This window comes from Dermacentor silvarum, chromosome 8 (assembly GCF_013339745.2).
Source record: "Dermacentor silvarum isolate Dsil-2018 chromosome 8, BIME_Dsil_1.4, whole genome shotgun sequence".
In the NCBI taxonomy this organism is placed as follows: domain Eukaryota; kingdom Metazoa; phylum Arthropoda; class Arachnida; order Ixodida; family Ixodidae; genus Dermacentor; species Dermacentor silvarum.
In genome coordinates this window covers 122,862,968-122,935,056 of record NC_051161.1, presented here as the reverse complement: position 1 = coordinate 122,935,056, position 72,089 = coordinate 122,862,968, and the positions used below count along the sequence as shown (strand labels likewise).

General features: G+C 48.0%; 1 long non-coding RNA gene across 2 annotated transcripts; it reads left to right on the top strand.

Moving 5' to 3' along the window:
• The first annotated feature begins 32,849 nt into the window (after window positions 1-32,849).
• Window positions 32,850-59,675, top strand: LOC125947344 (uncharacterized). 2 transcript variants are annotated; one of them, XR_007468204.1, is made up of 4 exons: window positions 32,850-33,005; window positions 34,940-35,280; window positions 48,167-48,299; window positions 57,941-59,675. It is a non-coding gene; the product is annotated as an uncharacterized LOC125947344 (long non-coding RNA). The 2 variants fall into 2 exon arrangements; XR_007468205.1 differs by lacking the exon at window positions 34,940-35,280 and having other exon boundaries at window positions 32,865-33,350; window positions 57,941-59,478.
• The last annotated feature ends 12,414 nt before the right edge of the window (window positions 59,676-72,089 follow it).

Sequence of the window (72,089 nt, the reverse complement as noted above, 5' to 3'; positions counted from 1 at the left end):
AGGCTCTGTGTGCCTGCCGACTGTGACCAGGCGTCAGAAGGCGGCAATCTACGAGGTTCGTGTGTTGAATTGCGCAAGTGCATGACCAAGTTAGCTGGTGTGTTTATGGTTTGATGGATTCGTTGACCGAATTAAACAAAAGCCAACCGCAGGTTCCATTTCCACAATCACATATCATGTCCTACTTAAGAATCGGTATGTTGCCACATAAGCCCGTACACATAAGCCCGTACAATCATTCGGGGTAGCCACGGCGGCTGCATTTAGATAGGGGCTCTTTCGATATTCGCGAAAACACCCGTGTACTTAGATTTAGGTGCGCGTTAAAGAACCCCAGGTGGTCCAAATTTCCGGAGTCCCCCACTACGGCGTGCCTCATGATCAGATCGTGGTTTTGGCACGTAAAACTCCATAATTTAATTTTTGTAATCATTCGGGGTTATGGTGTCAGGAAATGTGTGCTCTTTCATACAGGATTGATTGATTGGTTGACTGGGGAGTCCAAAGCGACATAGATCAATGAGATGCTCAATGGTCCTGGATTTATATTTAGACTTGAGGCTGAGACCGTTGTCGGGCGAATGTCGCACGACCGTCTACACTCCTTCTGTGGCAGTTAGTGACCACGAAATAGCATTGCCTAACCTAGACAAAATCAGGAAAGCACCACTGATTGTGAATGAACATGCGTGTTTCACATTCACTTCCTATTTGTTGCATGTTAATTTTTATTGACATGTATTCGTATTTATTTTGCTTCCTGAGTTCCTTGTTTGCGCATCATTATGGGTGTGTGACCGTATTTTTTTTCTTTTTTTCTCTGTTACAAATACGCCACACCATTTCACATTCGTGATTGGGACCACCTAGGATTCCCTCAAAACAAAGTGCAGGAGCGCTTTTGCGCTACGTACCCATCGCTGTGTGAATGCTGCAGCCAGGTATCGAACGCCAGACCTTGCGCTCTGCAGCACATCATCATAGTAACGGATTCACCTACGGCGGGTGTATTAAAGTTTTATTCCCTGTGATTAGAAATGTCGGAAAAAGTTGAGGAAATACCCAATATTTAGGCAGGTATTCTCGTTACTGGAGTACAGCGTTTGCGCTCACTCTGAAAGCGATGCTTGCGTTGCAGAGGGATCATCCCCACGTGTGTTGAATTGCGCAAGTGCATGACCAAGTTAGCTGGTGTGTTTATTGTTTCCGATGAGTGGCTTGCGAAATTGTGCAGTCGGTCATATTTAATTTCGTTACAGGTATACCCCTGAACGCTTTTAAAATGGATGAACGTGGTACTTTATTGACATTCATAATGTGTACTTCTTAAGTGCCACCAAACACGATCGTCAACGTAAGCCACATGTCCCATGGTTCCACCATATCTCATCTTTCCGTTGGGCTAAAGAAGTACGCTTTCCGCTTTTATTATGTATTTATATTTGTTATTATTTGAGCAAGAAGGGGCGGGATGTTGTTGGCGTCCTCACGGTGATGAGTGTTCGAGCTAACAGGAGGCGGCGCAACCCTTGGACTGGGTTTGACTTTGGCTTGCTCCAGTTTGCTCCGCCTTGCTGTCATAGGAGGCCAGGGCTGCACTCACCGTTTGCCATGTGGACCCATTGACTCTGGAGAATATAACTTTTGCGAACAGCTTAAGAATTTTCTTTCTGGTGGCTTATGTGTTGTTAACTTGACTACGCAATGCTTCTGCGCAAGTTTAACGGTAGTACCAAATAGAGTGATGTCCCAAATTTGTGCTTCATAAAATGGCATATGCTGACAGGCATTCTGCGTTATTGTTGACTCACTTTGAAATACTTTGTAATTTTTCTTTTTGTTTAGGAATAAGGATAAAAACAAAGGAAAGATATGGAACTTATTTGTAGGAGTGCTAAATGATGGGACAGCATAAAAAAATCGCAGTTTTGCCTGACAGGTGAATCATCGATTGCGATAGCAAATTAGTAGCAAGGATAGTACTTTAATGGGCCGCATAAGGTTGTAAACATTCGTTTACTAACTAAATATGCAAGCATGCTGTCACGCGCGCACAGGTAAACATGAACACATCTCGATCTATGACCGCGGAAACTTGCTCTTAATACGCCGCAGTGAGAAAGCGCGCCAGCAGCAGCGGGCAAATTGACCTTCGCACTGTCTCTCGTCTCGCTTCAACGTGAACTAAACGTCGAAAGCACAGCGCATACGAAGCTACCGGCACTCGGCACATGCACTTTGTCCCCATCGCAGATCGCTTTGAAGATGAGGCCCGCGCGGACGCGCACTTAGCTCGCATCGCAGAAAGCATTCAAGATGCGGCGCTCGCGCGGCCGCGCTTTGAGTAGCAGCCGACGAAGCAGAATGCACCCCACCTCCCTCTCCCCCTCCGTCGCCTCGCCCCCCTGCCTCGCGCGCGAAAGAAGACCGCGCGCTTCCGACCACCCTTCCTCCCTCGCGTGCGCTACATTGAGCCGCGATTGCCGACTCACCCTCGTACGCTTTCACTCGCACGCACAGCGTACGGTGCGCGGCGACTATTTTATCGCCCTTGGACTTCATACGGAACCTCACGGCGACAGCGACGCCGACGGCAGAAATGCGTTTGGATTGTCCACATAATTTCTAATGCAATAAAACAACACAAGGGGGCAGACTAACAATGATGTTTTTTCAGTTGAGAGAACATAAATACTAAAAAACGATGAGGAAATAGTTAAAATCCGTCCACTGCGACGTCAAATGATCAACGCATCGAACAGCCCGAGCACACAGCAATGCCTCTCAGTTGAGTTCTTTATCAATTAAACTTAGTGATGGCACGCTTACGCACCCCTTATCTAATACCCCCCCCCCCCCCCAGTGGGGCCTTTAACGTAATAAAGTGAAAGTGAAAGAGGGGTTTCTCCTATTGATTGCGTACGCTTGTACAATTTCGTGCATTCTTTGGTCTCTGTGTCACCTCAAGATTCGGCACTTATCAAATGCCGGCGTACAGCCGCACGACGCTACATGAATGATTAGGTTGCTACTACGTACTGTGTCGAGAGACCTAGCAGGTTCTCAGAGGCGTGCGTTGAAGCACCGTCCCGTCCGTCCAACGCATTTTCGGCCGTAGGAGAGCGGGTTTGCATGCCCAACACCAACCGCAGAGGCGACAAACTGCTGTCGCAAATTTTGCGTCTTGGCTCGGTCCGGTTGACCTTAATGCACAACGCGTCTAGCTTGTTCGCTGCGGAAACAACAACGCGAACTCCAGTTCTTCCAGCATTTTTTTAAAGGCTAGGTAGGACTCACCCCGTGTACATACGGGATGAATAGGGTGGGCCTCGGCCGGCTTGCAGTGTTCGGAACTGAGGCATCATGCGCGCGAAGTTCCATTACAAGTTTTTCAGAGACGCCCACCAAAAGCTGGCGCAGCGAATCCACTGAAAATAAACGCTGAAGTTGTGTCTGAAAGCTCCCTGTCGCTTGGTGGTGGCATGATCTGTTGAGGGCGCTCTTCAGTGCTCCAGTAGCAACACTATACGCTTCACAGCGTTAGAGAGTGCTGATGAAAACTACAAAAGCCCTTTTTTTGGAACGCGAGGAGTAGATTCAGCACATATGATGCTCACCGAAGGACAGATTGAGGTCCAGAAACCGAAGGTCATCGTCATCTGCTAGTTTCTTTGTTAACTCTAGCTTGCCTAGCACTGTGCTAAAGACACGAAAAATTTGGTCGACCTCAAACTTCGTGCAGTTAACTCGGTCAATTCCGTCAGTTAACTGGAGTTTAACTATTTGCGCATCAGTGTTTAGGATATATGTCTCTTCATATAAACAGTGTTCGTTAGTCTGCGCCCGTGTGTTGTTTTTCCTTGTGCCGTCACTTAACGCTTCTCCAAATAAGTTTCAAAATTTACCAGCAAGTTCAACTTCCAATCCTTCTATAAATATGTCTCTCTCAATCTTAGTTTGTTGTAAAAATAATAGAGTATTCGGGATGGTTCGTAATATTATTGATGTATTGTATCATGCTGTATTGTACCCTAGCTCACCTAGACATATACGATATACTCGCAATTGTTTTATTATTGAAATTAAAAATACTATTACCTCACTTATGGTCGCAGTGTCCCTAAGAATATAAAAATACGATTTGTGTCTTATTAAGTTCGCGCCCTGATCCAGAAGAACACCAGCACTTTCTCGTGCATGGTAAAATGCAATTTTTGTTTGTATATTTACTTTTTTCAAACAACCAGGTATGCAACGACCCAAAGTATCGAATCGTTGATGACGAAAAGTTCCACTGCAAGTTCACTTCGGACAATAGTATCTCAAGACTGAAAATTCTTGTCTTCGACACTACAGAAACGCTTCGCTACAAGGTGCGTGATTTAAGTAATTGAGAAAACCTCCCCGGCATAACGTTCTTTGTATTTCATTATGCAAACGCGCCTCACGGAACGCGATATCAGTATTTATCACTTGAAAAGGTAGCAAATTACCTTCGCGCAAATTAGACTAGCGTTTTTCGAGAATGACATCAATTACAGTTATGACTACGCCTTCAATTAGGGCTCAACTGGGGCTGGTTGGTTCGACATCATTCGGTTTACGGCGCTCAAAACGTCACAGCTTATATATGTTTTGATGCCACCTATGATAGACTGTCTATGATGTGTCAAAATGAGAACTTTATTCCAACGCCCCCGACACCCGATTGAGACGTTACGATGGAGATTTGGTCATGCTGGTTTTGCATCTTTAGGTATAAGGCGCGCAAACGACGACGCACAGCAGACTGACACGAGTGCTCGCTATGTGTCGGCATATCTGTGTGCCGTTTTCGTGTCTTTTACTTTAAGCTCCAAAGAGAGAAAGAAAATGTGGTTAGATGTTGCCTTGTGCGTTTTCCAGTGAGTCGTCATAATCAGAGGGTATTTAAATTTCTACTTATTCGGCACTCAGTCATGTGGCGTATACGCATAAATAGAATGGAATTACGTACTCGAAGCACATGCACAGTTTCATAATTGGTAGTGTGCATTACGAGAAAATATTATATATATATATATATATATATATATATATATATATATATATATATATATATATTGTGAGCGCTAACTGTGCAGTTCATCCTCATCTTCATGTGTATATACCCATCCTCATAATCATCATCATTTTGTCGGGTTGGTGTTCGTGGGCTGTCTCGCGCTGTGTGACAATAGAAGAGCTCTGCGTTCGTCCCAGGCGTCGTCTCACAAGTGGTGGAGCGTGCGTTGATATTGTCACGTAGTAGTGACGCTGAAGTAAACAGTCGTAAAACTGTGTATGACGAAACTGGTTGCTTATTGGGCGAACTTGTGCCCACAAAAGCAAGCTACACTCAAAGCACAACGATATAGCGACGAACATAGTCGGCGATCGTCGAAAATCTGATCTGCGGCGAAACGCGTCGGCTTTTATACGTGAGTCATCGAAGGTTCCAGATTAATCTCTGGTGCCCGCGTGTCTTCCAGAAAGTTCTAGACAATTCGCGTCGCTCATACAATCAGATTACATGAGCGTCGGTGACCACAGACGACGGATAGAAGCATCGATAACGTTCGAGAAGCTTCCGATGCAGTCGTGAACTGCGCCGAGCGATAACGTTTAACATTTGTTAGCCGGTGGAAAGCGGCCACCGGTGAAAATAAACAAGTATACGTGTCAATAACCTCCCCTTAAAAAGCATCGTCCCGATGCTACAAATCAACGCGAAAGCGAACACAAAACGACGCGTAATAAAGAGAAAATAACAAACTAACAAAGTACCTAAGCTCGACAGCGGGCGTAGAAAGGCTTAAGACGCACCACGTCGATGACTTCAGTGCGTGCGCGGCGTCACTGGGATTGCGAAATGCCCTCTGGCACGACCTCATAGTCCAGTGCGCCAATACGTCGGCTGATCTAATAGGGTCCGAAATAGCGACGTAAAAGTTTCTCGCTAAGTCCTCGTCGGCGTATCGGAGTCCAGACCCAAACACGATCGCAGGGTTGGTACTCGACGTGGCGTCGTCGAAGATTGTAGTGTCGACTGTCGGTCCTCTGTTGGATCTTGATGCGCAAGCGGGCGAGTTGTCGACCTTCTTCGGCACGCTGCAAATATGTGGCATCGTCGAGATTTTCTTCGTTGATGCCGTCTGGTAGCAAGGCGTCAAGCGTCGTGGCCGGGTTCCTTCAGTAGACCAAGTTGAACGGCGACATGTGCGTCGTTTCTTGCACGGCCGTGTTGTATGCGAAGGTCACGTACGGAAGGATGGCATCCCACGTCTTGTGTTCGACGTCGACGTACATTGCCAGCATGTCGGCGATGGTCTTATTTAGGCGCTCGGTGAGGCCATTCGTCTGCGGGTGGGACGCGGTGGTCCGGCGATGGCTGGTCTGGCTGTATCGCAGGATGGCTTAAGTTAGTTCTGCCGTAAAGGCCGTACCTCTGTCGGTGATGATGACTTCTGGGGCACCGTGACGCAGGAGGATGTTCTCAACAAAGAATGGGGCTACCTCAGCTGCACTGCCTTTGGGCAAGGCTTTCGTTTCGGCGTAGCGGGTGAGGTTGTCCGTAGATACGACGATCCATTTATTCCCGGACGTCGACGTCGGAGAAGGCCCCAGTAAGTCCATCCCGATATGCTGGAACGGTCGGCGAGGTGGTTCGATCGGCTGTAGAAGTCCGGCTGGCCTTGTCGGCGGTGTTTTGCGTCGCTGACAGTCTCGGCAGGTCCTTACGTAATGGGCGACGTCGGCAGAGAGGCGAGGCCAGTAGTATTTTTCTTGTATCCTCGCGAGCGTGCGGGAAAAACCGAGGTGTCCAGCCATTGGGTCGTCATAGAGAGCTTGCAGAACCTCTGGACGCAATGCTGAGGGTACCACGAGGAGGTACTTGGCTCGGAGAGGCGAGAAGTTCTTCTTAAGGAGAATGTCGCTTTGCAAGAAAAACGACGGCAATCCTCGCCTGAACACCTTCGGCACAATGACGGTCTTGCTTTCCGGGTAGTCTTCAAGGCTCCTTAGTTCCGGGTCGGCTCGCTGTTCTGCGAATTCGTCGGTGCTGATGGGTCGCAAGAAAGTGTCATCATCCTGGCCGTCCTGTGGCGGCGGTTCGACGGGAGCGCGGGACAAGCAGTCGGCGTCAGAGTGCTTTCGGCCGGACTTGTAAACGATGGTGATGTCGAATGCTTGAAGTCTCAGACTCCTTCGTGCGAGGCGACCTGAAGGATCGCCTCGCAAAGTGCCTCGAGCGGCCAGTCGCGCGGCAATTCTGCGTGTATTCGCGGGCCTCTTTCACGATCGGAAAAACACTTTTATGTAGCACGTATTGAGCAACAGAAAGCTGTATCGGGAGTTTTTCATGGTGCTCTAAAACTTTCTCATTGACACTTTGATAATTAAGACAGTACTTCTCGAGTTATATAATTAATTACAATTAGCATTAAATCTCAGTAACGAAAAAAATAATGGTGGCTACTACACTGTACTGGAAACAATACGCAGTAGGTTTGCTTCGCGTAACGCCGTTCCTCTTTTTTTTAAAAATCGTGCTGCGTGATAGTTGGAACACCCTGTATATACAGTGTGTCCCAGCCATAATGCACCAAGATTTTAAAAATTCGTAGTCACTTTAGCATACGACAAAAAAGGTGAAGGCAAAAGCCTGCGTGCTCAAGAGACAATAATTAAATTACTTGATATTTTCAGTCGAATGCGTTGTTACATATTACTAGTTCTTTCCGACCCAAGGTGGCGGGTTTGAGTGCCTTAATTGACGCTACCCTAATTAACTGTTCCTTAAATAACTACGCCCTAATCAACACCAAAGGTCGTATGTTCAAACCCATGAAACGTCGTCGGGTCGAGTGTCTTAACTCTGTATTAATTAACTGTGCCTTAATTAACTTCGTCTTAACGCCAAAGGTGGTGGATTCGACTCCCACATAAGCGCGAGGGTTCGACTCACACCGAAGGTTATGGGCTCGAGTGGCTGAATTAACTCTATTTTAATCAATACGATGACGAAGGTGACCCACGTACCATAAAAATTGTTGCATGAGCGTTGCTTGCTTGCTCAAGAAGACGATGACGACGGTGACTCGCACATCATCAGAATTGTTGCGTGAGAGTTTGCAACGTTTATAACGTCTTTTTTTTTTACTCCCAAGTTAGAGTTGTAAACCTGACGAGCATTTTGTTTTTCAAATGTGCAATTTTCTGCAATTTTTCTGAAAACATTGACGCAACAAATAAAACGTTTGCTTCCTGCTGTCCCTGGACTAACTTTTTTTTTTCATTTTTAATGCGACAACTGAACGTCGTCCTCTGTAGTGCCTTGACAAAAGCAGATGTTGAGAAGCAGAAGTCCTCAGCAAAAGTGCCCAGATTTCTCTCTGGAGATTTTTGGGTCGGGCAAACGCAGAAAAGAAACTCTCGTCTGCTTAACTATGTCAGCGGCATCCGCCGTCACTTGTGTTAAGTGGAAGAGCCAAATGTCAAGAGTATCGAGAGTCGGGCAAAGAAAACGACTGTAGGGGGCGCGAGTTCGTCGAGCGTTTCTTCATAAATGCTCTGAAAGTATGCGTCTACTTAAAAAACGATTGATAGGTTACACAAGACTGTGTAGCGAATGATTACCTGGCACATTTGCACACGTTCATGTTGAGCAGCACTTACCATCGCGTTGTTGACCTGTCGCTGCAAGCACTGCACATTTGAACCTCTCTCGATTTTCAACGCGATACGTAATTTTTCTTTGCAGAAGATTAAGTCACTGTTGCAAGGCCATAGTATAGGCACACAAGGAATCTGGTTCCTTATGTTAAAGCTGTCTGGTGTCCTAAGTAAAAGTATAAGAAGCGCTTCTGCGTACAATGCATGTTCTGCAGGGAGCACTTCGAAGGTACTAATTTAAATGCTCATACATTTTGAAGGATCTGCAAGTTCTCGCCAACCCAGCAGTTGTGCTTTCATCGATCAAATGCGACTTCTCTTTATAAGTTGCAATGTATGTTTGAAAAGGCAGGAAAAAATTTATTCGATGACTATTACTAATCTAGATATTTGTATAGTGTGCTTGCACAACTGTATTCGTGCAACTGGAGGCAATATTATCTTCCATAGAATATATGGTGCACAAAAAGAAATGCATATCCTCTCTGTCGTGCCGTATTTACAGGTATTAGTTTTTTTTAGAACTCAGAAGCAACGACAAGGACCGAATTGTTGAGAGGGAAATGCAAACTGCAGTCGCCTTCTTTTCTCGCCCTCTGTGCAGGTTTGTAGTGCCAAAAAGAACGCGACAAAAGTGAAATATGGGATTACAGCGGCACAACTAGAATTCGCCGACTCATCCGGACAGTGCAAGAATGGAACGTTTCCGGTGCTTCGCGCAGTGAAGCAGATCTTGAAGTTCTTCAACGAAAACTACACATCAGAGGCGGACTTTGACAAGTGCGTTGCGCTAAAGACGTGACCGCACCTGCGGGTCTCGTAGATAATGAATTTATTAGGTTGTGTCATAATAAGAGAAAGATTGCTAGTTAATTCATTTGTGAGATGTTTTTCAATAAATCTCTATTGCATATCCGGGGTCCCGCCTCAGCACATTTGTTTTATGCTCAGCGGCAACGCCAGTGCTTGAATAGAAGAGCGTCACATTGTTGGGCGATGGTAAGCAGCAGTCGAAATGAGCCATGAAATGTGCTTAATGGTTCAGAAGGAGTTGGGGCAATTGACAGCTGATTTTATTAGGCTAAATTTCTATCCGCAGCAAAAGTAAGTGTTCTTACATGTAGGGCTCTGTGTTCACAGATTTTTCGTTGCCACTTTTTTGTGTCTCAAGTCCAGAGTGCGGAAAAACTAGTAGTTGTGTCACTATTATAAAGACTCTAGATTGTCGAGATAGTGGTTCAGCGCACTTGTGCCAAGGCCTAAAAGTCTACGTGTGCGCTACGAGAATGCAAGTACCTCAGTACTGTTGACTTCCCTCGTGAGCAACTGAAAGCTTTCTTGCTATTCATTATTATTCATTATTCAACCAAATTTAAAGTACTGCTTTAAACGCAAAATATTCAATAGAAAAAGTTGTAGAGCTTAGTGAGAAATATCCAAATAATTTTTTTTGTGGAGATAGCTTCTTTGGCTTTAATATTTCAGGGCTGCAAACAAATCCCGCATGATTTGAAAAGGTACCACGGGACTACATGCGTTTACGCGGGGCGAAATTTGTGCCCTCTAACACGTTACCAATGAGTGACCCATTGAGTAAGCAGATGGAAAGCATGAATAGACATTAAGCAACGCAGATGGATCGAAGAGAATAGCCCGACACAGGGGACAGCAAAAGGACGACAGGACAAAGTGGGCACATTCATGTGATACATTAAAAAAAAAATCACGCGTACTTGCAGCGCCGAAAAATAAATTACCAAAGCAGCTGTTTTCAAGGACAGAAATTGTTTGGATATTTCTCAATAGGCTTTCCAACCGTTCCATTCCTTAAAAAATAGACATTTGTACTACTAGAATGCAAGCATCTTAGTTCACGGTCATCTTGAGCAACTGAAAGTACATATTTGAGTTCGATTATCAACAACCAATAATATTTAAGCAATGGTACTTCATTGAAAAGCTGGTTTTTAGTACAACATTCAATTCAATTCATTTTATTGATAAGTAAATTAGTACATAGACAGTAGTATACAGGAAGGGGTCCCAAAGTAAAAACTGCAGGCGGGACCTTGTGGCAACTGTAGGGCCTGCTCTCTTTCTGCATCGACTTTGAAGTATGGCTGACTGTGTGACATACTTACTTGTGAGAACTGTAGGCGCCTGCTTTCTTCCTGCACCAACTTTATGGTATGGCCGACTGAATGGTATACTTGTTAAGGCAATTATAGTGGCTGACAGATTTTCTATGCTAATTGTATGATATAGTTACTTGGCAACTGTAGGGTTTTCCTTTCTTCTGCACCGACTGTATGGTAAGGCCGACTGTAGGGTACACTTGTTGCGGCAGCTATAGTGATCAGGTTTCTTTCTGCACAAACTGCATGACATAGTTACTTGTTGTGGCTACTGTAGTGGCCTGCTTTCTTTCTGCACCGACTTTATGGTATGGCCGACTGCATGGCATACTTACTTCTTGCGGCAGCGGTAGCAATCAGCTTTATTTCTGCACCGACTGTATGTTATAGGCGACCGTATGGTATACTTGTGGCAACAATAGTGGCCTACTTTCTTCGCTGCTTTCTGCGCTGTGATATAGTGCGGAGTGTATCCGACAACTGTATCCCCTCTGCAATGTACATCCCCTCTCCTATGTAAAACTGTACCTTGAGGGAATAATAAATAAATAAATAAATACCTACTGGTTGTGACAACTGCAGGGGCCTGCTTTCTCTCTGCACCGACTTTATGGTATAGGCGGCCGTATAGTATAATTGTTGCGGCAACTTTAGTGGCCTACTTTAATTGTATTATATAATTACTTGTTGCAGAAGCTGTAGTGATCAACTTTCTTTCTGAACCGACTTCATGGTATGGCCGACTGTATGGTATGATTACTTGTTGCTGCAGCTGTAGTGATAAACTTTCTCTCAGCACCGAATGTATGGTATGGCCGATTGTATGGTACACTTGTTGCGGCAACAGTAGTGGCCAACTTTCTTTGTACGCTAACTGTATGATATAGATACTTGCCATTCCATAACCGACGTTATAGAATGGCATGGTATACGTGTCGCAGCTGTAGTAATCAGCTTTCAGTAGCACCGACTGTATGTTATATCTGACTGCATGGTACACTTGTCGCGGCAACAGTAGTGGTGGGCTTTCTTTCTGCACGAACTGTATGGTACGGCCCACTCTAGGGTATACGTGTCGCGGCAATTGTATCGACCAGCTTTCCTTCAACACTAACTGTTCGATGTAGTCACTTGTTGTGGCAACTGTAGTGACCTGCTTTATACACGGACTGTATGGTACGGCCGACTGTAGGGTATACGTGTCGCGGCAACTGTATTGTTCTGCTTTCTTTCAACGCTAACTGTACGATGTAGTCACTTGTTGTGGCAACTGTAGTGGCCTGCTTTATGCATGGACTGTATGGTATGGCCGACTGTAGGGTATACTTGTCGCGGCAATTGTATTGGCCTGCTTTCTTTCAACGCTAACTGTATGATATGGTTAATTGTTGGGGCAACTGTGGTGCGCTCCTTTCTTTATTCGTGGTACAGTTACTCGTTGTGGCAACTCTACTGTCTGTTTTCTTTTTGCGCTGACGGTTGTGGCAACTGTATAGGTGTTGTATATGCTTTCCAAGTGAAACCAAATGAAATTTTTTAATCAGTGGTCTTACATAGGATTTGATTTTTCTTGCGGGAACATGGTAGCATTTCTTGTTACGCCGGCTTTAGTGGTCTACTTTTTTTCCACTGTGACTGCAGGTGCTTTATAGTCTACGTATGACTACTAAGATTTACGGTCATGACTATCATCATGATAATCATATTCATAAATCTCTGTCATAGGCAGTGATGAAGCATTCTCATCCCCATAGGACCCCATGTATACCGTTGTAGCGCATCGTGTCGCGCGTTACAGACAGACGGACGGATTTCGGAGGGAAGTAACCCTACAATGCTTACGCATTAAAAATACAGCCAAACTTGTAGACCATGTCAGGGAACAGCCGTTGTGCTCATAGAAATTCCCTGCCGGCCATATGGAATGGCCTAACTAAAATTGTTTAACATAATTTGCAAATACAGTACAAGTTTTCTTGGTGTACGTGCATCTCCGGACGAACTCATCATTCAAAATACCTGTATGACACTCGCAAACAGTGCGCGTCCAGCATCAACTGTAGTCAAGCGAACTCTCCCCAGGTAAAATGTCAAAATTTTAACCTGATGTCGACCTTCTAAATCAACACATCAATAATACACCTGCAAAGGGTTTACTAGAGCCGTGAGAGTTGCTGCACTAACCTAATTCAAATTAATTCATTCGTGGCATGTATGACGGTGACGGCGACCGCGTACTTCTCCACCGCGAATTATCTGCATGCCTTTGTGATCGCTGCCTCGTTTGCCCGGAAAACCTCGACATCCGGCGCAACAGCGCTTATTTGGTACTTCGTGAATGCACCTGCTTGCAGGCTACGCCACAGAGATGGGTTTATTACAGCTACGTTATGGGTAACCACGCACGGACGATCGGACGCGGGGGAAGTCGATTATGCCGGGCACTCGAGCGCGATGGCCACGATGCGGCGATAGAAGTTGGTGATAGTGGTACTGTTTTCTCCGTGCGGTTTTGGCATTATGAACGACACACGTATACTTCCCCGTCGTCTTCGAAACCATTGCTTTAATCACGTTGCTGTCTTGAAAACACGTCGTGCGACCGGTAGTCATGGCGGAATTTGGTTGATCTTGGCGCTTACAACTGGCTCGAATCATCGGACAACCTCATTAAATGGGGGACTTGAAATGTTGCAGCATATTTATTGTATATTCTCCCTTGAGGGCCACCGGAGGTCATCTCCATTTGTGCTCTCTAGTGAGAACTTGCGGAGAAAGATTTGGTAGGCAACATTTTCGGCATGTCTAGCAGTGCAGCCGTGCGGGTGGATTATTCGAATATAATGAATCAGTGAGTGGCATTTAAGTGGAATGTAACAAATGACAATACATTTCTGATTACTAAGGTTCAACTTGGATGGCTTTCCGGGAACTTGAGGAACTTTCTGCGGTGGGAGGAGAGGCAGTGGAGGCACAAATATAATGCGATCAACTGTTTCCCTTTCTTTACAAAAACATCAGTGGTTAGTAATAAAAGATCACATTCATGGACATAACACATTTTGACCCAGGCATATGCAAAAGCAGCTATATTAGGTTATCTCACCTTACGAGGTCGCCTAGCAGTAGAAGTATGGAAAATGGGGGGGGGGGGGGGGGGGGGGCAGTTGAACACTTTCCAATAATGAACAATTTCCAAGATACTCGTGATGGTTAAATTGATCGAGAAACACGTATCGGCGCGTCTGTGGTGATGGATTCTTTGTGTTAGTGTTATGGCCGTATTTGGACTTCCAGCTTACCCTTCCTGCAGAATAAAAACTTCATGTTCCAGCGCCTCGCTAATGGATCCTCTACATCGAGTTTTGGGTGGTCACTCAAAACTTCCACATTATTTGGCGGATTTTCTGTATCGTTTGGTGTGCAGCTGGGACGCACCGGCGTGCCTCGGCGAGCCAGCTTCTATTCTACATGGCAAACATTGTACATGCTCGGACTGGTGAAAAGACCATTTAAAAATATGTTATGACGAGTGACGATACGAACTTGGCGAGCCAGGATGTCTACAAAGTACTACAAGAACGATAGAATACGATAAGTTCGGCACTGTGTACACTGATTGTGTTCGAAGACTTATTCTAGTCAACGCAAAGTATACTATGCATTACTGCTTAAACAGATAACACCAAAGAGAGTGCCGCCTAAATAAATTGTGAAATTAAATTCGCGATGCTCAATGTGCAAAACAACAAAACAAAAAAGAAAGCATGAAGGATATTTACAAGTTATGATGACCACAGACATAGATAATAATGCAGTGCGTCTACAAAAATTCCCATGCATGCTGGAGAACCCACGCAGAAATCAGAAATACATTTCTATACTTTATACGATATATAGCATATTCTGTCAATGTGTGTGTTAAGAAAATTACTTCACAGGCGATTGATATTCGGCAACAGCTCAATGCGGTGACTATGTGCACGACATCGAAGACGCGCGCTCTAGTTCCTCATGAATCACAAAACAGTAGCTCACAAGCTTGACTGACAATGACATGGTTGCAAGAACAGTGTTACAGACATGGTCGAATTTACCTTTTTTCACTAGTATGATGGTCAGAGAACTTAATCCGCGGCACCATTTTAAGAACATTTCTTCATCATCCGAGGCAACCGTAACGTTCAGAAAATTTGACAGAGCATGTACTCGAGAGGGTGTCCTTTTTAAGATAGAATCGGTATGAAATTCTTGTACAATGTTCACAAATGTATCCTATCGAAGTGTCATGCGCTATTTTGCGATAGCGAGGATGGTTCGAAATTGACTTTCACGCACCCATAATGCCAAACAATGACGTGATATCTGGCGCAAAATCACGCGCAGTAAGTCTTACTCTGTTTCACGCAGTATCATCATCATCAGCCTATATTTATGTCCACTGCAGGACGAAGGCCTCCCCTGTGATCTCCTATTACACCTGTCCTGCGCTAAGCTGATTCCAATTTCCGTAGTATCATTTATCGGCCAACTCCTTGGTCGCAGTAAACATTCGCCGGTGCGCGCGTTCTATCACCTTTCGAGAACTCGCCTTCCTTTATGGAAGTAGCACTGCACCAAGGTGGTGAAGAAGTGGAGACAATGCTTTTAATGCGGAGAAATAGTACAGCTCATTGGGGTATCATCGCAGGTTCGGCATCCGACTGGGTAACCTCAATATTGCAATAATAAAACGAGGTACGTGTAAGGTGGTGGCAATTAAACCAGGGACCACCAGTGCAGCAGCCCACTCCTATGACTGCTAATTAGACCACTGACGCATTGATAGCGCGAGAGAATAACCTTACTAGTCCTATCCTCGTGCAAGGAAGTGCTTTGAGACACTTAGCGTCTGCATCGCGTCGCATAGCAACAATTATAACCAAGTTGGGAGGAGATGCTACCTCACTTTAAGTTAATCAAAGGCAACGTCTTCCTGAGCGAGTTGGAGGTGACAATGGAGTTGGGTCCCATCACACGATGTTCTATCACGTCACTCCTCGCGAGACGGCAGTCGGAGCAGCGTTCGACTATTTAATTTTTTGACTGCACTGTCTGCGCGATCGGCCCACCTTATTATACTGCACTACCAATAGGATCGCCCCACATTTTCATACTGTGTAATCAAAAAGAGGAGGACAGCCGAAGCGCAAGCAGGATCACCAAGGCAGTGCGCGAGACAGTGCTCGACCTGATCCAGTGCTCTTCGCCGTGGGCCCTTCTTGATTCTCTGTCCACGTCCAATAAACCTCCTTTTAAGTGGCGTAGGTGCTGGGGTCTCCACAACGCCTGCACACTGGAACTTCGATCCGGCACGCTACAGTCGATCATGCGAGCCGACGCGGCCCAGCAGCCATCACCGCCACCGGCTGGCCTTTGCTCTGGCGCGCTTTGCCGTAGAGACTCCGCTGTGTTCAGTGGCAAGGACCACCATGACCCCAACATCGAGGACTGCATCACATTGTATGAGAGGGTGAGCACGTCCTATACACCTCTCTTCCACTGCGCTATTTACGGGATTACCCAACATCTTTAGAATGCACGATCTACGGGATCGGCCCAAGCTTTTAGATGGCACTATCTTCGGGATTGGCTAGCGAAACAAGTTAGTATACCCGATACGGAAAAGTGGGGGAAGCCCCGCTGAGAAAGACGGTGACCTTAAAATGTAGCAGTTTTGCTTGAAAGCATAAGCATTGACAAATATACCTAAGTATTCGAGTATTACACGAAGTAAGTAAGGCTCTTAGATTCTTGGACAGTGTAAAATTGCAGTAAACATTCGCTTACTAACTAAATGAGCGTGTTGTCTGCACCCAAGGACACATGTGAAGAGATTTCACTCGCTGACCGCAAATGCGCTGTGAGCGGAGGAAGCGGGCGGAAAGGGTGGAAAACGTTTAATTGACAGAATTACAAACTCCGTTCATTGTCTGAGGCTGTGTGATGAGCAGGTTCTTTTTTATGTTAATGTTTTCTGGCGGTTCTCTGAGGGGGAGCCTCCCAGAACCTAATCGAGGACAAAGCCGTTTGTTGTGAAAAATACACACAAACTTTTAATGAAACTAGAAACGAAAATTAACCCATAAAAACAAACACACAAAGATAACATGAAAACATGTAGCTAGAACGCTCATGATATGAGGCAAGTTCGGGCAGGCTGCGGGTGTGCGTATGCACTACAGTCTTGACGCGGCGAAGCGGAGACGAGACGACGAGATAAGCGTTGTTGATCTCACCAAAAGACGTTGTGTCGGAACGTCGTACAGGCTGCCAGAGCGTGGCAGCTCTGGCTCGGTGGGAGAAGACAGGCGGCTCGGCAGCACGAGCCGACGGTGGTGGCGTTCTGGTCGGGCAGCTGATCGTGGCACTCGGGCTCGTAGCCCGACAGCTCAGGTTCTGCCCACGGACGCAGACGCTCACCGGCCTCGGGCAGCAGCAGTCGATTATCGGGCAGGGTGACGATGCCCGGGAAGGCAGGCGGCTTGGCAGCAGGGGTTGACCGCGGCGGCGTCCTGGCCGGGCAGCTGGTCGTGGAGCTCGGGCCCGTAGCCCGACTGCTCTCGTTCTGCCCACGGGCGCAGACGCTCGCCGGCCTCAGGCAGCAGTTCTCGAACGGATGGAGTGGCGGCGCCCAGGAATGGGTTGGCAGGAGGCCCCGGCCGGGTGAAGTTCTGGTGGCTCGGGTCCGGAACCCGACGGCCGTCTTCAACTCCCGATCCGGTGGCCGACCTTGTCCTGGTGCCGCTTCTGGAACTCCTCCCCGTACTGCCAGCGCGGCTCCTTTTTCTGCTGCTCTGGTCGATTCGTCGATTTCTCATTGGCTGCTCGAGGCTCCGTGTTCTTTTGTGATTGGATTGGCTTTTTTTCTTTTGATTTCTTTTCTTGTGCCGCGTGTTCACGCGCTGGCCGCTCTTCGGCGTCGTCGTTTTCGGCGCGCCACGGTAGAGCGGCGCGCGCTCTCCTTGTCGTCTGCTCCTTGTGTCCAACCACCGCACCGCGTCGCGCACCACACATATCACTGTCTCCTACCGCCGCGCCGTGTCGCGCACTAGACATCACATAAGCCCCTTTTTGGGACAAGTTTTTGCACAGGAAAAACTGCCGGTCAGTGCGCGACACATTTCACACTTCAATCACTGTGGGTCCACCACACATATTCTAGTCTTAAAGTTCACGGGGCATTGAAGCACAACACTCACGAATGCACACAACAAGCGAAAGCCCTTACAAGTTAAATACAATGTTTACGGGGCGTATAAAGGATGACCCTCACAAAAACTACTTCAAATAAAGCACTTATAGTTGATAATCAAGTTGTCTAACAAATATGTTCCTGTCCGAGGTCAAATCCTGATATGGCAACCGGCTATTCAATTGGCTTCTTAGGTAATTGCGTCCCAGGTGAGACGAGCTGCGCGTCTCTTCTTCGTTCGCGATGAAACCTCTGGAGCCGATTTGTTGCACCTTGGAAAACGCACATACGAGGACCTCTGAATGACCTGACTCAGGTGTTGAATTAATTCGAAAGTCATAAGCTGGGCCTCATTGGCACTAACCGAAATGTGCTCTGTATATGTGCACTCGGGCACAAATGTTCTAGTGAACACTTTAGGCGCGTTGACATGTAGCTGGGTCCCATCGCACAGACATGCACACGGCACCTCAGCGGAAATGCTTTTCGCTTCTGCTGATATCAGAGAGGACTGATTTGCTTCCCCATTACACAAATAGGAACACAAAGTCGCTTTGCTATCCTCTACCAGATTACTCGGCGAGATTTCCCCACGGTGTTCCTCAGTGGAATCACCTTGCGATGTCTCACATTCTTCAAATCCATAGTCTGTATGGCCATATATTGCTCTCTCATTGGAGCTGAGGAGAGGAGCGGATTGCTCCTTGTCAAAAGTGCTTTGCCTCCCAGAGGCTCGAAAGCACATCTTCTCCGATAGGGAACTTTCACGTCCCCTTGTCCCTGCTCTAGGAGTGCCTACCCTTTCTCGAGGGAGGCTGTCTGAATGGTCCTCAAACTTCGTGAGCCCACTTGTCACCGCTGAGGGCGGTACACAGGAAGAATGTGCGAGCGTCTCATTGCCCACCTCATCCTCCTCGAGGTCACTGCCTATGCGCCCTGTTGCCCAGTGCGTCGGGCTTTTTGGAGGTACCTTTGCCTCTTTATGTGACGTGCTGTTGCTAGCACGGGTGCGCATGCGTGCCTCGATCTCATTCATGGCTGCCTGCTCCTTCTCTAAATCTCCTATGTTTTCACTGCGGTCCATCTTAGGACCGACACTACCCTTTCTGCAGCCCGCCAGACTTTCATTCTCACTTTCTCGCTGCGCGTCTAATTCTAACGAAAGACCGCGACGGCGTTCGAGGCAGCCACTGGAGAGACATTTCAAAACGTCGTGTCTGGAGCGCGTGTCAAACGCTAGCTCGATCGAGCTTGCATGAGACTCCAGCTCGCGAATCTCTCTCAGTGAGCGTGCCCTTTCAGCCTCCGCGACCCTCAGACGCAACTGCAAAACACGTGCCTCGCGCTCAATCTGTTCTCTTTTCGCTTCTCGCTCCGCAGCGCGTTCTTCTCGCGCTTGCGCTTGCCGCTCCGCGAACCACGCTTTCAGCTCTGCTCCCTCAAGCCCCATGCGTTCCGCTAACGCTAACAGCTCTCGCGTGCTAGCCATGTTTTTAAACTGTTAGAATTAGCAAGAGAATCCAAACAAACGGCTTCGTCCTGTCTCGCGGACGCCAATTTGTGATGAGCAGGTTCTTTTTTATGTTAATGTTTTCTGGCGGTTCTCTGAGGCGGAGCCTCCCAGAACCTAATCGAGGACAAAGCCGTTTGTTGTGAAAAATACACACAAACTTTTAATGAAACTAGAAACGAAAATTAACCCATAAAAACAAACACACAAAGATAACATGAAAACATGTAGCTAGAACGCTCATGATATGAGGCAAGTTCGGGCAGGCTGCGGGTGTGCGTATGCACTACAGTCTTGACGCGGCGAAGCGGAGACGAGACGAAAGACGTTGTGCCGGAACGTCGTACAGGCTGCCAGAGCGTGGCAGCTCTGGCTCGGTGGGAGAAGACAGGCGGCTCGGCAGCACGAGCCGACGGTGGTGGCGTTCTGGTCGGGCAGCTGATCGTGGCACTCGGGCTCGTAGCCCGACAGCTCAGGTTCTGCCCACGGACGCAGACGCTCACCGGCCTCGGGCAGCAGCAGTCGATTATCGGGCAGGGTGACGATGCCCGGGAAGGCAGGCGGCTTGGCAGCAGGGGTTGACCGCGGCGGCGTCCTGGCCGGGCAGCTGGTCGTGGAGCTCGGGCCCGTAGCCCGACTGCTCTCGTTCTGCCCACGGGCGCAGACGCTCGCCGGCCTCAGGCAGCAGTTCTCGAACGGATGGAGTGGCGGCGCCCAGGAATGGGTTGGCAGGAGGCCCCGGCCGGGTGAAGTCCTGGTGGCTCGGGTCCGGAACCCGACGGCCGTCTTCAACTCCCGATCCGGTGGCCGACCTTGTCCTGGTGCCGCTTCTGGAACTCCTCCCCGTACTGCCAGCGCGGCTCCTTTTTCTGATGCTCTGGTCGACTCGTCGATTTCTCATTGGCTGCTCGAGGCACCGTGTTCTTTTGTGATTGGATTGGCTTTTTTTTCTTTTGATTTATTTTCTTGTGCCGCGTGTTCACGCGCTGGCCGCTCTTCGGCGTCGTCGTTTTCGGCACGCCACGGTAGAGCGGCGCGCGCTCTCCTTGTCGTCTGCTCCTTGTGTCCAACCACCGCACCGCGTCGCGCACCACACATATCACTGTCTCCTACCGCCGCGCCGTGTCGCGCACTAGACATCACAGGCTGAAAAACTCCGGCTCCCCGCTCTTCTCCGGAAAAACATCCAACGGCTCTCCTAGTTGCTTGACCGGTTTCTGAGTAAAGCTATGTTTAGAGCTGAAGCTCACATCCCACCCCACCTAGAAGTCCAAGTCCGCCTGGAAAAGAAAAGCTACTCTTGCATTGACAGGTCATATAGTCTTGTAGATGGGTGGGCAGTCTGGGCTGTCTGACTGGGCACTGATCGCTCAGCAGCAAAGCAAATGCAGATTCTGCACTACGTGACGCCGGGCGAGAAGTCTTGAAAGGTGCACGCAAACACGAGGATGTCCTCCAAGTAGATTCTGATGCCCGACCTTATAGGAGGTTTGAGGTCTTGCAGGTCGAGCTGCATGGCACGTTGAAATGTTGAAGGAGCATTCCTGAGTTCAAAGGGCATACGTGTCCACATGTACGTCCCACTGTGTGTGATGAATGCGGTATTCTCCTGGTCTTCCTCTTTCCCTATGATTTGCCAATGTGCACAACACAATTCCAAGACCGCAAACAGGGAGCTGCCAGCAAGGTCATCAAAATGTCGTCAGCCCAGGGAAGTGGCTCAGGACATTCACTGTCATGGTTCAGAGGTATGTAATTGACGCAAAGTCTCTTTTTGTCGTTTTGCGTCACTACCACTGCTGGGAAGCCCCATAGGCCATAGGATGGTCGGATGATGTCACTCTCAAGCAGAGTGGCTGTCTGACGCTCCAGGAATTTCTATCACTTGCTGTGTAACGGTATGGCTGTCGACCGTAGGGCTTGGCGTCAGGCACCAGCTTGATCTCGTGTTCGATGCCTTCATAGAGACCGATGTCTTCGGGGCTTGTGCTGAAAAGACCAGCATGACGTCGTACAATGCGCTTCACGGCTGCTTGTTCTTCAGGATCGAGCTGAGCTCCGAGGCAGATGTGAGTCAGGGGATCGTCAGGGACGTTAGCAAGTGGGTCTGAAGGCAACAGGCTGGAAGAACATTTTTGGAGTGGGCTTGTGGGGCATGTTGTTTCCATTTGAACTAGGGCCGCCTTGTTGAGCTGGTTCCACAAGGGTTCATTCTCATCTGGCTCGTACTCGAATTTAAGTGGCTCTGCCGTGGGCTGCGAGGGATCAAAACGTGACAATGCAGATGTTGTCAAAATTACTGCATTTGACATTCTTGGCAATAGTTCTTTTTTGCACTGCACGACAACATTGGTAGATGGCTGGCAGATCACATGCAGCTTCGGAGGTTTGAAGTGGAGTTCAGCTTGAGCTGCGTAAAACCAGTCCTCTCCTAGAATGAGGGGAAGGGCGTTCCGTTCAAGGATGGCTGCTTCGACAACTGCAGATAGAGGTCCAATGGTGATCCGCAAAAAGACAGATCCTTCCGGCATGACGGAGCTTCCGCCGACGACAAGCGAAATTGGCTTGGTCCACGGTTCGATGTTGAGGTTTGATAATAAGCTTGCTGCAAGAATGGTGAAGTTTGAAACGCTATCTGGAAAGCACTGATCTCTCCCAGTCCTTTGACGTGAGCAGTAGCGACGGCACATCTGAACTTTGATCCATACAGGGCATCATCGACACGACCAACACAGGCTGTTGGTGCTTTGGGGACTGTCGGCTTGTTGTCACCAGAAGGTTGCTTTGGTGTAGTACATTTGCTTGCTAGGTGACCCTTCTCTTGACAGTTGTAGCACACCGCATCTTTCAAGTCTTGTCCTCTTCTGTATGCTGGGGCACCATACTTAGCTGAAATAGCTTCGTACCTCGGCTCTTGGTCCGCAGGTGGTGGGCTGTTAATACGAGAAGGCGGTGTCATGCGTGCGGTGTGCTGGAACGTAGATGGTCGAGCAGTCTGTGAGGAGTTCACAGTACTGTCAGTTCTGGCAGTAGCACTCTGGAGCTGGGGGCGTCCCGGCTGTCTTCCGAATTGCTCTGCTGGCTGTGGAGATCGGATCAGGCGGGCGTGGTCCAATGCTCTATAAACTTCGGATACAATGCTGAGGAAGTCGTCCACGGTACGGGGTCGCTGAACAGCGATGGATGTGGCTACCTGGTCGTCACGAATGCCTTGAACGAGGTATTCTATGCGTTCCTTGTCAGTAATGGGAACTGGACAACGTGACATGATCTTTAGTTTTGCAAAGGTGTACTGCTGCAGGCTATCTCCGGCTTTTTTTGTGAGGGCTGTGACCTTCTGTGGCCACTGTATCATGGAACGTTGCTCGCCGAATTGTTCTTGGAGTCTGGCCTTCCAGATGGTCCACGTGGTAAGCTGTCGCCCTGTTGAGGCATGCCAGTCTGCTGCGACTCCACGTAGCTTTCCTTGCGCGATGGCGAGGAGAGTTGGGTCTTCCCATCGCGCAAGTCGTTGAATGCGATCGAGCTCTTCTATCCAGTGCTTGAAAGTAGGGGTGCCACTTCCGTTGAAGGTAGGCAGCGAAGCTGAGAGGTCTAGTAGCGTTGTCACGTGCACTGGGTTCGCGTGACTTGCTATCGTGGTCATCATAATGGCCATGTTCTGCTGAAGAAAAGCTGCCATACGCTGCATGTTCTCTGCTGGGTCTGACGTTAAGGTTGGCATGGCTGGGAATGACGTGATAGGCACTGGCATGGTCGGGAACGACGTTGAAATTGCGGGCACGCATGGCGCGGGTTCGTAGTTTGGTGGTAGGGCTTTCGCGTTATCAACCAAAAGTCGGTCGATTAGTTCCTCCTTGTTGCCGGTTGTGGAGAGGTTCCGGCGTTGCAGCTCAGTTTTAATCAACTGTGCATTCACGGTGGCGAGGTCTTCTGCGGTGGCAACACGCCAGTTGATGAACGACATCGTTGTTGACACGCCAGGTTGGGTAGGCTCAGGAATGATTTGGCGTTCAACAGCGCTCAGTTGAGGGCAGGGCAGCTTACTTGGCGGGCGAAGTGGCTGTGGCAGGTTGCGGATGTCGACTGCGCCATGTGTGAGCGGAGGAAGCGGGCGGAAAGGGTAGAAAACGTTTAATTGCCAGAATTACAAACCGCGTTCATTGTCTGAGGCTGAAAAACTCCGGCTCCCCGCTCTTCTCCGGAAAAACGTCCAATGGCTCTCCGGGTTGCTTGACCTGGTTTCTGAATAAAGCTATATTTAGAGCTGAAGCTCACAGCGCTGTCACAACCGCTGGCGAAATGAGGAACGATGGCAGTGAAATTGCGCGCGGTTATCCCGAACTAACGTTCCGTGCTGCCGCCTACTTTACCATGGCACTGCCGCACCTCCGTAAACTCAGAAGATCACATGACCTTCTAGAATGAGCACGCGGGAAGGCAGCGCCCATCGGGCCACCGGCTTTCTCGGCTCCGCAGTGCTTTCGAGGCATCGCAGGAGGAATCCTTGAGCTGCCAGCGCGCGCAGCACGCCGGCTGACAGCGACCAGGCGCTCCAACGCGGTGCGTCTCACACTCGTGAGACAGCTTTTAAAACAATGTACGACTTCCTCGAGCTGTCAGGCATCGCCACCCGGGTACTCTATGTGACGTAACAGTGCCGGTGCGTAGGTCCTGGTGACAAACTCTTCCCGATGAAGTCACGACACAAGCGAACTATCCCGTTTACCTAGTGATTGCCTATATGTTTGTAGTTCTCTATTTTACACTCTCCTCTGTCCTATACGCTCTCCCTGTTCTCCTATTATTGCGATAGCAATTATATGGACACTCAAAAGCAGATTTCTGCCGTCGGCGTCGCCGTCGCCGTTGCCATCGCCGTCGCCGTCGCCGTCGCCGTGAGGTTCCGTATGACGTCAATGGAGATGAAATCGTCGCCGCGCGCCGCCGAACGCTGTATGTGCGAGTGAAAGGGCGCGAGGGACGCGCTCTTTCACGGGGAGTGAACGCACGGCGGAGAACAAACGCGCGTTCTGCGCCGTGCTCGCTTAAGGGCTGCAGAAGTAGGCGTCTCTTTTCTCCTTTACACCATATATGTAAAGCAAACGCGCCTTCTTCAGACGCGCGAGAGGCCGTGGGGGAGGGGGAGGGAAAGGAGGCGACGTTTAGCTGCGGCACCAAGTGCCTATTTATATCAGAGGCTCCAGCAACAGTCACCAACGCCGCACGCATTTTGAGCTAACGCGGGCAAAACGCCGATGGCGTCGACAACAGTTCTGCGTGTTGTTGCTACCAAAGCCGCTCACCTTACTTCGTATGACATTGCTGTGTTGCTATCGCATTCATTGCTTCGCCCTTAGGGCGAAACTGTGACATTTTCAACCCTCCCCCTCCACTGCTGGCTGCTGTCCACGTGTCAGCAGATTGAGTTCGACAGTTATTGCGGGCAGCGGTAAGTACCTTCCGTTCCTGTTCGTTGATTTATTCATCTATTTGTTGTTGAAAATTAACAACCACTTATTACTGCCGTCACAATGCTGCCCTTCGCCCTCCCAGGTAATGATGTTGCCTAATAGCTTACATCATTAGACTTGAGCCAGCTTGTTGTAGGAAGCGCTACAATAAGGAATGACAGACATCCAGTCTGACCTACGCTTTCCGATTTCAAGGTCCATGCTTCAAGTTACCGTTCATATAAGAGATAACTTGATAAAGCATTGCATAGACGTATGTAGTATGGTTTGTGATTCATAAGTTCTAGGAGTGCATTTCTAGGTAGTATAATAAGGTACTGTAGGTAGAACCCATTTTTTACTACCTTCTTCCGTCTAATCTGGTCATCGTCTACTCTTCTTTATAACTACGTTGGCGATGTGGTTCGCTACAACGCACTTTTGAGAACAATATTTCCACGAGAACGTTGTATGGAACTAATTCGGCTTAAAACGTAAAAAATAAATGTCGCAGTTTCACCCGAAAGGCGAAGCATCAATTGCGACAGCAAATTAGTAGAGAGCTATATGGGTAAGGATAGTAGTTTTATCAGCTGTATAAACTTGGACACGCAGCAGCACCAGCAACGGGCACAACTGTTGTCTTCGTCATCGACGTTTTGCCCGCGTTCGCTCCGAATGCGCGCGGCGTTGGTGAGTGTTGCCGGTGCCTCTGGGGGCGGCTCGGAGGTTTTCGACGAGATCAGAACGGGACACTCGTCGAGCAGCGTTGGAAGTCTTTACCGCCTTCTCGCCTCGCAACGTTTTATTGCGATAGCAATTATATGGACACTCCTAAGCAGATTTCTGCCGTCGGCGTCGCCGTCGCCGTTGCCGTCGCCGTCGCCGTGAGGTTCCGTATGACGTCAATGGAGATGAAATCGTCACCGCGCGCCGCCGAACGCTGTATGTGCGAGTGAAAGGGCGCGAGGGACGCGCGCTTTCACTCGGAGTGAACCCACGGCGGAGAACAAACGCGCGTTCTGCGCCGTGCTCCCTTAAGGGCTGCAGAAGTACGCGTCTCTTTCCTCCTTTACAATCACCATATATGTAGAGCAAACGCGCCTTCTTCCGACGCGCGAAAGGCCGTGGGGGGGGGGGGGGGGAGGGGGAGGGAGGGGAGGCGACGTTTAGCTGCAGCACCAAGTGGCTATTTATATCAGAGGCTCCGGCAACAGTCACCAACGCCGCACGCATTTTGTGCGAACGCGGGCAAAACGCCGACGGCGTCGACAACAGTTCTGCGTGTTGCCGGTGCTGCTGCATGTCCAAGTTTATACAGCTGATAAAGCTACTATCATTACTCCGTATAGCTCTCTACAAATTTGCTATCGCAATTGATGCTTCGCCTTTCAGGTGAAACTGCGACAACTTTTTTTAATATAAGTACGCATTTGGTGCCGCAGCTAAACGTCATCTACCCTCCCTCCCTCCGGTGCCCCACGGCCTTTCGCGCGACGGAAGATGTCGCGTTTGGTCTATATATATATGGTGATTGTAAAGAAGGAAAGAGACGCTTAATTCTGAAGCCCTTCAGGGAGCATAGCGCAGAACGCGCGTTTGCTCTCCGCCGTACGTTCGCTCCCCGTCGCGCGCTTTCACTCGCACATACAGCATACGGTGCGCGGCGACAATTTCATCGCCGTTGGACGTCATACGGAACCTCACGGCGACGGCGACGACGAGGCTGACAGCAGAAATCCACTTTGTGTATCTATATAATTGCTATCGCAATAAAAAGATAATTTACTGAATTCCGCGGCAGCAAATATTTATTTTTTATCAACAACCAGCTAGCCGATTTCAAAGAAATTTTTTAAGGTAAAAAGTTCAATCGTAGTCTCTTACCGCGGGTAGTTCATTAAGGAAACGCTTTTTTCCCAAGAAAATTGTGAAGAAAATCGCAAGATTTAGGCACCACTGCTTTCCTTGGCTTCATATGATCATGACCTTCGAAGACGGGCTGTGCGCGGTCACTCCCACACGCGCTGCGATCTTGGCGGCTCCGATATGATGCGTAAAATCGAGACCTCTTACAAATTCTTCTAGAGATTTCTTTTGTGTGCCGTGCGCCATTCTGTAGGCCAACATGATGACCCAGAGCAGTGTTGCTAGTCTAAAAGTTTAAAAGAACTTCTCCAAGTGCGACGATTCCGACATGTTTAAGCAGAACTGGCAGCAGCGCATGCAGCTGCATCCGCCGTACAACTTCAACACACACAAAAAAAGTTCTATCTCCATACGCAGATGAAAAAAAAAACACTGTTTGCAGAATTGTAGGCCTACTACTTTCATTCTATAATGTGGCTGCGGTTCGTACTTTTCTTAGCCAAAAACTCGATAGCCGGTACGCGTAGTCGTAGCCGTATAGCAAGACGTTGCAGTTATTTATTGTTTATTTATGTATTTAGTTATTTGCTGACATTGTTTGCTTGTTTATTTAATTTTATTTTACATTTCGCAATATTAGGACACTTCGGCGCGCGAAGGTTTCAGTGGCTTGAAGTCGGCGAGTTGAAACAGCGAAATTGCTTAGGCTTTATGACCTCTGCGAGGCAAAAAAGACCGACAAGTTTGATCATTTATGAAGATTACTACGTCTGTATTGCTGTCTCCATGCAACAGCCGTGTGACTGGGCAGCTTTACTCAGTCGCTTTCAGTGGTTTCCTCTTCTTACCAGCACTAAGCATTCGGGCAGGATTACATGTGCAGTGTTTTTAATGTTTTTTTTTTATTAGGCAACTTATTGCGGCACACATTGCTTGTGTTCTCGTGAATAGAAACGTTGACGGGTGGGGGCGCCCGTTCATTCTCATTATGGCATTGTTGTTTCTACAATAAATAAATTGTCACCCGTGAAAGAACGTAGTCCGTATGAATGTTGGTTTTAAGTAACCGAGGCGGCATACTTGCACGTATGAAAAGTAGAAATGTTAGTGCAGCGAGAAGATATAGAATAATAACAAATGATTCCCGTAAAGCACACTAGTTCGCTAAGTTTAAACAGTGCTGCGATAGCAGAAACACTGTTTTCGCTTTTAACAACATTTAATAGAAATGTCAGTTGGATTTACAGTAGAGAACCGTGATCCCCGTAACAGGAAATGCAAAATATGATTTCACAATGAGAGTTAAGCGCAACTCACCTTCCGTTTCTTTTGTTTGTCTTCGTTTCATGCAATTTATTTCGATAATAAGTGCACACCATTTGGGCAAGGCAGTACAGATTGGTGCTGCCCTGTTTAATTATTTTCTGAGTCCCTGTGCCGTTTTCCAAATTGTGGCACCATGTTAAAGGTTCCAGAAAAGAAACGTGCGTTTAAAACAGCAAAATGTGTTAAGAACTCATTATTCAGAAGTAGCCCTTCTACTTTGACGCAATGTGCGTGCTTCTAAAATGCACTTGCTTAAATACAAGTACAGCCCCCTTCATTGCCAGGCACATCATCGGCTAGGGTGTTTACTAAAACACGTTTTTTGTCCTGTTTTACAAGGACATTCACTAAACAGTGGTTATCTTTTAGTGAGCGAGACAATTCGATTTTTGGCTCGCCGCCACATCCCCGTAGCCATGGCATTGCGCTACGGAGCTGGAGGTCGAGGGTTCAATCCCCACCGCGGCGGCCGCATTCCCGTAGCGTTAGAATGCGAAAATATTCACATACCGTGCATTTAGTGCACGGTATGTTAGTGCGCTAGAGAGCCCTAGAGGGTCAAAATTAATCCGGAACCCCCGATTACGTCGTCTCAGAAATCAGCTCGTGGTTGGGGCTAGTAAAATTCCAGCAATAAATTTTGACGAATTGATTTTGTGCAACTTTGTTCTTAAGAAGCCCCTCACTAGGCCCCATCGGAAATTTCGTTTATTTGGTGGTGATGATGATTTATTGGCATCCCCTTTGAAACGGCGTGGTGACAAATTGTCACCTAGCCTGCACAATACTGGGCATTGTGAATCGCCGTCTAGGGGAGCATTTTACGTCAAGAACTTTTTGAAAGTTTTTCCTTAATAGAGGAGATAAGAAACCTAAGATTGCGCCACTATGCTACCAGACGGGGTATCAAACCGTAAACCAAAAGAATAAAGAAATTAAAAAAGCTCTATTTGAAGCCCGAACCGAACCGGAACGTTTCCATTTTTATTGTCGCTCTGGAACGGACAATAAATTTACGAACACCAGGTTTCCGTTGAGGTTGGCCACAGGCACGCTCATGAAAATTTCAGCCACGTTTTGTCAGTAATTGTATATCAACCATACTTCCTAGTTTACCCATGAACTACCTGAGGTGCACAGCTCAGATACACGCACCCTGCTGTCATTGTCAGCGCAGTTATTACAGTTTCCAACGTGGGCATCGAATGGCAGGCATGTTAGTGGCGGCCATTCGGAGCCACCCGAAGTATTGTGTGCCAATTATTAGCTGCTTTCTACGTTACGATCCTTTTAAGAAAGAGAGAATTTACTTGAACAAAGGCAGAGATGTAGACCTGAGCTAACGTGCTCTGGCAGTGCCTCCTAGATACACAAGGCCGGCGCACTTTTATGCGTGACCTCATGCTACCGTGCCCGACTGCCAAAGAATCTAATTGGGATGCTCCCAAGTAAGCCGCGGTGATTTTGAACTCACCGCTTTCGGCACACCGGGCTTGGCAATGCAAATTTCGGCCCAAGTAGCATGGTGCCATAAAACAGACAGCACACGCCTGCAATCTAGGAGGCGCTGGCTCTAATCTGCTACTCTGCACAGGGGAAGAGGTAAAGGGGGCGTTGACATCGAATGAATGACATAGAGCTGCTATGCACAGCGAATGACGGCAAGTTCGGCATTCTGATAGTTATCAACAAAGTCCAGAAATGTCATTCAGAAATGTCATCCAACTTCTGGAGCTTGACTGTTGTCACGCATATCCAGTCAAAACCTCACGAAAACGCGCAGCGAAGAAGCTTGTGTGTGGGCGTCTCCTGCGCGAGCAGCACAGGTGGCGTGAAAGGTCTTGGCGTATGTAAAGAGCAGCGATTGGCGACTCCAGTACAGCGACGACTCCTTTGCTTTAAGAGTGAACTTTAGCTCAATGCAAAGTAGGATTGCATGTTCCTAAGACATTTAAACGGCATAAGTAGACTAACCACACAAAGAACTTCAAGAAAGTTTCTTGCATTTAATATAAAACGTCTATTTGTGAAGACTGATGCTTGCATAATTCACAATTAGACGTCTACACGTTCTCCAATAATTGACGGAATAATTGACAATAATTTACAGAACAGCGCCTTCTCCTGAAGCTTTCGGATATCTTTTTTTATATGTTTGTTGAGTAGACTCAATTTTGAGGGTTTCACTTTTTTATTCAGCGCCAGACAATTTCATTGAGCAAGTGCTTACCTGAGTCATTACTGTAGTTTGCGTGCATTTGAACAAATGCAGTAAGGGGAACTGACGCACAACTAGCTGGCCTCGAGGATACGGGCCACTTAATGACACACTCACATTATTTGTCTTTTTCCGATGACCGTATTTCATCGGCTTGCAGCTGTTACAATGTTATTGTTCGGCGTAAGACCCGCCTTCATGTATCGGAACAATGAACGTACGATGAGTCACGTATAAATAAGCGACGCACTTGCACCTTAGATAAGGGGGGCTATTCTGTAAGAGTCCACCTAGTGGACTGTCCACTTCGGCTGTCGCCATTGGCTCCCGCTTCACGAGCACGAAGAAGATTGGTTGGAAGTTTCGCGCTCGAGAAGCGGCAGCCAAGGCGACAGCCGAAGTGGACAGTCCACTAGGTGGACTCTTACAGAATAGTCCCCCAGATTCCGACGACCGACGATCGCTACCGTTGTTTTTTTTATTTCTCCCAACAAAGAGTTTAACACCTTACCTCACACCTCTGGCATTGTCCTGATCATCACAGATACGACACCCTTACCATATTAGCAGCTAAAGTCCGGAGCTGCTGAGTCATTGCGGAGCACTCAGAAGTTAAACAACCTCGCAAGGCTCGTCATTATACCCTCCCTATAATCCAACTGCTAGTGATTGCCAAGGTTGGAGTATTATAGCTCGAGAAGCCGACACAAACACTGCAATTAAGAGGGAAAAATTGTCACCGTACCCGGTCACACCTCCTCCCCTCCCTCAACAGTCAGTAGCATGCAAATATGCGAAAGAAACCCGTAGGGGTTTCTCAGAAGCACAGTCGGACAGACTACAACTTATCGCTTTGATTAAACTTCCCTCATCATGCCAACTGGATTTGTGTATTGAACAGATTTCTTTCAGAAGGGTTGAAAACTGAACGTGTTGGTACATTACGAGAATACTTGGGAACAGAGTAAAAAGGCTGGGCACGAATGTACAACACAGGGTGAATACTAAAGCAACCTTTATTTGAAATGACATATAAAACTAGGGAAAGATGCGCAAACGGTCAAAATCAGTACAGTGCGACATTAACTCACCTGACTTTTTAGCTCACCGACCGTTAACTCACCTGATAAGACGACCAAATTATCTAGATAGTAACTCTTTAGCAATCCTACTACGCGATGTCGTCCTAACAAAGGGCCGCTTGGACAACAGACGAAGGGACAAAATGAATAGCATCGTAGTGGAATTGTTGCAATAACCCTAGCCCTGACATGTGTCACGTGAAGTTTTCCTGCCTTCGCAGTCGGCCCCGCTCTGCAATTTGATAGCCTGCTGGTTAGCGCAGATGACAGAAGGACGACACCAGAAAGGTATTGGTTTCTGGTTTGATCTCCGGACTAGAACACATTTCCTTCTACTGCGATACTTTGTTTCCGAATAACCCATATGAAATTTCCTTGACTCTGGTTGCTCCTGGTCGGCAAATCATAATTATTTTTTTCCATGAAACTTCCTTCATCTAGGTCGCATCTAGGTCGCATTATACGGTTCAGATCATTCAATATAGCAAATAGCAGTGTGCCTTGCCAAGTTTGCCAATAATAACGAAACGCGAAGTTGCGTTCTTCTAAGCCTCTATATATACAGGCATGCACCACAAGCACAATGATATGGCTCATCTTATCACGGCGTATTTTTTTTTTTTTTTTGCGTGGTGTGTTTTTACTTGCGTAGTTGAAGATGTTCCGAAACCTGACCGATTGCCCTCCTAACATGTCCTATTCAACTAATTACAAATTTATCACAGAAGATACGCAAGTAAAAGGGCTAACACGTTCTCCCAAAGGGATATGAAGGTTGCCAAGCGGGCATGGCCTGACTGTCCCAACGTGGGAGCGGCCCGCTGCGCGCTGAGTCGCGTACCTCAGGACGTTCATCAAAGTTTTCCATCCATCCATCCATGAAACTTCCTGTACCTTGTTTATTTCCGCAGAACTGATCTACAAAATGCCACTGCCACGCGTCGCTAGCTCTACATCGTAGTCGCCGCACGATTATGTCGAGTGCGTAACTAGGAATGATATATAGACGCCTTGCCGAAATGGTGAACGTGCCACAACCCACTTTTCTAGTTTCTCCGTGAAGTACGCCGGAATGGTTTCATTAAATCGCTCTCCTTACTGGACGAGGTGGTTGAGTGGCTGTGCAGCATTCCCCCGCACATCACGAGGTTACGGTGTTAAACACCGCATAGCACGAGGCTAAACTTCAAAGCGGAAAGAAACTAGCCGCAGTGGGGCGCACTGAAGCACCCTTCCTTGCCCCCCCCCTTTTCATCCCTCCACTCGTATTTATGTTTTACGTGTCCCACATCTCGCTTTGTTCCCAGTTTCGTAAGTGCAAACAACGGCCTATCACGCTCGCGTGTTTTTTCTTTGACGCACGCATGCAATCCAAACTTCGACGCAGCGAACGCGTTTAGATGGACAAAGCTGAGAGTCGCTACGGCTTTCGAGGTCACGGCTGCCGGCGAAGTAGCGAAGCACTTCTCGAACGACGGCCGGCGGTAGTGGCTCACGCGGCGAGAGAAGCGTGATCAACCGGCCGTGTCCTCCTGGTCGTCGTCGTCGTCGTCGTCGAGTGCCATTGTCGTTCCGGTCGAGTAAAATTGCTTATCTGACGCCCGGCGAAGGCCGCAAATGAGGAAAGCCGGACGCCGTGGCTGACGGCGGAGACTGCACGGACGAAAATCCTGACCGACTGTCTCGGCCAGAAGCCAGCGAGCCGTCATCGTTGTTTACCTCGTGCTGAGAGAACACAAAGTCTTAACGACGGAGCGGTGCATGAAACTCGCACTACGCTACGTTTTCCCCGGCTTTATTTCTTGGCTTTCAAAGACACTGACTAAAAGGTAAGTCAACCAGTGTGGCTTGTTGGTAGTTTATGATAGCATAGACTATAAAGGAATAGCGCACACTGGGTCAGGTATGCATAAAGGCCCAAATGATGCACGTAGGGCTGTCTCGTTCTGCGTCTTTATGTTTAAACTAAATTGACTGGTTTTACAGCCTTAACTACGATGTAATTATCAGGCACCATGTAGAAGAGGGACTCCGCACCTTCTTTTTCTTGTTCTTTTTTTGTCCACCTGGTAACGTACACCCATTTCTATGGTATACGAGCATTTTTGCATCCCCTTGGCGTCGGATTGTGGCCGCCGCGTCCCCGAATCGAACCCCCGACCTCGGGCTTAGCATCGCAACGCTATAGCGTTAGCACCTCGGCGGGTTATGTCTTCATGCGTCCGTCTTGCTGTGTGCTCGGTTCCTCTAGATCACAGGTAAGCCTACGTTTCAGGCATTCGTACGGTCGGACGTGCGGTTTTTCCTGAAATCCCCCCCCCCCTTTTTTTTTGAGAAATGGTATTGCGCTTACCATTCCGTTTGTTGAAATTTCGCATCTAGGTCGCATTATACGGTTCAGATCATTCAATATAGCAAATAGCAGTGTGCCTTGCCAAGTTTGCCAATAATAACGAAACGCGAAGTTGCGTTCTTCTAAGCCTCTATATATACAGGCATGCACCACAAGCACAATGATATGGCTCATCTTATCACGGCGTATTTTTTTTTTTTTTTTGCGTGGTGTGTTTTTACTTGCGTAGTTGAAGATGTTCCGAAACCTGACCGATTGCCCTCCTAACATGTCCTATTCAACTAATTACAAATTTATCACAGAAGATACGCAAGTAAAAGGGCTAACACGTTCTCCCAAAGGGATATGAAGGTTGCCAAGCGGGCATGGCCTGACTGTCCCAACGTGGGAGCGGCCCGCTGCGCGCTGAGTCGCGTACCTCAGGACGTTCATCAAAGTTTTCCATCCATCCATCCATGAAACTTCCTGTACCTTGTTTATTTCCGCAGAACTGATCTACAAAATGCCACTGCCACGCGTCGCTAGCTCTACATCGTAGTCGCCGCACGATTATGTCGAGTGCGTAACTAGGAATGATATATAGACGCCTTGCCGAAATGGTGAACGTGCCACAACCCACTTTTCTAGTTTCTCCGTGAAGTACGCCGGAATGGTTTCATTAAATCGCTCTCCTTACTGGACGAGGTGGTTGAGTGGCTGTGCAGCATTCCCCCGCACATCACGAGGTTACGGTGTTAAACACCGCATAGCACGAGGCTAAACTTCAAAGCGGAAAGAAACTAGCCGCAGTGGGGCGCACTGAAGCACCCTTCCTTGCCCCCCCCCTTTTCATCCCTCCACTCGTATTTATGTTTTACGTGTCCCACATCTCGCTTTGTTCCCAGTTTCGTAAGTGCAAACAACGGCCTATCACGCTCGCGTGTTTTTTCTTTGACGCACGCATGCAATCCAAACTTCGACGCAGCGAACGCGTTTAGATGGACAAAGCTGAGAGTCGCTACGGCTTTCGAGGTCACGGCTGCCGGCGAAGTAGCGAAGCACTTCTCGAACGACGGCCGGCGGTAGTGGCTCACGCGGCGAGAGAAGCGTGATCAACCGGCCGTGTCCTCCTGGTCGTCGTCGTCGTCGTCGTCGAGTGCCATTGTCGTTCCGGTCGAGTAAAATTGCTTATCTGACGCCCGGCGAAGGCCGCAAATGAGGAAAGCCGGACGCCGTGGCTGACGGCGGAGACTGCACGGACGAAAATCCTGACCGACTGTCTCGGCCAGAAGCCAGCGAGCCGTCATCGTTGTTTACCTCGTGCTGAGAGAACACAAAGTCTTAACGACGGAGCGGTGCATGAAACTCGCACTACGCTACGTTTTCCCCGGCTTTATTTCTTGGCTTTCAAAGACACTGACTAAAAGGTAAGTCAACCAGTGTGGCTTGTTGGTAGTTTATGATAGCATAGACTATAAAGGAATAGCGCACACTGGGTCAGGTATGCATAAAGGCCCAAATGATGCACGTAGGGCTGTCTCGTTCTGCGTCTTTATGTTTAAACTAAATTGACTGGTTTTACAGCCTTAACTACGATGTAATTATCAGGCACCATGTAGAAGAGGGACTCCGCACCTTCTTTTTCTTGTTCTTTTTTTGTCCACCTGGTAACGTACACCCATTTCTATGGTATACGAGCATTTTTGCATCCCCTTGGCGTCGGATTGTGGCCGCCGCGTCCCCGAATCGAACCCCCGACCTCGGGCTTAGCATCGCAACGCTATAGCGTTAGCACCTCGGCGGGTTATGTCTTCATGCGTCCGTCTTGCTGTGTGCTCGGTTCCTCTAGATCACAGGTAAGCCTACGTTTCAGGCATTCGTACGGTCGGACGTGCGGTTTTTCCTGAAATCCCCCCCCCCCTTTTTTTTTGAGAAATGGTATTGCGCTTACCATTCCGTTTGTTGAAATTTCGCATCTAGGTCGCATTATACGGTTCAGATCATTCAATATAGCAAATAGCAGTGTGCCTTGCCAAGTTTGCCAATAATAACGAAACGCGAAGTTGCGTTCTTCTAAGCCTCTATATATACAGGCATGCACCACAAGCACAATGATATGGCTCATCTTATCACGGCGTATTTTTTTTTTTGCGTGGTGTGTTTTTACTTGCGTAGTTGAAGATGTTCCGAAACCTGACCGATTGCCCTCCTAACATGTCCTATTCAACTAATTACAAATTTATCACAGAAGATACGCAAGTAAAAGGGCTAACACGTTCTCCCAAAGGGATATGAAGGTTGCCAAAGGGTTGTATAGAAAAAAATATAGCATTTTCTGTGCATGTGCAAAAAGCAGGTAATCTTTATTGTTTTTTTATCATTTTTTTTCTGTATTATAAAGTAACATATACAAATAGAATATTGCGTCCGCCGGCTAAAGCATTGATTCTATTGAGCGGGACTGGGCAGTGTGCTGGCGTGAGTGACATACTTTTGTGTTCTACGAACAAAGGTAACAATAAGGAAACTAGGTACAGTAGATAATTTATTTATGGGCCACTAACATGTAACCTGAAGTCAGCAAAAGTATCAATGTTTTTATGCGAATCACTCTATATTTCCCTCAGTTTGGCATAATAGAAGCACAGGATTTGGTTCTTTTTTCATTTTCTTTTCTTTCCCCTTTTCTCCACCACTCGGATAATTTCTAAACGTTGCTCCTGCACAAGCAGTATAGTGCAAGCAATGACACGTTGATGCAGGCAAAATGTTATATGCACAGCACAACGCTCCATTCCATCTGATACAGTAGTTAGGTGTTTTGTAGAAATAACGAAGTCACTACAGACATATACAGAAAAACACAGGGCCTTATTCTGTGTTGTAGAATAGTTGGCGAAACGTCGGTAGTAAAACTTCCGTCCCATCGTTTTCTGTGATTATTCCCAGTCGCTTGTCAGAACGGTTGCGGTGTACAAAATCTTTATATTTCAGGAGTAAGGATACGTTCGAAACTTCTGGCATTTTATTAAAGTAGAATGGTACATAAAAGTATCTCGTTATTTCACCATCGTTCGCGAACGGCTTAGGCCGAACGAAGGTCTTGCACAGTTACGAGTATTTATACGTTTTTTTTTAAGATTCATCAAAATAATGCCTCGTGGGTACTGTCGAAAGAACAAGTTGTTTAGTGTCGATTATGACATGTTCTTCCATCAACTCACTGTGGCTAATATCGTGATTGTTGGTTTTATGTTATTCGTTATTTTCCGTAATATTGTATTTAATACATTTATCTTAGATGGCGAAGGTAGTGCATAGACCCTAACGCCATACCTTAATACAGCCTAAGATCACATACTGATCTGAGTTTGTACATTACTGTTCACACTGGTCGGAGTCCTTTAGCTGCATGTTGTATTCGATACAAAGATGAGAAATATTCGTCAAAAATAATACCAAGGTTCCTTGTTTAGTAGTATACTACATACTTTGGCAGCAGCACCTAATGCAGCGATCGCCATGCAAACATCAATGTTTCGTTAGTTGATATTTTATGTGAGGGCTATGAAAGCAGAATAACAGTTTTTTTCTTTGTTGACGAATATATTGTTGCTCTCAAACCATGTCATTATTTTATATGTATCTTCTCCTAATAAAGTAACACTTTCATTGTAATTTTGTAATATTAAAGCAGTATATCATCCTGAAATCGTGTGCGGACAGAATCTGGGCTTGCGTATACAATGCGTCCAGTTATTTGGGAATGATATATCAGTTAAGTCTAAGCACAACGAAGCCTGGCCAATGAAGCCTACTTTCTTTTATCTCAACAAAAGTAGCTCCAGCGTAGTTCCGTCATCCGGGTTGCCATCCGATACTCACGGGGGTTTGGTCCAGAAATTAGAGCTTACAGAACGACTGCATTCTATCAGCTCTCTTATGTACCGTGCCAGGCGCGAAGATCGTGATGCTTCAAGGACATATTTGCCGCTTAAGCGAGACGCGCACATAAAGGATGACGCATTCACGACAACACGGGCCCAACTTCTTGGCTGTCCTGTGCAGGTCGTACTAGTGAAGGCTTTGCGAATTTCTCCAAGAGATCGGTTCCGAATGATAGAAAACTGGTGGAAAAAGAAAATATGCGGATCCCACACACTGTGGGATCGTTGTTAGCGAAGCTTTCTGTGCTGTTTGCTTTGAATGACGATAATTAGCGGTGATGTTGATGGCGAATGTTTTCTTTCTTCAATGATTATTACAATATGAGAGTGGTGAGTTGATGCTAAACGTTACCTTGCATACACCACTGCTGTTTTTCTGCGTAGTACACAGAAAACGCAGGGATCGGTGTTTGCTTGAGGCGTTGTTGTGCGCCATACTTCATAACCTCTGAGAGGGTTGGGCATATTCATTTTCACATGGCACATCGCACCGTGGCAGAAGTATTAAACTGTATTTGAAAAACCAGCGGCAAAGGTGCGCCGTTCTGACCCATATGTGCGCCTATTAGCGGCCCGATATTGACTCCTGGGTATACTGATATCCTTGCAAGCAGCATCGTAATTTTATTTTATATTTTCGAAACAAAAAAATGTCGCAGTTTCGCCCGAAAGGCGAAGCATCAATTGCGATAGCAAATTGGTAGAGAGCTATTCGGAGTAGGGATAGTAGAGTAGTTTTATTCGCTTTCTAACTGAATTGACAAGCGTGGTGTCATCGCGCACAAGCAAACATGAATAGATCACACTGAATTACCGCAGACAACGACTGTCAAAACGCTGGCGCGGCCGCTGCAGCGGGCGAAGAATCGTGCGGTCTATCGCTTCAAAGGAAACTGAGCGGCGAATGGACAGCGCATAACGGTCAGAGCCGTGTGGAGACATGGCCGGGCTCGACTGGCGCGCGCGCTCGCTCGCTTCTTAAGAAGCGAGTGCGCGCGCCAGTCGAGCCCGGCCGCGTATTTCTATTTGCGCCCCCGTACAGCACTCGACCGCTGGCGCCGCGCTGCGCCGCTCGCGCGTACCACGTTTCTAGCCGCCGCCGTTGGAACGGAGGAGGCGTTGACGGAGAACACGCTGGGTTGGGGGTGACTAGCCTGCTGTTAGGGGATCGGTGGTATTCCTAAATAAACGCATCACTGTTTTGATGATCCAAATATAAACTCACTATCAGGGAGGGAGCAGTCTACCTGACTGGAGCAGTATTTTTTTATCTGGGGTGTTGCTACGCTGCGCTCCGCAACACCCCAACGACCGCTGCTTCACGTCGGCGCCCGGCACCACGGCTTCCGCCGTGGCGCCGAGGTTCAAACGACCGCGCTGGCAAACAGAGAGGAAAACAAAAGGAAAAGTGTGATATTAAGATTTAAAAAAAACGCGCCAAGGCAGGTTCGAACCCGCGTACACATAATCCCGAAGCGAGCGCCGTAACCACTCGGCCATACAGCAACACTTCCAAACTAGGCAAGCATGCGAACCATATGATTGCGTTCGAGCGCCCTCGGCGAAAGCAACCACCTAAAAACGCGGTACGCGCGAGCGGCGCAGCGTGGCGCCAGCGGTCGAGCGCTGTACGGGGGCGCAAATTGTAATACGCAGCCCGGCCGTGGTGGAGATAAAGAGACGGTGCGGGCGACGGCCACCACAGCCAGTGCAAGCGTATTTGTTGGCAGAGTAGAAGCTGCTCCCCCCGTCCCTCCCGCGCTGCCTCCTCGCTTTTTTTTTTTTTTTTGCTTTCGCGTGGGAGATTGCGTTGCCAGTTCTCCTTGCGCTGGGTTGCAAGATAAGCATTTGGTGCCATAGCACAGCGTCGCCCAGCCTCCCTCCCCCCCATACCCCCACGGCCTTTTGGGCGACAATCGCGTTTGCTTTCTGCCGTGCGTTGGCTCTGCGTGATAGCGCGCGTACCCCGCGCGCTTTTACTCGCGCATACGGCACGCGGCGACGATTTTATCGCCCTTGGAATCTATATGGAACCTCACGGCGACGGCGACGGCGACGACGACGGCTACGGCGACGACGACGGCAGAAATCCCGTTGAAGTGTCCATATAATTGCTATCGCAATAAAAGCACAACTCTCGCGTCAATAAAATGTAAACGCGAAGCGCGGCTACTGCGCGAAGCATGCGGACGCTGCCAAACGAATGCTCCCACCCGCGCGCTTGTCCCGAAGCAGTGACGCCGTTGCGGTGGCGCAGAGAACAAGGCGCCTGTGATGAGCAGGTTCTTGTTTGAAGGCAGGTCTCTGAGGCAGAGCCTCAGAGGACCGAATCAAAGGACGAAGCCGTTGGTTTTAAAGAGCAGAACAAGACATTTAATATACACGTTAAGATGGAAAGTAGGAGAAATTAAGGGAAAAGCAGAAGTAATAAATAGAAAGGAGGACACAAGAAAAAAAATCCAAGTTAAACACCACACAGAGTTAGGGCTTGGCATAGGTGATAGCGCGCGTAACACAGTTCCATGTGGAAGGGTGGCGGCAAGGCGACGAAAGAAGGCGGCGTTCGTCTCACCAACGTTTCGGCGTCGCTGAGCGATGGGCAGGAAACCCGAGCGTAGCAGCGCTGGCTTGTAGAAGGCACGCTGGCGGCGTGGCGGCCCGGACAGTTAGTTGGAGGCGGTGTCGTGGCCAGGCAGCTCGGTGCAAACTCAGGCCCGTGGCCCAACTGTTTGCGTTCTGCCTGCGGGCTCACGAGTTCATCGACCTCGGGCAGCCATCCGTGGTCGGGTGGAGTGGCGACGTCTGGGAACTGGCTGGCAGGAGGCCCCGGCCAGGTGAAGTCGTGGAGGCTCGGGTCCGGAACCCGACGGCCTGTCTTCAGCTCCCGGTCCGGTGGTCGTCCTTCGCCCGGCGCCGCTTCTCGAACTCGCCCTTCTCTTCGGTCACTGCCTCGTTGTCTGAAATGCACGGAACCTTGTCGCACACTACACATATCACAGTCTCCTGCCACCGCACCGTGTCGCGCACTACACATCACATAAGCCCCTTTTTGGGACAAGTTTTTTCACAGGAAAAACTGCCGGTCATTGCGCGGCACTCTTCACACATATGTTCTAAACACCACACACATCGTTTAACATAACGTTCATTGCGGGTGGTACACCACCTAACCCTGACCAGTTCCATGCACAGTTCATTGGGCAAATCAAACAACATTAACAAGTTGAAAACAATGTTTATGGGCTGTATAAAATGTTTATGGGGCGTGTAAAGTCTGAAACTCACAAAAACTACTTCAAATACAGCACTTATAGTTGAAAACAAAGTTGTCTATTCACAACAATTATGTTTCTGTCCAAGGTCAAAGATCTCGGGATGGCGACCGACTATTCAATCGGCTTCTTAGGTAATGGCGTCCCAGGTGAGACGAACCGTGCGTCTCTTTTGCATTTGGGACACCCGCCCTGGAACCACTTTAGTCTCGTCCAGGACATCATTGACTCTAGATCCACAACCCTTTAGCTGCATGCATTGAGATAGAAATATCTTAGAGACTGGGTTGGGTGCGTTAGAATGAAGTTCTGATCTATCGGCAGAACCTGTACCCGGCACTTCACCGGAAATGCTTTCTGCTTCTGCTGACAGAGAGGATTGATCTGTTTCCTCATTACATAAGCAGGAATGCACATACGTTATGTTAACATCTAGGAGATCACTCTGTGAGATGACCACATTGTGTTCCCCAGTGGAACCACACTGTGCTGTCTCATTGGAGCTGAGGAGAGGAGCGGATTGCTCCTTGTCAAAAGTGCTTTGCCTCCCAGAGGCTCGAAAGCACATCTCCTCCGATACGGAACTTTCACGTTCCCTTGTCTCTGCTCTAGGAGCGGCTATGCTTACCCTTTCTCGAGGTAAGCTGTCTGAATGGTCCCCAAACTTCGTGAGGCCACTTGTCACCGCTGAGGGCGATACACAGGAAGAATGTGCGAGCGTCTCATTGCTCACCTCATCCTCCTCGAGGTCACTGTCTATGCGCCCTGTTGCCCAGTGCGTCGGGCTTTTTGGAGGTACCTTTGCCTCTTTATGTGACGTGCTGTTGCTAGCACGGGTGCGCATGCGTGCCTCGATCTCATTTATGGCTGCCTGCTCCTTCTCTAAATCCTCTACGTTTTCACTGCGGCCCATCTTAGGACCAATACTACCCTTTCTGCTGCCCGCCAGACTTTCATTCTCGCTTCCTCGCTGCGCGTCTAACTCTAACGAAAGACCGCGACGGCGTTCGAGGCAGCCACTGGAGAGAGATTTCAAAACGTCGTGTCTGGAGCGCGTGTCAAACGCTCGCTCGATCGAGCTTGCATGAGACTCCAGCTCGCGAATCTCTCTCAGTGCTCGTGCCCTTTCCACCTCCGCTACCTTGATACGAAGCTGCAGCACACGTTGTTCGTGTTCGATTTGCTGCTTTCTCGCTTCGCGTTCTGCAGCCCGCTCTTCTCGCGCTCGCGCCTCCTGCTCGTCGTACCACGCTTTTAACTCCGCCCCTTCAAGCCCCATGCGCTCCGCTAAAGCCAATAACTCTCGTGGGCTAGCCATTGTGTTACGCTCTTAAACTAACAACCCAAAAAAGAAAAGAAAAAAACAAACGGCTTCGTCCTGTCCAGCGGACGCCAATTTGTGATGAGCAGGTTCTTGTTTGAAGGCAGGTCTCTGAGGCAGAGCCTCAGAGGACCGAATCAAAGGACGAAGCCGTTGGTTTTAAAGAGCAGAACAAGACATTTAATATACACGTTAAGATGGAAAGTAGGAGAAATTAAGGGAAAAGCAGAAGTAATAAATAGAAAGGAGGACACAAGAAAAAAAATCCAAGTTAAACACCACACAGAGTTAGGGCTTGGCATAGGTGATAGCGCGCGTAACACAGTTCCATGTGGAAGGGTGGCGGCAAGGCGACGAAAGAAGGCGGCGTTCGTCTCACCAACGTTTCGGCGTCGCTGAGCGATGGGCAGGAAACCCGAGCGTAGCAGCGCTGGCTTGTAGAAGGCACGCTGGCGGCGTGGCGGCCCGGACAGTTAGTTGGAGGCGGTGTCGTGGCCAGGCAGCTCGGTGCAAACTCAGGCCCGTGGCCCAACTGTTTGCGTTCTGCCTGCGGGCTCACGAGTTCATCGACCTCGGGCAGCCATCCGTGGTCGGGTGGAGTGGCGACGTCTGGGAACTGGCTGGCAGGAGGCCCCGGCCAGGTGAAGTCGTGGAGGCTCGGGTCCGGAACCCGACGGCCTGTCTTCAGCTCCCGGTCCGGTGGTCGTCCTTCGCCCGGCGCCGCTTCTCGAACTCGCCCTTCTCTTCGGTCACTGCCTCGTTGTCTGAAATGCACGGAACCTTGTCGCACACTACACATATCACAGTCTCCTGCCACCGCACCGTGTCGCGCACTACACATCACAGCGCCTTGCACACCGGTTTCGGGCGATGTGGCAGGCCGCACCTCGGACGTTTCGTCGAGTGGCCGTGGTTATGGCGAAAGCGTGATAATAAAAGCGTAGTGCAACGCAATACGGGCGACGACCGCTACGGGATGGCGCCAGAGTAACGCGCCGTCGTCCGTTCACCGATGGCATGCGGCGACCGCGTCCAATGATACCATATATGGAAACAAAACGCTGCATGAGTGGAGATCTGTCTGCGGCGCCTGCTGTGAATCACGCCCACGCGTCATCCACGCGCTCCCTTTCGCGATCTCCCGATCAGCGAGGCCGTCGCGCCGCACTTCGCTCCGTTTGCAACGTGCTGCACGAGATAGGTTGTCCGCGCCAGCCAATATATTGCGAAATGAAAACATGTATACTGCTGCACCCAAATTTTACATTAGGGTGTATCGTAATCGTCGGTGAATTTTTGATAATTTTCCTTCGAATTTTTCTATTCGAATTTATTTTGTTTTTCTTTATGGAAAGCATCGTGTTACGCGTTACGGACGGACCGAGATACCGGCGGAAAGATTTTCTGGGTGAGTCTCCGAAGAATGGTAGCGCATTAAAAGAAACAACAAACAATTGTGCAAGTCGCTCGTGTTTGCGACTTTCCCCTCGTCAGAACGTGCGTCAGTGTTACGTGGGCGTGAGCAACGAGTTAATCGAGTTCCTAATGGTTCCTACCAACTTATCTAAATAAAATATATAATGTTGTCTTATCTATAATATATATATATTATATATATAAATATATATATTGTCTTATCTAAATAAAATATATAAAGTTAGCGATGATCACCTCTCCTGCGTGAATCTTTGTGAAATATATGCCTCTAGTACAGTGAGGTATTTCATCATTGTCACTTCTTGGAGAGTACTGACAAATTGTATCTTGCGTCACGGGATCCAGTGTGTCGCGTGATTCCATGCCGTGATTCCGAGCTTAGTGGTTGTGCTGTTATATTCTAAGTGAGCTGTTATTTTATTGCACTAATATGGGTCGAGTTACCTCATCAATGTAGCTTCCGCTTTTTTTGTCATTCTTATGCGTAAGTTTCAGTCAAAGTTTTACTCCAAAGTAAAGGCGTCCCGCGAGAGCCGACATCCATCGTTAGCTATAGCGTCTCCCATGGCGCATTGTGTGTTACACGCATGTGCTTTCGACATTGTCGATACATCACAGGACAAAAATCTTGGAAACAGTATTGCAGTCCACACTCTACATCAACCGTCTTGAATTAGCCTGAACCATCACTCGAGCACTCAGCCAGCGGCAGCGAAATGGAGACGCGAAATATTTGATACAGGGAGCTACGATCTGTACGCCACAAATAGCGGTCGCATCGATTGCTTTCTCGCAACCTTGTGGTTGCTTGATTGATGGGTGGGATTTACTGATGGCATTCATTGATGAAATGTATTGGTGAAAATGATGGGATTCAATGGTATTGTTAGGCGCAACGCAACACGTATGCTTTGAGAGACAGCCGGGCACTTGTAACGTGCACTTAGGTGCCGGAAACGAGTGTTTCAGAGTTCGTTTTATGCATTGAAGCACAAGAGCAACTGGACCGTCAATGCATTTCCCCGCAAAGTTCGGGAATTCATATCTCGAAACTGATGTCATCCTGAAAAGTCGTTCCAAGTGGATCCGCCATGCGAAGTCCACGGCTAGAATTTGTGAATTGCAATATGGGCCATACGGTAAATATTTAGGAAGATAATTAGGGAATTTTTTGTTAATTACTAGATTCTGCATTTCAATTTTTTGTGGAAGTAATGTTCGACTCTTCGAGTAGACCAGCTCATGAACTAGAACTGTGCTATCTGCCACAAGCAGCCTTTAAAAATTTTTAAAGTGTTCGCTGAAACACCCGGTACGTAAAAGTTGCTTAATGAATCATATCAAAGTTCTCCTGGCTACACTATAAAAAAATCGCAGTTTCGCCCGAAATGCAAAGCATCGATTGCGATAGCAAATTAGTAGACAACTATACAAACTAAGGATAGTAGTTTCATTGGCCGTATAAAATTGTAAACATTCGCTTACTAACTAAATTAACGAACACGGTGTAACGCGTGCAGAGGTAAACATGAACACATCTCGATCGATGACCGCAAAAACTCGCCGTCAAAGCGCTGGAGTGAGGAGGCGTGGCAGCAGCTGTGAGCCAATTGAGCTTCGTGCCATCCCTCGCTTCAACGCGAACTCAACGTCGAAAGCACAGCGCATACGAAGCTACTGGCACTAGTTCCATATTGTCCACATCGCAGATCGCTTTGAAGACAAGGCTCGCGCCAGCGCGCACTTTTTCCTCCTGGCAGATCGCTTTCAAGATATGGCGGCCGCGCGGCCGCGCCGTAAGCAGCCGCCGCCGGTCTAGAACGCCACCCCTCCCTCTTTCTCGCCCCCTCCCGTGCGTCGCGCGCGACAGAAGAAGTGCTTCTTGTGAAGCGCGCTTCTTATCCCGCCTTTCTCCCTCACGCGCGCGAGATTGAGCCGCTATTGTCGGCTTACCCTCGCAAGCTTTCACGCGCACATACAGCGTACGGCGAGCGGCGACAATGTTACCGTGTTAGGACTATATACGGAACCTCACAGCGACGTCCACGACCACGGCGACATCGACAGCAGAATGCGCTTGGTGTGTCCATATAATTGCCAACGCAATAAAAGCATGATGGCACGCGCGCACATGCAAACATGAGTACATCTCACTCAATGACCGCGGAAACTCACTGTCAGTACGCTAGAGTGAGGAAGCACGCTAGCAGTCAGCGAAGTGACATTCGTGCCGCGTCTCGCATCAGCGCGAACTAAGACGCGAAAACGCAGCTCGCGGCGGACTCTGTCCCCGTCGTAGATGGCTTTCAAGATGTCCCGGTGGGTGCGCACGCTGCCGCTCGGGCCACCCGGAGTAGAGCGCCCACCCCTCCCTATCCTCCCGCCAGAGCGTTGCGCGCGACGGAAGACGGCGCGCTTCCTTCCCGCTTCCCTCCCATGCGTGCGCGAGATGGAGCCGCGATCGCAGGCTCACCCTCGCACGTTTTCGCTCACACATACAGCATAAGCGCACGGCGATGATGTTGTCGCCCTCGGACTTTATACGGAACCTGACGGCTACTGCAGAAATGCGACTGGAGTGTGCATATAATGGCTATCTCAATAAATGTGTATGTGAAGTGGGAAGTGGGAAGTGGGTCACAGGGTAGAGGTAGTGAGGGGATGGAAGAGTTTAGAAGAACGTGTATGTCTGAGTGGTCGCGGGATCGAATCCCGGCCACGGCGGCCGCATTTCAATGGGCTAAATGAAGAAAACACACGTGTACTTCGATTTAGGTGCATGTTAACGAATCCCTGGAGGTCCAAATTGCTCTGGAGTCCCCCACTAGGGCGTGCCTCATAATCAGATGGTGGTTTTGGCACATAAAACAGCATGTTTTTTTAATTTTGTATGTGAATATATATATATATATATATATATTATTTGTACAATACTGCCAGCTGCCTTGTGGCAGTCAGGGTAGGAGTGGTTAACAATGGAGTACTAACACTAAATTAGGTACAGGTGCATACATTGCAAAACAAAAGAGCAAAAAGAGAAGAAAAAATCTAAATACAAAGAGCAACAAGCAGAAAGAAAAAATCAAGAAGGTTTTGGAGCACAAAGTCGAGATGACTTTCAAATAACAATATGAAAATACGTGCGCATAACAAAGGGCAAAGATTCAATGATAACGGTACACTAGATAAAATGGGAAGAGCTGCAGGAATTAGTGGGCACCAAGTGTACTGAAAAAATATATAGACACGACAGTAATAAAACCACATAGTGTGCGCCGCTGATATGACACAAAGAAATCGATGCAGCAAATCTGATAGATCACGCATGGACAGGCAGGGCCGCTAAAAATGATTCAATGCTAGCTAAATTTGTAACTTCCTGCCGCTCTGCGATAGTTCATGGGAAAAACGAAATCCGGTATGCCGAAATTCGTCACTGGGGCATTAGAATCTTTTCTTCTGGAGCATTAAAATCTTTTCTAATTCTTTTCTAATAAGAATCACTGGAGCATTAGAATCTTTTTTGGGGCATTAGAATCTTAGAGTCTTTTCGTGCTTATGTCGCTGTGTCTTGATTTGTTTAACTGCATGTACGTATAAAATTCCACTTTTGTCTGATGGCTCACAATCTTGTACATCATTTTTTAATCGATGCAATTCACGGCGTGAACCGAGTGTTGGAAGACCTAATTGAATTCGGAGTTCACTAACAGATATATTACGGTTGTAGGTATTAAAAATGAAACGAAGTGCTTTTCTCTGTGTGCTTTCGATAAGGGCAGTATTTTTCTTAGAGAACGGGTCCCAAACTACACCAGCATATTCAAGTAACGGTCTTACTAATGATATGTAAGCGACAAGCTTTGTTTTTTTTTTCTTGTAGAATGTTTCAAACGGTGCCTCAGTAACCGTAATTTATATAATGCTGCTGATGCTATGTATTTAATGTAAGCATTCCAGTTCAGTTATGTAGTGCAACTGACTTCGCTCCTTGAAGAGGGAGGACGTGTGTCTATTGAGCTCCTGGAGAAAACTTTCCAATTAGGAGTACGCAGTTTAAATCACTGATCTTGGACATAAACGTGGTGCGACGTAATGCTAACGCGTTTCTCTCACGTTCACCGCTAGATCGCCACTGAAGTTTTTTCCTATCATTCTCAAGCGTTGTATCGTTCCAGACTACGCTCGAGAGTGGGGCAAGTGGATGTGCTCGCGCACTTGATTGGCTGCCGTCAGCAGCAGATTTCGCTCCACTTTCATTATATTACGAGAGAAAGTAATATGAAATGTCTAAGCTATCTTTACCATTTCTCCGCTTTCTCGGCTGTCTCCGCAGAACCAGATCCAGTCTGTTCGCCGCGCAGTGCCAGAAGACCGTAGGCCACAGGACACTGCCGTCCGAAGTCCGGCCACCCACCCCGCAAGGCTGACCACGAAGGGAATATGGCACTGCGAGCAAGGACGACAAGGTAACCTTCGCCGCAATATGCAGCCTTTTTAAAGGAAACATTATCTCTAATAATTTCGGTGCAGGCCGGTGGGTAATTTTGGAGCTTGGATTGTCATTGCAGTCTCTCGGTATTGGTTGCAAAATAAAGAAGTTCGTTTTATTTCTTGACACAAGTCCACATATGCAAGCATTTTAACCATTTAACAATCTCTCGATCTGGACACATTACAAAGCAGAGACGCAAGATAGATTTTAACGTGCAACCTCCACTTGCACGCACCGAGATCATGGTACTTTTTTTTACATCTTGCTGTTAATGATTGGAACAGCCTCCCGCGTGAAACTGCCTCAAATGCGAACACTGAACATACAAGAGTTAAATAATGTCTAATAAAATAAGTAAGTATAAACATGTACCTATGTTCAGGGGTGATATTCAGGCTTTTATAGTGCGTATTATGTTGCCATACATGTCATGTGCATGTGTGCATTCCACTTGTATATATTCAGCTTTAGTTGTATTTTCGATGCACCTACGTTGCCTGCATATAATATGCTTGTATTATTTACTGACTTATACTTATATGCCTGGCTTAATTGTACTTCAGTTCTTTTGATTTTTATGCCCTGTACCCCCATGTGATGGGGTTCTTTAAATAAATTAATTGCTGTTGAGGCACAGGCTCAGCGCATGAAGTGAGGAAGTCGTCCGTAATCAAGGAACTTCCCTGCTATGATCTCGTGTGAGTTTAGCAGCATTGTTGTATGAATGCAAATAAAAAACTCCCAGGGTCTCTTATGTTACCGCTAAGGCGACTTGAAGGCGAAAGCCCAAGTGTCGAATAAAGACCGACACATGACGTACACGTCCCCCTTAATTCGCTTACCTACTTCGCTTAGTCATCCCTCGTAATTCGCTTACTCATACTCTTAATTCGCTTATCCACCCCCTAAATTCGCTTGGTGAACTTCGCTTAGGCATCCCTCTTAATCCCAAAGGTTGAGGGTTCGACTCCCACTCTAGGTTGTGGGTTCGAGCGCCTTAATTAACTCTATCCTAATAAACTGTGTCTTAATTACCTCCGCGTTCATTAGCACCAAAGGTCGGAGGTTCGACTCCCACCTATGGTCGACGGTTAAATTCCAACCAAAGGTCGTGGGTTCAAGTGCCTCAATTAACTCTATAATTACTTGTGTCCTAATTACCTTTGCCTTAATTACCACCAAAGGCGGTGGGTTTGACTATCATTAAAGGTCTAGGGTTTGGCTCCCACGAAAGGTCGTGGGTTTGAGTGCCTTACTCTGTCTTAATTACCTGTGACTGAATTCACTTCGCCTTAATTACCACCAAAGATGGGGAGAGTTCGACTCCCGCCAAAAGTATAGGATTCGACTTCCACCAAAGGTCGTGGGTTCGACTCCCGCCAGAGGTCGTGGGTTCAATGTGCCTTAACTCTATCTTAATTAAAGGTGCCTGAAATAACTTCGTCTTCATTAACACCAAAGGTCATGGGTTCTGTCGTAAGTCTCGTGGTAGCCTAGATGACCAGCCGTCGCATGATCGTGAAAGGCTTCCAGCATCTCACGTTGCAGAGAACGGGGTACGATCGGGACCTATTTGTTGACATCGACGTGATAAATGTAGCGATGTAAAGCTCACCGTACAGCTTGAACTGATCAAGTTGTCGACGAAGTCGGGCGTTTGGAGGTGCAGACAAAGACAAATTGGCTGTCGGGTCTTAGCCAATCCAGCGTTGCGGTGGCGAAATCCGATGAAGAGGACTCGGGATGTACGAGAGTACGAAGAGGCGATGGTGAGTCATCGTGGTTCGGCGGAGGGTGGCGAGATTGAGCATCGGCGTCTTGATGCTTCCTTCCAGACCTGTCGGTGGCATCGAAATTGTACTCCTGCAAGCGAAGCACCCAGCGACCGAGGCGACCCGATAAGTTCTTTAGCGATGAAAGCCATCGCAATGCGTTATGGTCAGTAACGGCTGTAAAATGGTGGCCGTGAAGATATGGACGACATTTTTGCACTGCCTAAACAGCAGCAAGGTACTCCTGCTCGGTTATGGTGTAATTCTTCTCTGCAGCGGTTAGAGTACGACTAGCGTAAGCAATTTCTCGTTCGCGGAAGGTGTTGTCACGTTGCCGTAGAACGGCACCGAGTCCATGACTGCTAGCGACAGTGTGAAGGACGGTGGGCGCGCTCGGATCGAAGTGGCACAGCACAGCGTCTGACGTCAGGTCATGTTTCAAAGGCAGGAAAGCAAGTTCACATTCGTCGGACCAAACAAAGGTCGCTTTACATGCAAGGAGTTGATGGAGTGGGGACGCAAGTGCAGCGAAGTTGCGTATGAAGTGCCGGAAAGAAGCAAGTCTGAGATAACTTCGCAGGTCTTTTTGACGCAGCGGACGGCGAAATTCGAGGACGGCGGCAGGCTTCTCAGGGTCCGGTCGAATACCTTGTTTGCTGAGTAAGTGCCCCAGAACTTTGATGGTCTTGCTGGCGAAACTGCATTTTTTCTTGTGTTGACGTAAATCAGCGTTTTCAAGACATGCAAGGACTTCATGAACACGTTGCAAATGTTCTGAGAACGTGGTTGAAAACGCTACAATGTCGTCGAGATAACACAGACAGGTTCTCCGTTTCAAACCCCGCAAGACATTATCGATCATGCGTTGGCAGGCGCACTGCAGAGTCCAAAAGGCGTCACATTATACTCGTAGAGTTCATCGGTTCAGACATCGATATTTGATTGTATTCTGATCTAAAGTCAAGGCTAGAAAAATATTCGGAGCCGTGTAGCGAATCTAATGCATCGAAGATCCGAGGCGGAGGTGTCGCGTGATCTTTGCGCGTAATTTTTTCTAGCGCACTGTAATCAACACAAAAGCACACTGAACCGTCTTTCTTCACCACTAGAACAATTGGGGAGGACCAGGGAGTTGAGGAAGGACGTATGATATTTCGTCGAAGCATGTTTGATACGTTTTCCTCGGTGATATGGTCTTCTATAAGAGACGCATGATATGTGCACCGGTGAACAATGCGGGAGCCGTCAGTCTCCATGCGATGAGTAGCGGCGGTAGTCATACTGAGGACGGGCGAATTGACGTACAACAAGGAACGGTGTTTGTTCAATAGGGCGAGGAGATCTTGACTCTGGGCAGCTGTCAGGTCAGGGCCTATGGTTGCCGACAATGGTGGGCACAGGCATTGCTCGGCGGCGATCTTGACTCTGGTGGCAGTGACGAAAGGGCGAGAACTGAACGGGATGAGTGTCAACAGCGCAAGTGAAAGTTGATCCACGGGGCAACGTTGGAGTGTGGGAGTTTGATTTAAGGCGGTAAGCAATGCAGGCCCCTCAGAGAAGCGAATAAGGCCAGGTGCAATCAGAATCCCTCGAGGTATAGGGTATGGCCGTAAGGTAGAATGAGTACGTCACCATGCACAATGTTGCTGGAGTTGACACTTATAATCTCTTCTCTAGATGGTCAAAGAACGTAGGTGGAGGAGGTGACGAGGCGAATTCGTTCTTCATGGTTAGGGAGAGAATAGCCGGTGGCATCCAGTTGTATAAGGCGCTGACGACACGAGATAAAAGCGGACGCAGGAGATAAGAAGTCCCACCCCAAAATGAGTTCGTGGGTACACTCACGAAATACCGCAAAAACAACGTGGGGACGAATTCCGTCTAAGGAGACACAAACTACGCGATTGGATGAATAATAGCGTTGGTCGCTATGGCGTGGCCATTTTTGAGAAGCGGAAAATAAAGTCGGCACGAATAATCGAAACGGCAGCGCCTGCGTCAATACGAGCTTCGACGCGTACCCCTTCTACAAACACTGAAAACAAGTTCGACAGTCGCTCTGGAGGATGCAGTTTCCCCTCCTAAAACTGCATCGAGGAGTTTTCCGAGTGGACGTTCGTGACATTAGAAGCGCGCCGCAGAGGCGACACTGAACGACGACGTGGAACAGGTCACCTGCGGCGAGATTCACGAGAATTCACAGCCATATCAGCAAGGCAGGGAGGAGAAGGTGACCGGTGATAGGAAGAGCGATAGGACGTGCGCTGATAGCCCTTTGCTGGACGCACGCCTGTACGTTCCTCAGGCGCATAGCCACGTTGCTCATCCTGTTGATGCCTTCGACAAAGTCGGGAGATGTGCCCTCGATCGCTACAGTAATAGCAAATGGGTCGGGCAGTACGCGGAGCAGAGCTTCAATGACAACGTGCAAGAGGTCCTGGGGAACGTAAAGACCATTTATAAGAGAGAGAGAGAGAGAAAGAAAAGGAAAGAAAGACAAGGAGGTTAGCCATTGTAAATACCGGCTTGCTACATTCTACTGGGGAAAGGGGTAGAGGGAATAAAAGGTGATACAAGAAAGAAATAAAAAAACTTAAGTAATAAAATTCGCGCAATAACGCGACCCTACGCGCTACAACGTTCAAAGCCGGTCGCACAATTCACAAGCCCTTAAGAATTTCAGCAGAGCCTTTAAGGTCTTGAGTGCCGAAGCCCGTCTAGACCAGTGTCCTAAAACTTTTTGCTCTGTGAGGGGGCGATTGTCCAGTTTTTCAAGCGCAGTCGCGAGCACTTTTCTTGCCACATTGTAGAGGGGACAGTCACAGAGGAGGTGCTTGATTGCCTCCTCGCAGCCACGCTTGTCGCAAGCAGGGCTTTCAGCCATTCCAATGCGGAAGGAATAGGCGTTCGTGAATGCCACGCCGAGCCACAGGCGGCACAGAAGTGTTGCTTCCGCTCGTGGTAACGCTGGTGGAAGATGGAGTTGCAGACGTCGATCCAATCTGTGGAGGCATGCGTTGCTGAAATCACTGGTGTTCCACAGAGTCTGCGTAAGCTCGCGTGCGAGGAAACGAAGTTTTGTGGCTGCGTCTATTCTCGACAGTGGTATTGATACAATAGGGGCGCCATCGTGGGCCGATCATAGTGCGTCATCCGCACTATGATTTCCCGAAATTCCGCAGTGACCCGGTATCCACTGGTAGATGATGATGTGCCCCTTGTCGGTTGCGTGATGGTGAAGTAGTCGGATGTCTGCGACTAATTTTGCGTTAGGTCCGTGGTTGAAAGGGGACAGCAGGCACTGGAGAGCTGCCTTCAAGTCAACTGCGTTATTCCAGCCGAGCTCATGATGATATGTACAGATGAGGAAGATGTACAATGAATGGCGGTGAAACTCAGGTATGTGTTGCGCTCACACTCGATATATCTATACATATATATTGTGCATTTAAATCTCGCCCTTACCTAATGCGGCCGCCGCAGCCTAGATCGAACCCGTGCCCGCAAGCTCATATTCACTAAGCTACCGCGGGGAGTCTTCTCCGGAGTACTCAACAACAAACCAGCGTGCGAGGGTTAGCCGACGATCGCGGCTCAATCTCGCGCACGCAAGGGAGGAACGCAGGAAGGAAGCACGCCGTCTTCCGTCGCGCGCAACGCTCCGGAGGGAGGATATAAGGAGTGGAGGCGAGAAGGGGGAGGGGGGTTCTATTGTGGGGCGGCCCTTCGCGGCCGCGCGCGCCCCTACTTGCCGCTGTATCTTGAAAGCCATCTTCGCCGGGGACACAGCCCACTATGCGCTGTATTTTCGCAGCTTAGTTCGCGTTAATGCGAGACGCAGCCCGAAGGTCAATTCGCTCACTGCTGCGGTCGCGCTTTCTCACTCCAGCGTTTTGACAGCGAGTTTCCGCGGTCATCGAGTGAGCTGTGTTCATGTTTGCTTGTGTTTTTATGGCCCATGAACTACTATCATGACTTAGTATGTTGTCCACTAATTTGCTGTCGCAATCGATGCTTCGCCTTCTGGGCAAAACTGGGACTTTGTTTTACTATTCATTCGCTTACATATCACGTGGTACGCGTACGTGTATGTAGGGTCAAACATTTGCAGGAGGTGGGATCTGAGAAGCAGAATATTTCCACAAGTTATGCATGCAACCTAGATTTAACATATGCTATGTGTGCTAGTTTTTGCGACCAGTGCTGTTTTAATGGCCGCAAGCCAAAACTGGGGTCACATTGGGCGTTTCTGCGGAATCCGCATCTCGTAAATTTCTTTACCCTGTCTGTTCGTTCGTGCCACTCTGTTTGTTTCCTAGTTTCTTGTAGCTGTTCGTTGTTGCAATTTGTTTCTCGTAGGTATGTTGTTGTTAATCAACAACGAGTCGCTTTGAATCCTATAAAAGTGACACCATAAATAGATGAACGCCATTGAGATCTGCTTGAAACAAGCTTTTAAGCTGATTGAGACGTGTCCATCGCCTGAAGAATCTAATCTAAGCGTTTCGGGCACTGGCGACCCGGTTTTTTCTAACCTTCAAGTTTAGCCAGCGTTAATTTAGGTTTAATTGAACCGGCATCCCGCATGACATGGGAAAAAGAACGTTTTCTTTTCATGACTTTTGCTTCAGGGGAGCGCTCGAGTACCGAATGATTGGCTAGTTTGGCAGTCCACGGAATTCTCAAGACTACGCCAGCCCCAGAAGTAGAAGGAATCGAAATTCTTCCTTTCATAATTCTGCATTGTCCACAGCTTACACCCATACATCACCGCAGGAAAAATTAGGATATTAAGCAGCTGTGCTTTAGTTTCTAATTGAACATTTCGATTTTTCATGTTCTTTAGAAATGTCCACTTGGTCTTAAAATTTATCCTTTTAAATATTAATAACAAAAAGTGACCCCATAAATATATTAACACCAATGAGATCTGCTTGAAACAAGTTCTTGAACATGATTGAACTCTTTTTCAGAGTCCTATTTCCAGATTATCATGGTCGCGATGTGGTTTTTTGTACAGCTGCAATTTAGGTTGGGCTATTTTTTATATATTGTTATTATATTAGGAAAAGAGCCAATTTTCACTGTCTCTGTTCACCTTGAAAACTAGAGCTCTTCTGTCATTTGTGCTTCCAGCCACTAAAGTTGTGTCGGCGTATGTGTCGGCGTTGTGTATGCCTGTGTCACCTTAAGATATTTACCGTTGTTCCACCAGTCTACACTGTAGATTCACACTCTTTCAACTCAAAGTTTCTGAATAGATATTCTCTCTATAATTTAATTACTAGTTATATATAGAGATCATAACCTTTGCCTGACATCTGTTTGGGCATGAAACAGCCAGTGCTACCAACATTCGTTTTAAGAAGCGCTTGTTGTTCTATGTAAAGCTTGTTTTTATAAATATAGTTTAAACAATTCCTATTTTCTAACTTATACCAGTGCTTGGAGTGATTACCTGAGCAGAATGCATTTATGCACTCAATCAACCAGAAATAAAAAGGTTTTTCGTATTCTTTACAAGTTTCCATCATTGATATCATGGTCGCGATGTGGTTCTTTGTATCACACCTTTTTGCACTATCGTGTTCTCCTTTTCCAAGCGTGGCTTTAGCCTTTTCTGTATTATTTTTAGGAATTACCTTATTGGAATAGGGCGATTATCTTATAGTTGTAACATTTTCTGAAATTTTTGCAGAAGAAAAATATTAGGCGCTTCTCAGTCTTTTGTCTATTCTTCTGATTTATTCAGGTCCAGTCCCCTAAGCGATTTCAACAGGGCATGCCTGGCACACTTGTTTTCTTTGTGGATAGTTGCTGTAGTGCCTATCTGACTTCCTCCTCTAAAACTGCTGGTTCTATAGCTCATATTCTATATCCCGAGACGCATCTTGCTCTTCTTTTCTTTTTTTTTGTCTTTAAGAGATTGTTGCGTAATCCTATATCTTTTTTTTTTATCAATCCCACCATCATCAGATGCTTTCTCTGCGTGTTAGCGACCACACTACCTTTACGTTGACAAACACCCATAAGTTGTTAAACTTTGCTAAAGACGTGTCTTTTTCTTACCTTTGAATTAGTTTGCCCGATTTCTTTTCACTGTGCCATTTAAGCACTCTTGTCTGTTCCTGTCTGTTTTTGAAGCTTGGCAGTTAGTGCACTTGTGTATGCTCATACGCTACATTCACTATTTTGACCGAACTTTGTTTACATCCGTACGACTCTAGCCGTAAAGCGCCGCCGGCACGTTAGCACTTTCTTCAATTGCCTTCTCCGCGCGCAAGGTTCGCATCACGGAATAATTTTATATCATTAAACGTGGTGTGTTTCTCGCATTAGCCGTGCAGGACTGTGTGAACCAACTGAGAGCGTGGTGTATCCGCCTGCTATTGAGGCAGCCGGCTCGTGCGGCGACAGTTCTAGTTCGGCCTAGTTCGGCCGGTTACCGATCCTTCAGTACTCAGACTTGCGCGTGCTCGCCGTTCGGAGAAAACCGGCTATGACACAGTGCCTTTCGTGGCGCTTCCCAGCAGTGCACAGAGTGCTAGGGCAGACGACGTTCTCTCTATATTTGTGGAGCATTATCTTTCCGCGTTTTTTTTTTTTCTCTGAGGAGTTTCACGCGCCTATGAAATCTCTCTGTGCAAGTCTTCCGATTGTGTCCGAAGAATCTCATCGTTTAATGCATGTTCAGATCTTTCTAGAGGACCTTTATGCAAAGGTGCAATGCATCAATATTGCTGCGGCTTCCGGACCAGACGGTACTCGAGCTAGCTTCTGTCACGTGAGGGAATTCCGCTAGATTCAATTGTATCAGATAGAACGGAGTTGTCAGATGGGTATGAGTAGCAATTTAATGTTGCTTTTAGTGGTTTGCTTGAACACATTGTTTCCCAACGCAATTTTTATGCGAAATCATGAAATGGCTCATGAGGCGGAAAATACGGCGTTGGCGCCGTGACCAAACGATGGTACAAAAAGGCGACGAACCTTCGACCTTTGGTGGGAGTTGAATCCAGGACCTTTGGCGTTAAGTAAGGCTACGAACCCTCAACCTTTGAGGGGAGTCGAACCCTCGACCTTTGGTGTTAATTAAGATATAGTTAACTAAGTCACTCCAACCCACGACCATTGCTGATAATTAGGGCGATGTTAATTAAGCCACAGTTAATGAAGATGGTGTTAAGGCACTCGAACCAACGGGCTTTCGTGGGAGTCGAACCCATGCTATTTAATGTTAATTAAGGCGAAGTTAATGAAGGCACAGTTAATTAAGATAAAGGTAATTAAGCCACTCCAACCCACGATCCTAGGTGTTAATTAGGGCGAAGATAATTAAGATAGGGTTAATTAGGGCACTCGAGCCCACGACCTTAGGTGGGAGTCGAACTCATGACCTTGCATTGCGGCATAATGTCCAAGCATCGCGCGATGGTCGCAATGCTTTCGCATGCATGCACGTAGGGATAACTGAGTGCCCCTTGAATCTTTTTCGTAGATAACTGTGCGTTCTTTTTGATTGTTATTGTGCTCAATTGTGTGTATTTCTAAGCCCTGTGTTGCACATATATTATTTTCTTCGCCAAACACTTCCCTGAGGGGCAAGGCCATTCAAGCGGCACTGCGACGCAGCTTTTCTTTTTCGCAACCCTCAGTTTTCTAGGAACTGCAATAAACATATAGATAGATAGATAGATAGATAGATAGATAGATAGATAGATAGATAGATAGATAGATAGATAGATAGATAGATAGATAGATAGATAGATAGATAGATAGATAGATAGGTTGGTTGGTTGGTTGGTTGATTGATTGATTGATTGATTGACTGATTGAATCGCAGGGGCTCGGCACGGATAGACGCACCGGGCAGCAGCGGCAACCACGTGAGCGCGCTGACCGAAGAGCGGCCGCGCAGGACCCTCTCCCTGGCCATCAAGGTGGCTATCGTTATTGCCGTGATCGGCATCAACCTGCTCATCTATGCCAACCTGGAGTATTTCAAGTCGGACCCACCTCTCAACGACGACCAGTGAACTCTTCCTCCTCGTCACCCCTCTTCGATCAGTGCTGTTGAGGACTCCATCCCAAATCGTTTGAGAGCGAATCAAGCAGAGATCTGGAGCACGTTCACACAAGCGTAGCCACAGCATAAAATGAAATACCTATACAAATGAAGCTGGGGCGCACTTTGTTGTCTTTGACGCGATGTATATGTGAAGCGGGCGTTCATTCAAACTCGGACGTTCCGGAGATGGAACACGCTTAGCGACTGGCATTACGCAGCTATAGGTTACGCGCATGAAGATAAATAATGATTTTCCGTTCACGTTCCCAATGGTGGTTATATTATCTATTCGTAAAGGAGAGACGGCTGACATGAAGGTCAACGTACACTTTGTTTGTGCAGCTTTGTCATTAAAACAGAAAGTGAGTTGCCAAGGCGCTACCAGTATGCTGCGAAAAAAAAAAAAAACGTTAAGAAAGGCATTGTCGCGTGCACGTGCTTCTAGCTTTCGGGGACGACGTCTTTTAAATCGCCGCCGGCGTCGAGTTCTCTTTCCCGTAAAATTTAAACGGGGGAAAAGCTAGGTCTCATTTCCTGTCACGTGACCTTGTTTCTGCACAAGGCAAAAGGATATTTAATGCTTACGTGCATACCACATTCATTAACAGCATGGCGAAATTGTGAAAAGTAGAGTGACAGTTCTTGTCATTATTCTGCCATTGGCGCATCTCAAAATGCTCGTACCCTGATTTGAAATAAAAAGAGGCCATTTTTATTCAGCTAGCTTTTGGAAAAATTTGTATTATTGGAAAAATTCAAGAAACGCCCCCGCTTAAGCTGTCGCGCAATAAAGATTTTTGTTGTTCTGCTTCGTTTGCTGAGCTCACGGTAGTTTTCTGCAACTGAATTTCAATGGTGCTAGAATACAAGTAATAGTGCTCATTGTCGGTGCATTCGGGTAACGTTCATGAACCTTCAACTGGTGCAAAAGGACAATATTTAGTCTGTTGTACCATAAAAATGACTTATAAAGTTAATACGCCACGTAAGTCCTGGAACCTCCTCGGCATGCATGACAAATATGACCTCAGACAGCGGAGCTGTTGTGCAAATTGTCGCATAACAACGACATACGCACTTAGGTATTAAAAAGCATCTATATGTTTTCGCAACCACGAAATTTGAAACCTGTTTTTCTATTGAATAGAGAGATAGCTTCATTAACGTGCACCAGAGGGGATTGTTTTGGCAACATGTCATTTGCTGTGAAATCGTGTGTCCGATGTGTGCTCGCCAGATTGCAATTGCTAGCATTGAATATAAAAATAAAAAACAGCATTCCATCTCCTCACAATTTATTGCTCAGTTTATTTCAAGGTCGCATCAGAGCACACACCTCGTGGGCAACAGAGCACAAAAACTAAGCAAGTAAGCAAGCTTTACACGTTCGTAAAATGTGAAGGCGAAAGCCTACCAGCTGTGGAAGAAGACGACGACGAATGCGCGAGCCGTGGCACGAGCGCCTTTCTGTGACCACGTGACGTGTGCAATCACGCACGCACTGGGCACACCTATAGTAAGCCAGAACCGTGGCTTAAGAAAACAGTGCTGGTCTCGCATCCACACCATTTTATTTTATAAGCCACTAATTTACCTTGTTTACAGGAACCTCCCTGAGAAATGACGCGTCAATCCGAGCATGTTTAGACGTGTTTTAGTCTTTGCGGCGTCGGCCATTTTTTTGTAATGACGCAGTTTCGCCAAGGTTACCGTAAGGGCACCGCCAACATAGAGACATCAAGGCTTAAATGTGCGAGTATGGATCAAACTCAACAGGAGAAAATAAGATGGATCATCGGCCCATATGCCGGTGTGGTCGTGTTTGCAGTTTGAGGAAAAGCGTTTGGAAGACTTTCGCTCTGTACATTGCCAAGCAGAACAGTGAGGGAATTTAAGACTTTGAGAGTTGCTGCGGGAAATGCCGTTAGTCCGCCTTTCGTCCTCCACCTGTGTCACGACACTAGACAGACTCACCAGCTTGCCTTGTAATCTCAGATGTACTGCAAAACTCTCCCCGCTGGCATCATTATTATTTCTCACATATAATATTAACGATCTTCCCAAGATTGTTTCTGCTGCCATTCGTCTGTTCGCGGATGATTGTGTCATTTATCACGAGATATCTAACGCCTACGATTCTTTCTTACTTCAGACAGATCTCGATACTGTGTCGTCCTCGTTGATTAAATAAATTAAACGTTACGAAATGTAAAATGATCATAATTTAGCGCTACAACATTGTTACACCATTTCCCTATACAAAATTAACAATTCGATACTCTCATCACTTCGTATGAATACTCAGGTATTGACATAACAATCTGCCGTGGCAGACACAGGTTGAGCGTATTTTCCACAATGCGAACTGCGCACTTGGTTTCTTGCATTGGAATTTTTGTCGTGCTCCTGTTTCACTTAAGCTACCATTATGTAAATCACTCATGAGATACACACTAGGGAATGCATCATCAATCCGGCATCCACATAGAAAGCCCGTAACATGTTTACGAAAGCATTCAGAATCATTGATTGCTACTTTTCTACTTTGCTACTCATTGCTACTTTGCCGGCACAAAGACCTCGGGCCCCGTTTTCGAAACTTGTTGCGACACATCGAGGCTGCCTTCCATCGGGCTTTACACCAGCAGTAAGACCACTGCCACACCCGTGGTGTCTACGACAGCCACAAGTACACCTCACGATTGCGGCAATTACGAAGAAGCTCCGTCATTCCATGGTAGCTCTACGACAGTTGACATTGCTGAACGATGCATATGAACTAAGAACGCAGGTTTACACCGATTGATCTGTCTCAGCCACCAGCTCCACAGGCGCTTTTATCATCCGGGCCTTACAAGTCACAAGGAAGTACAAAGTGTCCCACATAACGACCTCTACAGCAACAGAACTTGCCGCCCTACGTGCTGCGGTTAACTACATCGTAGAAACACCACCTCGAAAATGGGTCATTTTTTGTGACTCCAAGGCAGCCCTTCAGAGTCTGCAGTCAGCATTACGACGCAAGACACATGAACAACTGGTGTTTGAGACCAGAGAGGTTCTCCAACAAACCCTCATGAACATACATGACATCATCTTTCAATGATGATGATCTTTCAATGATGATTGCACTGTGCCATCGTGGGTAATGATCTTGCTGATGATGCCATCCGGTCAGCCCATAAGGAAACCCTGACTGTCCCTATACCCTTATCAAGGACAGACGCTGCGAGGGGTCTTCGTTGACTCGCTCAAACCGAGACACAAACGTCATGGAGCAGCCCGATTTTTACGAACTGTCATCTCCACCGGCTGGATCCTACACTGAGGCTACAAATTCCATCGAACTTCCCCCGCCGTGATGCAACTTTACTTTGCCGCCTCTGGTTAGGGGTGGCTTTTACGAAAGCTTACGCATTCGTCCTGGGCATGTCCGACACACCAATCTGTGACTCGTGCAACTGTGAGGAGACGGTGGAACATCTGTTGTGTTTTTGTCATTTTTATGAGATCGAGCGCGACATTCTCCGGAGTGTGTTCAACCGATTAGACAGGAAACCGCTTTCAGAGACAAAGATTCTTGGACCGTGGTTCCATGCGTCGCAGGCTTATAAAGCGACGCGGGCATTGTTACAGTTCATGAAGTCGACTGGCCTCAATGACCGATAGTAAAGTCTTGGACAACCGTTCGTGTTCATACTGCGAGTACTTCCTACCCTCTCTCTCCTTTCTTTTCATCCCTTTAAACCCCTTCCCCCGTGTAGGGTAGCTAACCGGACGTGCGTCTGGTTAACCTCCCTGCCTTTCCTTTATTCTTTTTTTCCTCCTCCTCCCATTCAGAATCGGTCTGCGCATGTCATAATGTCAAAATATTTTAACACTGCAAGTGTTTCCGCCATAAAAGTTCAACTCAGCCTAAGAATTGTCACTTAAAAGGCGAATTGCACACCTATGTCTTTTTCATTAGATAAATTTCAGAAACCATCAGAGAAGCAAGACCTGTTTATCCCGGCTTCTTGCATCTCCTCACGCGTGGACCAACAGTGTAAAGTGCACCTATGAAGCTGCCGTACTAACCCTTATTTTAATTATTTCCTGCCAACGCTAGCCGTCACAAGGAACCACCTTCCCGCCTCCATTGTCAACAATCCTGACCACGAAACTTTCTAAGCTGCACTCTCCAATTTTCTATAACGTAACTCACCCACTCGTCTCTATAACGCGCTAGGTATTGAGAGTATTTTAAATAAATAAATAAATAAATAAATAAATAAATAAATAAATAAATAAATAAATAAATAAATAAATAAATAAATAAATAAATAAATATGAAACCAGCCTGGCCATTGTAATGTTACATAAGTGCAAAAAGCTACGGTTTCTGCATTGAAGATATTTTTCGCATTTTACAGCAAGGTCAAGGCTATACAGATGTTTCGGTGGCCTGATTTTAAAAGCGGAAACAACTCTTGCGTATGGGCATTATATTGGACATTTACTAAATAGCAATGTGCCTTCTTGAGGAACACGGTCCACTTTTGTAAGCTTGCTATTGTAGTAATACTCCACACCAGGTTGGCACACGTACAGTGAGGGATAAATAGGGTTTTATAAATAATTTGTTTGACATGATAGGGTGCGATATATCCCAGTATACAGTGCACCCCGTCAGCCTCAGCTGTACAGGTGGCAATATGCTCTAGAAGGATCTCACGTAGAAGGAAAAGTCATTGCACAGAAAGATACCATACGAATACTGGGCATACTGGGCCGGTATTTTGTAGCGATGCCTTTCCGGTAATAATGCCTTTTCGCGCTTATCGCGCTTTGTCGGTGGTCAGAGTGACGGTCCACTCGCGTTATCAACGGGATCAGCCGGCCGTGAGCGGGGGATGATAAGACCAGTATAGAATAAGTCATAAGGCATCGCTCGCGGCCCTGGGTATGTGGCTGCAAGCTAATCAGAGATGCCTGCACACGCTAAATACACTCAAATAAGCAGTGCAACATATCTCAAGCAGGATCGCCCGTATAACAAAGAATCGTACTGGGATGAGAGAACAAGATACCCTCCGGCTAGTAAAAATTATCGTCATCAGTCGCATCACATACTCACTCCCCTATAATAATATGAACAGGAAAGTGAAAGAAAAGGCAAACCAAATAGCAAGAGTAGCTTACAAGACAGCCCCAAGATTACCTCGGAACACTTCAAATGACAAGCTACTGGCGCTTGGTATACACAACACGATTGAAGAATTAACCGAAGCACAGCTAGGAACACGAGAAAATCATCTGCTCCAGACTCCAACAGGCAGAGTAGTGTTAAAAAAGTTAGACCGTGATGCCCAAATACAAGAACAACAAGAAACTAATGAGGTACCCAAAGCACTTAGAGAATAGTCGACGGTATCCCCCATACTAAAGAGCATGGATCTTACCCTGCATGCTGGAGGAAGAAAGCCAAAGGCACAATACATAGAAAAAAATGACAAAATATATGAATACGGCAAGATTCACCGACGCTGCGCCTCATCAGCAAGGAGGGCGGTGGCAGTGGTTACGGACCGTAGAGGCAAAATTACAGCCTACGCTTCAACAGTGCATACATTCATTGAAATCACCCATACAACACATAGAACAGCATACGTTTCAATAAAGAACAAGTTCAAAACAAGCATACCAAGCGTCAACAGCATACGTTGCAATAAAGAACAAGCTCAAAACAAGCACCGCAACCATCAATAAAGCATTGCATACACCCCTCAGCACTTCTAGTGGTGGTTTTGCAAGAGCCTCGCTGGACACCCAATTTCGCAGGTTGATGACGACCGATAAGCACTTATAAGGGTTTATAATGGTCAATAACAACCGATAAGGGTTGATAATGGTCGAAAGTGCTCCGATAACGTTGATAACGACCAATAAAGTTTGATCGCATCAAGTTTGATAAGATTGATAATGACACCACGCTGCGTGGAGATGAGGAAGTGGCACAATGCTTACGCCTACTTAGACAACTCCAGTGGAGTTTCGGAGTGAACTTAAAAAATATAAAATGAATAGATTGACTCTATCGAATGCTTTAGAATAATCACTAAAGACGCCTAATGTTGACTCTTCATTTTAAAAACTGTTTGAGATGAACTCCTCTTGTGTTAAAAGAGCCAGCTCTGCAGACATTCCCGTCTGGAAGCTGAACTGTTGTGCCATTATGATCGAGTGTTTATCAAATCATTAGGTTGTGTTTTAAGGAAATTTTTCGAAACCCTTTTTATATAACGGGAAGAACTGAAACTGGTCGGTAATTGGAGAACATGCATTTTTCACCAGACAACAAAAGAACAGTAACCTTCCTGTGTTGCATTTCTTGAGGAAACATTCTAGTAGATATCAAATAACAAAACGTGAGTAAGTGGAGGTAACAAGATGTCGAGCACGCATTTTACTTTTTCTTTATTCGTTACTTAAAGACATAAAAGTTAAAAAATGTGGTTGATCCCTCTTATATAGGAATCGGTATAGAACACGAAAGTGAAACGTGTCTTCACAGAAGTAGTGTAATGTTTATTGCACATTGATATATAATGTCTATTGGTGTTTTGTGGCTAAAGCGCCCTTAGGCGTTGATGCACCCACGCTGACGCCTGGTGGCACGTCTCCTCCATCACGACTACCAACGTCGATGACCATGAGCAACCGTCGTGCATATGGAAGCTGCACTATGCTGCACACGCTAGCACAACGCGAAAGACGAAGCACGTAACTGACACACTAATACAACGCGCAAGACAAAGCACGTAACTGAATCGTCACCGAGTCAAATCAGCGCGTACACGCGTCGTAATTGCAGCCTCCGCGATCAACTTCAGATACATTTTCAGAGCTAATTGCGGAGGCCACGCTCCGCTGTGCTGAGTACGGTGAACGCCACCTAGGTGGCGTTGGTAGTGCTTCTTGATGCCAGCGTCCCTTCGAATGCTGGCATCGAGGCGTCGTAGTGCTGAGACCACCGAAGCGTTCACTGTCGGTGCGCGTTAGTGTCATAATGGAGTACTTCTCTTTTCTTCTCGTAGGCGGCGGCACCGCCCTGAGCAAGAGCGCGGGTACACGGAGGAGTGTTAGATATATAAGGCGCGTCTGTGTAGCTCTCTGCAAATGCGTTTGTGGCGCAATGGGTTAAACGCTCGGCGATCTATCGTCGCGGACCCGAGAGGTCGTGGGTTCGATTTCCAAATTTTGCATGTTTGTGGAACTTTTTCTTCTGGTTTCTTTCTTTGTATTATGTTCGTGTACATTGTAAGCTGACGTATTTCCGTGACGGAAATACGTCAGTGAAGTCTTGGTGGACCCCGGCATAAAACACTTTCGTGTTAAAAAAAAACTCCTCTGGATATGTTGGCACCGAGAAAGCTGCAAGCGCATTGCGCAGACGTACAAACCGAGTTTCTGCCATCTTATGATCGCCTTTTAGAGCGCATCTTTTAGGCGCCCGTTCGTGCGGCGAACGTCGGCGTCGCCTCTCGTAACTGAGTGAACGAGCACAGCGAAGAATGAAAGAGCGAGTGCGGAGTGCGGATGAATGACGGCGATAGCGAAGAGACCGCGAGGAGGAAGGCGGAGGAGGAGGGTATAGCGAAAGTGTGAGAAGAAAGCGTAGTGCCGTGCAAGACAGGCTCTGCGGCGACGATAGCTACGAGATGGCGCCTGAGTAGCGCGCGTCGTCTGCTCACTGATGTCGCCAACGGTACCATATATGGACACAAGGCACTGCATTACGGGAGGTCTGTCTGCGGCGGCTGCTGTGAATCGCGCCCACGCGTCACCCACGCGCTGTCTCTAGCGATCTCTCGATTAGTGAGGCAGTCGCGCCACACTTCGCTCCGTTTGCAACGTGCCGCACGAGACAGATTGTCCGCGCCAGCCAATATATCGCGAAATGAAAACCCGTATACAGTAGCGCTAAAATTTCACACAAGGGGGTATCGCAATCACCGGGGAACTTTTTTCTAAGCAGTAAAATAATCTTTAATATCATTTGCAAGTTAAATGTGGCTCCTAATGCATTTGTATATTGTATTAGCTCAAGCACATCCGTATGTCTACATCGCGGTTTCTTAACTCGTTGATTTCGCACCCTAATTTGTCGCTCTGACTGCTTACTTCGCTGCGGAGAACTTCAAATCGTTTGTTTTTACGGCGGAGCTGTTAAGGCCTCGCTAGGTTGTGTCATTGTCGTGCGCAGCATCGCCGAGCTGGAGAAAGTGAAAGCAGAGCATAAAAGTAGAAGAGGTGCAGAGACAGAAAGAAAAAGAGACAGACAGAGAGCGTGAGAAATAACACAAAATGAGCTTTCTTGGCGAGGCGAGATTCGAGCCCGGGTACCTACGGTCCGAAGGCGAGCGCCATAGCCACTGCGCTATGCACCCACGCTAGCAGAACAGGCATTTCATCATCAGCATATATTTATGTCCTTTGCAGGACGAAGGCCTCTCCTTGTGATCTCCAATTACCCCTATCTTACGCTAGCTGATTCCAACTTGCGCCTGCAAATTTCCTAACTTCATCGCCTCAACTAGATTTCTGCCATCCCCGACTGCGCTTCCCTTCCCTTGGTATCCATTCTGTAACTCTAATGGTCCACCGGTTATCCATCCGACGCGTTACATGGCCTTCCCAGCTCCATTTCTTCCGGTTAATGTCAACTAGAATATCGGCTATCCCCATTTGCCTTCCGATCCACACTGCTGTCTTTCTGTCTTTTAATGTCACGCCTAGCATTTTTTGTTCCATCGCTCTTTGTACGGTCCTTAACTTGTTCTCGAGCTTCTTTGTTAACCTCCAAGTTTCCGCCCCATATGTTAGCACCGGTAGAATGCAATGATTGTACACTTTTCTTTTCAACCACAGTGGTCAGCTCCCAGTCAGGATTTGGCAGTGCCTGCCGTATGCACTCCAACCCAATGTTATTCTTCTGTGAATTTCTTTCTCATTATGAGGGTCCCCTGTGAGTAATTGACATAGATAAACGTACTCTTTTACAGACTCCAGAGGCTGACTGGCGATCCTGAATCCTTGTTCCCTTGCCAGGCTATTGAACATTATGTTTGTCTTCTGCATATTGACACGTATACATGTTTATCTTTCACCGGTGGTCGCTTTCCACCGGCTAACAAATGTTAAACGTTATCGCTCGGCGCAGGACGCGCCTGTATCGGAAGTTTCTAGAACGTTAACGATGCTTCTTTCCGTTGCCTGTTTTCACCGACGCTTATGTTATCCGATTGTATGACCAACGCGAATTGTCTAGAACTTTCTGGAAGACACTGCGGGTACCAGGGATTAATCTGGAACATTCGATGACTCATGTATAAAAGCCGGCGCGTTTCACCGCTGATCAGATTTTCGACGATCGCCGACTGTGTTCGCCGCTATCGTTGTGCTTTGAGTGTAGCTTGCTTTTGTGGGCACAGGTACGCCCAATAAAGAATCAGTTTCGTCATACACAGTTTTACGACTATTTACTTCAGCGTCACTACTACGTGACATCTGGTGGAGCTGCTAGTGCGTTCATGCAACGAACGCCCCCGCAAAGCCGCAATCCAAGCCCGAAACCGGAGGACAACACCAGCGTCACCAAGGGCCAGCGAGCTAGCCGCAGGCAGCAAGGACTTCTGCCGGAGTACGGACTTCTTCCCGAGAAGACCACAGCGATCAAGACCAAGTCAACGACCCCAATGGCATCCCAAGCGTCCCCCATCCTCCTGCAACAACCTCGGGAGCCACCGACCTTCCGTGGATCATCAGCAGAAGACCCTGAAACCTGGCTGGAGACATACGAGAGGACCGCGACATTCAACAAATGGAGCGACGATGACAAGCTGCGCCATGTTTATTTTTCGTTGGATGACGCTGCTCGGACATGGTTCGAGAACAGAGAGACCACCCTGGTGACTTGGGACCTATTTCGCGAGAACTTCGTGAGGACCTTCACGGGTGTCGTACGAAAGGAAAGGGCTGAAGTTCTCCTGGAAACCAGAGTGCCCAACGAGAGCGTCGCCCAACGAGAGCGTCGCGATCTTCACGGAGGAGATGACTCGCCTCTTCCGCCCCACCGACCCCGACATGTCTGAAGAAAAGAAAGTTCGGTTCTTGATGCGGGGTGTCAAAGAGCACCTATTCACCGGATTGATGCGCAACCCGCCCAAGACTGTGGCAGAATTTGTTTCGGAGGCGACAACGATCGAGAAGACGCTTGAAATGCGAGCCAAGCAATACAACCGCCGTGCGCTGACAAACTACGCCGAAACTCAAGCGCTAGGCGCCGAAGACCTGCGCGAGACGATCAGAGCGGTCGTACGGGAAGAGCTGCAGAAAGTATTCCCAAGATCGCAGCCTCAGGTGACTTCGATCGCTGACATAGTTAAAGAAGAGATTCAGCGGTCACTGGAAGTGCCAGAAGTTCCGGCATCGCGTCAACCACAGCCGCAAGCGATGTTCTACGCCGCCGTCATCCGTCGTCAAGGCCCCCCTCCGCGCTCGCGCCAAGGCCCCGTAACGCTCAGTTCCGGTCGTCCACCGCCGCCGCCGCCAGCACGCCCGCCCGTCGCCCAACGCACCTACCAGAGAAAGTCGGACATTTGGCGCGCCCCCGACCAACGCCCGCTCTGTTATCACTACGGGGAAGCCGGCCATGTCTACCGCCGATGCCCATACCTCGAGATGGGCCTACGAGGGTTCGCCGTCAACGCGCCACGTCCACAGCTTGGCGAGCGGCCGCGGGATATCGCCGACTACATCGCCGGAACGCAGTGGAGACCCCGACGTCCTTCGCGCTCGCCATCGCCGGGACGCTACCTGTCGCCGCCGCGCGAGACCATACCATAGGGGCTCACGGCCCAGCCCGGGGCCGGTCCGTGAGCCCCTATCCGGGAAACTGAAAGCAGCAACCAATGGAGGTGAGGTTGCTGTACGACGCAATGCCGAAGATCCTCCGCCACCCACGAAGAAGATTCGCGAATCATCACGACGAGGTATCAGCACGCCGCCTGGAAAGATCCTTGAAGACAACACTTCGCCGCCGAAAGAAGACCTGCCGACGCGACGTAGCAGCAGCGGAGCAAGCCGACGCAGCCGTGATCCGACGCCACGACTTAACCGCAACGCCAGACGACGGTCTGCCGACTTAAACGTGCTAATCGATGGTCATAGTGCCACCGCACTCGTCGACACTGGAGCCGATTATTCTGTCTTCAGTGGCCCGTTCGCCGCCAAGTTGAAGAAGGTGAGAAGGACCCGATTTTCGGACAGCGGGAGGCCACCTAATAACGCCGACTGGAATCTGCACAGCGCGAGTCACGGTAAATAACCGCAGTTACCCGGGGAGCTTCGTAATCCTGCAGCACTGCTCCAGGGATGTCATGCTAGTCATGGACTTTCTAAATCAACACGGTGCAGTCATCGACTTAAGGTCCAAGTCGATAACGCTTTCAACGCACAACGCGATACCATCGGATACAAGCATAAGTTACCATGCCTTGAAAGTGCTTGAAGAACAAGTCACCGTTCCGCCTCGCTCCAGCGTAATAATTTCCGTGGGTATCGAAGTGCCTGCAGACGTGGAGGGCGTCATCGAGGGCGATCATCACTTACTGCTCGACTGTGAAATTTGCGTCGCTAGAGGCATAGCTGAGCTACGTGCAGGGAAAGCAAGGGAAGCAAGCTCACGAACTTCAGCCCCGAATACAAGCACATTAACAAATGCACCACGGTTGCCTACATCGACGAAATAGTACAAGCCAGCAGTGCTTTCACCTTCATGGATTTCAGTGCACCTGCAACGACGACTATAGTATCTGAACCAACTTTTGACGTCAACCAGAACCTTCCCAAGCATAAGAAATAACAGCTAAAAGCTCTGCTCCTGCTATACAAGGACTGCTTCTCGTCGTCGTCAAAAGTTCGACAAACCCCTGTCGCCAAGCACCGCATTATAACCGACGAATACGTCCGCCCAATCCGTCATAGCCCATACCGAGTTTCGGCACGCGAACGCGAGGCCATAAGGCAACAAGTCGACGAAATGCTACGCGACGACATCATCCAGCCGTCCAAGAGTCCGTGGGCGTCCGCCGTGGTGTTAGTGAAGAAGAAGGATGGAACCCTACGTTTCTGCGTCGATTATCGTCGCCTCAACAAGATCACGAAGAAGGACGTATACCCCCTCCCACGGATTGACGACGCCTTGAATCGACTCTACAACGCAAAGTATTTTTCGTCGATGGACCTCAAAACCGTCTACTAAGACTGCCTTTATAACACCAGACGGACTGTTCGAGTTCAAGGTCATGGCGTTGTGTCTTTGCTCGGCACCAGCGACTTTCCAACGCGTCATGGATACAGTACTGGCAGGCTTGAAGTGGCAGACTTGCCTCGTCTATTTGGACGACGTCGTTGTGTTTGCCTCAAGCTTCGAAGAACAACTGCGGTGCCTTGAAATAGTTCTTCGAGCAATCAAAACTTCCGGACTCACTTTGAAGCAAGAAAAGTGCCGCTTCGCATACGAGGTCGTCGAGAACATTTCACGGATCGCCGAGCCACTGACGTATCTCACAAAGGCCGACCTCGAGTTCAAGTGGGAAACGCCGCAAGTCGAAGCATTCGAAGAACTGAAGCGACGCCTGCAATCGCCACCAATACTTGCGCATTTCGACTAAAACGCCGATACCGAAGTCCACACTGACGCAAGCAGCGTAGGACTCGGCGCCGTGCTTGTGCAGAGGACTGATGGACTAGTAAGAGTTGTAAGTTACGCTAGCCGGTCGCTATCGAAGGCGGAGGCAAATTATTCTACCACAGAAAAGGAGTGCCTCGCCATCATCTGGGCTACATCAAAGTTTCGCCCCTACCTCTATGGCAGGCCCTTCAAAGTTGTGAGCGACCACCAGGCCTTGTGTTGGCTAGCTAACTTGAAGGATCCTTCAGGTCGCTTCGCACGATGGAGTCTGAGACTTCAAGCATTCGACATGACCGTCGTTTACAAGTCCGGGCGAAAGCACTCTGACGCCGACTGCTTGTCTCGCGCCCGCATAGAACCACCGCCACAGGACGACCAGGATGACGACACTTTCTTAGTACCCATCAGTGCCGATGAATTCGCCGGACAACAGCGAGGGGACCCGGAACTAAGGAGCCTTGCAGACTACCTGGAAGGCAAGACAGTCGTTGTGCCGAAGGTGTTCAGGAGAAGATTGGCGTCGTTTTTATTGCAAAACGACATTCTCCTAAAGAACTTCTCGCCACTATGAACCAACTACCTCCTCGTGGTGCCTCCAGCATTGCGCCAACGGTCCTGCAAGCTCTCCATGAGGACCCAACGGCTGGACACCTCGGTTTTTCCCGCATGCTCACGAGGATAGAAGAAAAATACTACTGGCCTCGCCTCTCTGCCGACGTCGCCCATTACGTAAGGACATGCCGAGACTGTCAGCGGCGCAAAACACCGCCGACACGACCAGCCGGACTTCTACAGCCGATCGAACCACCTTGCCGACCGTTCCAGCAGTTTGGGATGGACTTACTGGGGCCTTTTCCGACGTCGACGTCCGGGAATAAATGGATCGTCGTAGCTACGGACTACGTCACCCGCTACGCCGAAACAAAAGGCTATCTCGGCAGCACTGCATGCCCAAAGGCATGCAGTGCTGCCGAGATAGCCCGATTCTTCGTTGAGAACATCCTCCTGCGTCACGGTGCCCCAGAAGTCCTCATCACCGACAGAGGTACGGCCTTCACGACAGAACTCAAACTCAAGCCATCCTGCGCTACAGCCAGACAAGCCATCGCCGGACCACCGCCTACCACCCGCAGACGAATGGCCTCACCAAGCGCCTAAATAAGACCATCGCCGACATGGTGGCAATGT